The sequence below is a fragment of the Spermophilus citellus genome (assembly GCF_964194105.1).
Source record: "Spermophilus citellus genome assembly, chromosome: 9".
NCBI lineage: Eukaryota > Metazoa > Chordata > Mammalia > Rodentia > Sciuridae > Spermophilus > Spermophilus citellus.
This window is the reverse complement of record NC_138191.1, coordinates 7,934,324-8,006,412: the sequence shown is the minus strand read 5'-3', so window position 1 is coordinate 8,006,412 and position 72,089 is coordinate 7,934,324. Positions and strand designations below refer to the sequence as shown.

General features: G+C 45.0%; 1 long non-coding RNA gene and 1 pseudogene across 2 annotated transcripts; both read right to left on the bottom strand.

The window, feature by feature from the left end:
- Positions 1-33,645: 33,645 nt before the first annotated feature.
- LOC308655424 lies at positions 33,646-64,432 on the bottom strand. The gene is made up of 3 exons (XR_014023473.1): positions 64,293-64,432; positions 51,020-51,167; positions 33,646-33,936 (listed from the first exon to the last, which is right to left on the bottom strand). It is a non-coding gene; the product is annotated as an uncharacterized lncRNA (long non-coding RNA).
- Positions 64,433-67,406: 2,974 nt separating this feature from the next.
- LOC308656854 (uracil-DNA glycosylase-like) lies at positions 67,407-68,085 on the bottom strand (annotated as a pseudogene). The gene has a single exon. The product of its transcript is annotated as a uracil-DNA glycosylase-like (transcript).
- Between the last annotated feature and the right edge of the window lie 4,004 nt (positions 68,086-72,089).

The window sequence follows — 72,089 nt, the reverse complement described above, 5'->3', positions numbered from 1 at the left end:
TCCCTCATCTCTTAATTCATATTCGATTGGCTCTTTGTGTTATCCTATTCTTCTCTCCCTCTTCCCTTGGTCTTACTCTACCTTCCTCATATGAGAGAACACATTTGGCCTTTGAGTTCTGAGTTGGCTTATTTCACTTAACACGATGTTCTCCATTTCCATCCATTTACCAGCAAAATGCCATCATTTCATTCTTTTTTATGGCTGATTAGAATTCCAGTATATGTATCCACCAGGATTTCTTAATCCACTCATCTATTGTCAGGCATCTGGGTTGATTACAACATTTAGCTGTTGTGAACTGTGCTGGTAGAAACACTGAGGTGGCTGTAGCACTACAGTGTGCTGAGTTTAGATCTTTTGGGAGATCTACCAAGGAGTGAGATAGCTGGGTCACGTGGTGGTTCCATCGCTAGTCTTTGAGGAGCCTCCATACTGCTTTCCAGAGTGATTGTACTAGTTTGCAGTCCCACCAAAAATGTACAAGTGAACCTTTTTCTCCACATCCTCACCAGCATTTATTATTGTTCATATTATTATGTCATTGTGACTGGAGAGAGAGGACATTTAGTGTAGTTTTGATTTGCATTTTCCTGACTGCTAAAGATGTTGAGCATTTTTTCATATATTTGCAGGCCATTTGCATACTTTTGCCCATTATTGATTGGGTTCTGTGTGTGTGTGTGCGTGTGTGTGTGTGTGTGTGTGTGTGTGTGTGTGTGTCAAGAATTTTTAGTTCTTTTTATATCCTGGGTATAAGTCCCCCTCAGAGGAGCAGCTGGCTGAGATTTTCTCCCATTCTCCCATGCAGGTGAGGCAAACACTCTACCAGCTGAGTTATATCCCCAGTTAAATCCTTAGCTTTTAAAGTTACTAATTAGTGCAGTGCTCCACTTCTCCATTCAGGACATTAAATGACTGTATGTAATTGGTGTTGACAAACTGATAAATTATCTTTATTCTCTTGTTTCATTAGCTGTCCAGAAACTTTTTAGTTTGGCCCCCCACTTATTGACTCCTGGTTTTATATCTGGTGCCTTGGGGACTTGTTAGGGAAGCTGGTGCCAGCGTATTTATGATAGAGTGTCAACTCCATGTTTCCTTCCAGCAGTCATAAGTGGCTCAAAGTCTCATTCCTAAGACTTTGAGCCATTTCAGTTTGATTTTTGTGCAGGGAGAGGACAGGAGTCTACTTCATTTTCTACATGAAGCTATCCAATTTTCCTGCACCATTTGTTAAAAAGGCTGTCTTTTCTCCAAGATATACTTTTTAGCATCTTGACAAATGTCAGACAGCCCTAGGCAGATGGTCTTGTCTCTGTGTCCTCTGTGGTGTTCCATTGGTCTTGCTGTCTGTTTTGATGCCAATGCCATGCTCTTTGTGTTGCTACAGCTCTGCAGCATAATTTCAGAGTTGGTATTGCCACAGGACCCTCAACATCTCATTTCAATCCTCACCTTAGGGTCCCTGTGCCCTTGGCTTCCACGATCATGGTCACCTGCCAGTGCCCAGCCCTGCATCTCCATCCACTGCCCCTGCTGGGTCTAAGCCCCTGTGCTCCACTCTACCAGAGTCTCCACTGGTGCCCACACCCACGTGCCAGGGCTGCACTTGTCACCTCGGCTTCTCAACGACTACTGTGCCCAGTCTCAGTCAATAGTCCCATCCATACCTGGCCTTGACCTGGGCTCCTTCCTCTACTGACCCCAGGGAAGTTTATCAAGCACCTGATCAATCAGATCCATCACTCAGCACCTCAGATGCAGTGATTTTATTTCATTGTCCATAAATCCTGGTGGAAAGGCAGAGTGAATCCAGCATCAGCTGTTCTTGGCACTTAGTGGTGAGGTCAAGGAAGCAAAGCTCCTAAGCCATGGCTTGTTCTCAGTTCTCCCCCATTTTGTGGAACTGACCCCCACCTCACCCTCTCCCTGGCCCAGCCCAGGATGTGCCCCTGGATGCTTTCCTGCTGCCCACTCCCCCTCCTCACCCTCTACTGCCTGTGCTGGGTTCCTTCCTGTGTACCATGGCACTTGGGGAGGAAGGTGAACTCTTCTCCCACCTGAAGGCACAACCCATTATTAGCAGTGGGATCTGGCACTGCTGTGCTGTGTGTGGGCGAGGTTGCAGTGGAACCAGCTGGTGGACCTCAACCTTCACAAGTTTCCTCCAACCTTCCTGATCCCACTTTCCCTGGTCATTGTCTGCTCTGGAGTCGACTTCCTCTGATATGAGTCAGTCCTCCCTTTCTCCTGAGAATGACTGTATGGCACAGCTTTTTCTCTCCTCTGTTAACTACTAATATCCTCTTACAGTCAAACCACATGGGGAGCTATTGTAAGTGAGGACCTCCCACTAGCCCCTCATCCAGTGGCCCCTGGGCTCCCCCAGCTGAGATGCCTCTTGGCCACCTGCTGCCCTCTCCTTGTCCTCTGTCCCCTCAGAAGCCATGTTAAAAGGGTTCTGATGTTGGGTCACTCCACTGTGGATACAAAGCCTCTGGTTTTCCTGTGGATTTTATGAGATCTCTCACCCAATTCTGTTTTCTTCTCAGCCCTGTTTTCTTCTCTCCCATTCTTACTGTCTGTGTGAGTATGATATGCCTGACAGAGATACTGACTAACAATTTTCTGTTTTGTTGTGTCATTTCCTGGCCTTGGCATTAGTGGAATCCTGGCCTTGGGAACTGAGTTGGGAAGTGTTCCCGCTTCTTCAGTCTTTGGGAAGAGTTTGAGATAGATGGTGCTATTTCTTCATAATATTCATAGTCTTACCAGTGAAATCATCTGGTCCTGAGCTTTTTTTTTTTTTTTTTGATGGGAGACATTTTTTATTATTGATTTATGCTCCTTACTCATTATTGATCTATTCAGATTTTCTATCTTTTGTGATTCAGCTTCAGTAGTTTGTATGTTATTATAATTTATCCATTCCTTCTTGGTTATCAGATAATTGTTCATAATTTTTTTTTATCATGCAGGCATACCCACAAAGCCCTCCAGTGTGGCCTCAGAAAAGTTACTTCCCCTCACCCTGGTAATCAGAGTGAAGCCCTGGCAGGCTGTCCTCGCCTGATAAGAGGGAAAGGGGAGAAGATCAGGGTGGAGACCACCGGACCAGATGTTTCTGACCCCAGGGTACTGGTGGTAGCTGATAAGGATTGAAAGGGGGTCAAAAGCCCCAAAATTTAGTATAAATAATAGAACTGATGAGCCAGCTGAAACAAGGATGCACTGGGGCTGGAGAGCCTGATGAGGACCTGACATCCCATCACTTGTCATTGTTTTCTAATCTTCTGCATGATCCTCACTGCTCTCTAACTCTACCACCTTGTCGGGACCACAGTGAAAGCCGCAACTCCTCCCTATGACCCTCTCCTCAACGGGTCATCCATTCCAAGCCAGGAAAAGCCTGCCTTGGTTCAGGACCTGGTCACCGCAGTCTGAGTGGGTGCACATCTGCTGGACATAAAGCTTAAGGTCTGACACTTTTGAACTTAGCATGCAGAGGGAATGTCTGACATTAGCCTGTCATGATTTAGTATTCTGCAGCACTTACAATTAATCTAGAATTGTTTGCTGTGAATTATTTAATCTAGAATTGTTGCTGTGAATGGATCCTGTCTCCTGCAGTGGCTAGCATTAACGACTGTCATTTTCTTGATTAAGAACCTATAGAGTGAATTGTTTTGAGTAATTTGAGTGAATAGAGCATCTCCACTCGACTGCACACGTCACAATGTTGCCCCCTCAAGTCACTTTGCCTGTCTGCTACCTAGCTGAGGTCCCCTGTGCCCTTCTCATTCTTCTTGTTTCTCCCTGCACAGGCCCTTACTGAAAGGCTCCACGTACAGTGTCCACTCAGGGCCTGTGGTTTCCTAACTACTGATTTGTCTGAGATCCTCTCCCTGAAAATATATTCCTCCTCTTTTCCTTTCCATCCTCACTATCTCAGTGGATATGTCCTCACTATCTGAACTCAGCCTGGAGCTAGCCAAGGGGGACAAGCACTGCTATGGCTTGAATAATGACCCCTTCAAACCTCAGGCATTGCCAATGTGATGGTGTCAAGAGGTGGGGCCTTTAACAGGGGATTGGGCATGAGGGCTCCTCCCTGGGGAATGGGATTAAGGCATCATTCAGTGTCCTGTCTCTGGCTCTAGTGGGAGACTCAGCCTCCTTCCACGTAAGGACACAGCATCCCCCCAGGTGGGAGGGCTCTACCAACCAGATCTGCTGGCGCCTTGATCCTGACTCCTCAGGTCCCATGAATGTGGATGTTAAATAAAGACAGGTGTGCCGTTCCATGAGCGGCATCTGTGAAGTAGCTTTACTCTGTGAGACTGGGCAACTCAACAGTAACCATTCTTGGGTTGAGGAGCCCCCAAATGTGGGTGATACAAAGTCCTGTGTGAAGGTCACTGATGGGCCCCTGTGCCCACGGCAATGAGACTTAGCTCTGGGCGAAGTCCCACAAGGTTCAGGATGGGAGGAGTCTGACCCATGGATACATGGGGGCACGTTCAGCCTGGTCCTGCTGAATCCCCACAGCAGAAGTGTCCCAGATGGCTACCTCATCTTCACACCCACCCCAGTCTACAAAGCCCTGCACCTGTGAGAGGTCCTGAGTACCATGGTTACCTTTCCACTTTACAGATGAGAAAACTGCATTTTCAAAGCATGAAATTGGTAAACACAAGGTCTGGAAAGTTCTTAAGTGTTAGAGCCAGAACTAGGCCCAGGCCTCTCGGCTCCCTGTCCAACGGTTTTCCCAGATCCAAGCTCCCCTCTCAGGGAAGAGAATCTTCCACATTAACAAGGCACATGAAACACCTGGTTCAAGCCCTAGTTTGGCCAAGTGTCAGGAGCTTGACCCTGGACAACTGATGTCACTTCTCCTAATTCAGTTTCCTCATCTGTAAAGTGGGGGCAATTTTTCTGCCTCATTAGAAAATATTCCTAAAGTGTCTGTTCCCCTTCATGTTGCTCTTGAGTCCTCTCCTCGTCCCCCTTCCCAGGTCACCTTCATGGCTTCTGCACCCCCCAGTAGTCCCTGCACAGCCACATCTTCTTGATCCTATTCACAGGGCCCTGTTTTCCTCCAAGACCCCTCACCTCTCAGGGAAACTCTGACAAGCCATGCTGAGCCACATGAAGGTCAGGCCAGCGCCAGGAAGCACCTCCCCTCCACACCGCCCCCAGCGAGAGGACTGAGGCCTGTGGCTGCATCTCAGCACGCACACACTGCTGCCCACTGGTCTTCTAGCTGCCAGGGGACCTTCCCCAGCTCTGAGCCACGGCCTCCCCCCGGGACACAGAGCACTGTCCTGCACAGGAGTCTCACAGTCTGCTTTCACAAGGTCTTTTCAGCTCAGTCTTGTCCACTGTCCCAACTCCATTTCCTTTTAAACCTGGAGCAGCCCCCAGGGGTGAAGATAATACTCTGCTTTATGCATATGCCCCATTCCCACCCAGGGCTCCTGCCCAACCTCAGTGTCAGTGACATTCACACCCCAGCCACATCAGAGACACCATTCTACTGGGCTCCCTTGCTTCTGGAGCAGGTCATTTGTAGAGAAGTGGAAGACCAGCCACGCAGGCTTCCTGAGTGGTTCTCTTCTCCACAGTTCTCAGCATCTCTCACTATGAGTGTGGGTGGTCACACCTAACCCCATACCACCTCTCTCCACCCACGGGCCTCAGGCCACAGCTACTCTCCCCCAGGAAACACTGTGGCTCTGCAGACTTCAATCTACAGCCCCCAGAACGTGCCCACAGTCTACTGGGGTTCCTCCTGATTGGGCCCCTCCTAATGCATCACCTACGCTCAAGAACAAGACCAGCAGCTCAGCTCAACCACCTCCGCAACGTTTAGCAGATATGCACTGAGCACCCCAGTGCCTTCAAAAGCTCACAAGGGGATGTTCATTGGGGGAAAAACACTTATGGGAGTCCATCCCATCCCCTGTGGACCTCAGAAGAACCCCCATCATCCTGCACCCTGCCCATCTGCTCCCCTACCTGAGGTCCAAATGCAGGGTCTATTGCTCACCCCAGTCCCCACTTTGCCTCTGAAGACGTGGAAGTATAACATGTGCTCAAGAAAACACAGCAGGAAAGCTATATAGACTGGGCAGGTTTCCTATTCAGCAAATATTTGCTAAGCATATCTGCGCCTTAATACTAGCTGGGCCGTTCTATCTGATCCCGATTGCCATCTGCTGCAGTCAGGGCCTGAGGCGACTGCCTGGCAACACAACCTTATACCACCTCCTCTGACAGACACCTAGCCCACCTGCCTAATGTGAGGGTGCCTGAGGGCAGGCCCAAGATGGTACAGTTAGGCTCCCTCACTGAGTCCTCTGGCCAGCCGTTGTCAGTATGCAGCCAAGCACCCTGACATCAGCACCCTGACATATGCATCTTTTTTTTTTTTAAAGAGAGAGGGAGAGAGAGTGAGAGAGAGAATTTTAATATTTATTTTTTAGTTATCAGCGGACACAACATCTTTGTTGGTATGTGGTGCTGAGGATCGAACCTGGGCTGCGCGCATGCCAGGCGAGCGCGCTACCGCTTGAGCCACATCCCCAGCCCCAACATATGCATCTTGATTCAGCATATGTGCTCAAGGTCATGGACACCTTCTTACAAGCATGTGCTCTTGTGTAACCTATCGACAATGTGCCTTTCCTTTGGCCTGAATATTTTAAAAGGCCTATGAAAAGACAGGGAGCTGGGGGCGGCTGCTGCCTCCAAACAAATCACGTCTATTGTGCCAGCTGTGCCTCGCATCTTCTTCCACCTGCTGGGACCCTGAGTCTGTTTCCCAGGGTCCAAGCCTCAGCCTGACGGTGGTCCACCTGCTTAAGACCCACAACAAAAGTGAGACAGAGGAAAGAAATAACAACTCAAACTGTGAAATAATTCCACTATTTCCCCTCCTTCCAGTCCCCCAGGGACAGACAAAGTCAGGCAATTTCGCCACCTAGTGGCTACACTAGGATTGCCCAAAAGGAATAGCCAGGTGAGATCCTATTTAAAAAATAAAATAAAGAGTTGGGGGATGTTGCTCAGCAGTAAGTGCTCCTGGGGTAAATCCCCAATACCCTAAAGAAGAAAGACATCAAGAAGTATCTCCTGCCTTTCACATTGTTCTTGACCCTCCAGTCCCTGTTTCCCACATTCTGATAAATGAGACTATTCTACACCAAAATACACGTGAAGAGCCACAGAGACAAAGCCACAAACTTAAGGCCTTCTGATAGTTGACAAAGGCACCAAAAATATATTTTGGAGAAAAGACAGCCTTTTTAACAGATAACACTGGGAGAACTGGATAGCTATATGTAGAAAAGTGAAATCACACCCCTGTCTTTCACCCCATTCATTCCACACACTTTCAAATTGAAATGGCTCAAAGTCTTAGGAATTAGACCAGAACCCTTACAACTGCTTGAAGAAAACACAGGATCACCTGGCGCGCTGAGAGGCTCAGGAGGCTGAGGCAGGAGGATCAGGAGTTCAAAGTCAGCCTCAGCAAAAGCAGGGCTCTAAGCAACTCAGTGAGACCCTGTCTCTAAATAAAACACAAAATAGACTGGGAAGGTGGCTCAGTGGTCAAGTGCCCCTGAGTTCAATCCCCAGCAAACCCCCCCCAAAAAATTTAAAAAAACAAATAAAACCTATATGTGCTGGCATCAACGTCCTCAACAACCCTTAAGGCACAAGAAACAAAACCAACAGTCAGTAAGTGGGATGCCATTGAACTAAAAAGGTTCTGCATAGACAAGGAAATAAGAGTATGAGGGGAGAGTCTACAGAATGGGAGGAAATCTTGGCCAGCTACTCCTCCGATAGGGGATATTAATATCCCCTACTTCCCTAATTTCCCCCAAGACCGTTCATCCCTGAAAGGGAGATTCTCAAAATCTCCATACTTCAAGGCAAACCTCTAAATGTTTACAATATTTAATAAGAGACTCACTGTGTTAATCTTGGTGAAGTCAAGAATAACATTAAAAATAGAACCCCAAGGGCTGGGCTGTGGCTCAGCGGCAGAGCACTCGCCTAACATGTGCGAGGCCCTGGGTTCAGTCCTCAGCACCACATAAAAATAAATAAATAAAATAAAGGTTTGTGTCCAACTACAACTAAGAAATTAATATTTTAAAAAAATAGAATCCCAAGCCTATGACAAAAGACATTACATTGAATTTTTGGATAGTCCATTTTATATAACTTTATATTTTTATAACTATAAAACTATTAATATATTATTGCATATCATATCATAATATCATATAATGAAAGACATTTCTAATAGAGTGTCCTTGCCAGGGGACCCTGGCTGGACCTGCAAACCAAGGTTTTTTCCTCTCATAATGAGCTCCCCTCCCAGCAGCAAGGAGAATAGTTGGGCACAGACTCTGGGATGTTGGGTGCTGGGACGATTCCTGCATGTTCAGGAACATCCTGAAACTTCCAGACCCAACTGAAAATACCTGTCTGCGGGGCGGCTTGTTCACGACTCTGATCCTGGGGCTGGACTCTTCTGACCAGCAGGGCTTCTGTGCTGTCCAGTGCCTTTTAGGCTAGAAGATGGATGAGCTGGTTCCACAGCCAGCTGCCCTGGGAAAGACTGGGTCACACACTGTGAGAAGCCACGTGATTGGGCACCTCCCGGATTGGGTGTGAGGCGTTCTGGCCAAACTGTGTGGGAGCTATCCCCACCCTCTCCAGGTGCGAGAGCCTGTCCATGTGGGGGTGTGACTGACCACTGACCCTGAGACCAATCACTGACCCTGACCTTGGAATGCTGTCCCCCCTTGACCTTCATTGGATGGAATTTCCCCCTGAATTTCTTGTTCCCCAATAAAAGGCCACTCATTGGCGTTCTCTCTCTCTCTCTCTCTCTCTCTCTCTCTCTCTCTCTCTCTCTCTCTCTCTCTCTCCTGCTAGACCTGAGTAACCTTGCTGCCCCACCGGGGGGTTGGAGATGAGAGCTAGAGGGAGGGCTGTCTCGGACCTGGTCAAAGAAAAAGGTAATTGAGGCTTCTGTGTTTATTTTGATCTCACTAGTTAACTTCTATGCTACGAACCTCTTCTATGAAACCAGCATGCTGGTCCCACAGTGAAACACACGAGGCATAACCACGTCTGCAAGTAATTTTTCAACAATTCTTTGAGTGACCCTGGGCAGTGTACTGGTCAGCTTGCCTATGATCATGTGCTTGTGGTTTAGTAACCAAGGCCTGCACACATGCTCCGTGAGGTCACTAGCGGATGCTCAACAAATATTCACACATATTCTTCTTTAAACTGGAATCCTTTACCTGGATTTGTAACTTCAGTTTCAAAATTGCTGGCTGCTGCAGGGCATGATGGCACATACCTGTCATCCCCCATCCCTGGGGGTGGGGGGCCTGAGGCAGGAGGATTGCCAAATTCAAAGCCAGCCTCGGGAACTTAAGGAAACCCTGTCTTAAAATGAAAAATAAAAAGGACTGTGGGATGTGGAGATGTGGGGATGTGGTTAAGTGCCCCTGGAACAAAAAAAAAAAAAAAAAGGAAAAGGAAAAGAAAAGAAATGCCGGCTGCTTTGCTACTAGACCAGAGCCACGGGCACCCCCTGATTCTCCTTAAAAAAAAAAAAAAAAAAAAAACTAGGAACAGGAAACACCTGATAGACATCACTGTTCCTCCAGCCAGCTCCTGTCTACAGCCACTGAAACACATTTACATTGAAAGAATCAAATACAAATGTGTACTTTAATGTACTTTCCTATTCACATAACTCTTTAACCCAGCTAACAGCAAAAACCAAATCTCCATGGAAATCCAGACCTGTGGAGATTTCCCTTTAAAAAAAAATATGTATCTGCATATTTTACAAATATGTGAAATTCTCCAATGTTGCAGAAAAAAATTCCAAGTGATGCCAATCCATAAAAGAAGAATCTGGCAATCCATCCCACTTGAAAAGAAAAAATAGAACCATCTTCTCCCACAATCAGGAAACTGATCCTTAGCCTAGGGGCCACATTCCTTGAAACTTGCAAAATATCCTAGAGCTTCCTCCAGGAAATGGCCTGAAGGCCTCGCAGAGATGAAGTGGCCTTTTCTAAGCCAAACCACCACAGACCCTGTAATTTAAAGTCTAACCTATCAGCTAAAAATGCTCACAGAAAGCACCAAAAAGGTGCATCTCTTCCCTCCTGAACCACAGAGGTAAGAGATCGGAGAGAACCCAGTATTTTTTTAAATTTGTTCTAATTAGTTGTTCTTGACAGTAGAATGCATTTTGACACCTGGTACATAAGTGGAATACAACTTCTCACTCTCCATGTAATTCTACATGATGTAGAATTAAATCAACATAGGCGCATAGGTGATAATGTGCAATTCATTCTGCTGCCCTTCCTACCCCACACTCCCTCCCCTCCCTTTACTCTCCTCTGTCTAATCCAAAGTACCTCTCTACTACACCCCCCATTGTGAATTAGCATCCACATATCAGAGAAGACATTCAGCCTTTGATTCTTTAGGATTGGCTAATTCCAATTAGCATGGTGGACTCCAGTTCCACCCACTTACCCCCAAATGCCATAATTTCACTCTTCTTTAAGACTGAATAATATTCCATCATGTATACATACCACAGTTTCTTTATCCATTCATCTGTTGAAGGTCACCTAGTTTGGAGTGAAAAAACAGCCTCTACCTCAGAGCAAAGCCTGTCCAAGGAAGGGACATGACCTTTGTCCTTGGAAAGACCCACAGAGCACTCCTAGGCACATTCCCACCCTGCTAAGTTGTTTATCTACAGATAACAGGAGAGATCTGCTGAGCCAGGTGTCCCTGATTCAGTCAGGCTAGGTGGGGATCCATAGCAATCCCCTAGCAGCCACCAATCAGCATGAGACAGGGAAATACCTGGGATGCCAGATGACCCTCCCAGTAGTTTATGGTGGTTGATAATGTGTTGGGAAACCATGTAGTTCAGCATGAACACCACTCTCAGCTTAAACCAATCAGTTCAAATGAATCCCCCTCTTATATTAACCAATCACCCCTACTCAACTTGTTCCCACCAGTGAATGTGCTATGTAAGAGTTGTTGTTTGATTTTCCTGCAGTATGGAATGATTTGCTGTGTGATATTGTGATGCATAGAGTATCCCCCAAAAAACCTATAAAATCTCACTGAACAAAGAACCAGACTCACTCCCAGGGACCGCTGCGTCGGGAATGGTTGTGAGTCCAGGCTCGAGCTTGCAATGAAGACTCTTGTATGATTGCACCGGATTTGGCTCCTGGAGGTCTATTGGGGTCCCACAAATCTGGGGCTCGTCCAGTCCAGGACCCTCCAGACCCCAGGACCCCCGAACCAGAGAGTCTAACACTGGTGAGTCTTGTTATTTGTGTGTCTGTTGTATCTCCTCCAATCTGGGGTCCGCAGACCCAATCTGTAGGGGACGCTTCCCCAATCTATTTGTAATCTGTGTCTTTGTGTGTCTTTTTGTCTGTCTCTGTTAAGTGTGCCAGCATTGTTTTACATTGGACTGATGCTTGACGAAATGGGACAGACTCAGACTACCCTCTTTCTTTGCTAGTGTCTCATTTTGGTGAGGTTAGGGAAAGAGGGCGAAATTTGAGTGTTGTGGTAAAGACCGGCCAGCTTTTCTGTTCTCACCTCTTAACACCCCTTTGAGCTGTGTTTTAAAGAATTTTGATAAACTTTACTCCCCTTTGTTAAGCGAGATTAGGGAAGCAATGTTTTCTTTTCTTCCTGTAGTTGGCTTGAGTGCACCCACTGCAGAGGGAAATGCCTGTTGGGGATCTAAGAACTTTGATATCTCCCTTTTTCTTTTTCTCAAAACCCTGTCCTCATTATTAAATTGGCATTAATTAACTTCAAGGTTAGGAACCAAACTTTCAGTTACAAATTTTGGCACCCCAGATGGGACTCTAGAGGAGACCCCATTTCGCTTTCTTGGGGAAGCATCACACTCCAAACAACTGCATGTGGAGGATTAACTTTTTGAGAACTGATTACTGAAAAGTTAGGAGATATGGAGCGGCTTGGTGCCTGGGATCAGACCAATCCAGAGGAGCTAATCCTGTAAGTAAAAGGAGGGACTGAGGGACTCCCAGCTGCTGAAGCACTTTTGCTTCGGGGAAATCCCTCCTTCCTTTCCTGCACTGTAAGGATTACTCCACCTCTATTTTTAAAAAAAGGACACTAAATGCAGTAATGTGTTGATATTATAGATTGTTTCCTGGGAAAGATCTTGGCTGAATGTGTGTCTAAAACATGATGTTTTATTGTAACAATCTGGTATCTGAATGGGTTTTTGAAGCATTGTGCAATCTTGCAGTTAAAAGTTGGGTTTAGATAATTATTCAGTGTATGATTTCATATAACTCATGCCAGAGAACTTAAATACTTAGGATGGAAAACTAAACAACTTTACTTCCAAGTTGACAAGTTGTAAAGGAATGGTGGAAAAAGCTCTGTAAACTCAACAAGCCAAAACAACGATTTACCTATTCGACATTTTATTAGCAGGACCGTAGTGGCCAGTCACAGAAGAGAAGGGGAGGGAGGGGGGGGAGAGACAGGAGAGAGAGAAAGAGAGGAAGAGAGAGGAAGAGAGGAAGAGGAGTGAGCAAGAACAGGGTGTTGATATTTATGGGCTTAACACAGGATGAGGAGGAGCAAGGTGAGTGAGCTGCTACTTCTTCATTGGCTGAGAGTTCGAACCACTTCAGGGATTGGAGGTGTGCCATTCAAAGTTTGAGCCATTCACAGGGATTGGAGGTGATGGTTTGCACGCCATTCAGTGTGTAATGGACCTGAGCTACCAGAAGAGAAGCACTCAGGGCACCATCTTTCCCAACACAAGTAACTCCCGATCATTCAGTTTTCTCACCAATTTTTGAATTGGGTAGCCTGGGAAGATTTCACTAGGTGTACCAGTGCATTATTAATTTGGGCAAGGATAGTGAATCATGGTATGGTATCTGTTCCTCTCAGTGTGTAGGATTTAGGAAAAGAAAGTGTTGGATTGCGATGTTGGTCTGGCTTATTAAAATGACATTGAATAGCAACAGTCTTGGGAAGTTTTAAAGTTAATTTTGGATATAGATGGTAGTGTGTGGTTCTCTTTTGGAACTTAATACTATTATAGAAACTTCAGAACAAAGGAAGTGGCTTAATGATCATGAAGAGATTTCTTCTGATGGTAGCTTTTATTTTTTTTTTTATTTATATTTATTTTTTAGTTTTCGGCGGACACAACATCTTTGTTGGTATATGGTGCTGAGGATCGAACCCGGGCCGCACACATGCCAGGCGAGCGCGCTACCGCTTGAGCCACATCCCCAGCCCAATGATGGTAGCTTTTAAATTATCAAGTAAGATCCTATTTTCAGTTGTGTGTGAGCAAGTTTTTCTAGTGTAAGAAAATTTTTCCTTTGACAAAACAAGATGTAAAGTTATGAAATTTTGTGAATTCTATCTTAAACTTGCATCATAATTTTCAACATCCAAACCTGAAAATTATGACTTAAGGTTAGAATGCCTTAGGCATGAGGTTTCTGCTCAGAATAGCAGTTTTCCCTGCTTCTTCCAGACATCAGCCACGACTTAAGTTGAAATGCAAATAGAAGAAACTATCTGAGGCCCAAGGGGAAAAAAAAGAGTAAAAGTGTCTTTTACCTAAACTCAAACTAGATTAAACCAAAAAGTAAATTGTATGGTATTTTACTAATTACTGTATTTATTGTATGGTATTTACTATTTATTTATTTATGTTTTTTTTAATTTTATTTTTTTATTGGTTGTTTGCAACATTACAAAGCTCTTGACATATCATATTTCATACATTAGATTGAAGTGGGTTATGAACCCCCAATTTTACCCCAAATGCAGATTGCAGAATCACGTCAGTTACACATCCACAATTTTACATAATGCCCTATTAGTAATTGTTGTATTCTGCTACCTTTCCTATCCCCTACTATCCCCCCTCCCCTCCCCTCCCATCTTCTCTCTCTACCCCAGCTACTGTAATTCATTTCTCTCCTTGTTTATTTTCCCATTCCCCTCACAACCTCCTATATGTAATTTTGTATAGCAATGAGGGTCTCCCTTCATTTCCATGCAATTTCCCTTTTCTCTCCCTTTCCCCCTCATCTCATGTCTCTGTTTAATGTTAATCTTTTCTTCCTGCTCTTCCTCCCTGCTCTGTTCATAGTTGCTCTCATTATATCAAAGAACACATTTGGTATTTGTTTTTTAGGGATTGGCTAGCTTCACTAAGCATAATCTGCTCTAGTGCCATCCATTTCCCTGCAAATTCTATGATTTTGTCATTTTTTATTGCTGCATAGTACTCCATTGTGTATAGATGCCACTTTTTTTATCCATTCATCTATTGAAGGGCATCTGGGTTGGTTCCACAGTCTAGCTATTGTGAATGGTGCTGCTATGAACATCGATGTGGCAGTATCCCTGTAGCATGCTCTTTTAAGGTCTTCAGGGAATAGTCCAAGAAGGGCAATAGCAGGGTCAAATGGTGGTTCCATTCCCATCTTTCCCAGGAATCTCCAAACTGCTTTCCAAATTGGCCGCACCAATGTGCAGTCCCACCAGCAATGTACAAGTGTACCCTTTTCTCCACATCCTCGCCAGCACTTGTTGTTGTTTGACTTCATAGTGGCTGCCAATATTACTGCAGTGAGATGGTATCTTAGGGTGGTTTTGATTTGCATTTCTCTGACTGCTAGAGATGGTGAGCATTTTCTCATGTACTTGTTGATTGATTGTATATCCTCCTCTGAGAAATGTCTGTTCAGGTCCTTGGCCCATTTGTTGATTGGGTTGTTTGTTTTCTTATTGTCTAATTTTTTGAGTTCTTTGTATACTCTGGATATTAGGGCTCTATCTGAAGTGTGAGGAGTAAAAATTTGTTCCCAGGATGTAGGCTCCCTATTTACCTCTCTTATTGTTTCTCTTGCTGAGAAAAAACTTTTCAGTTTAAGTAAGTCCCATTTGTTGATTCTTGTTATTAACTCTTGTGCTATGGGTGTCCTATTAAGGAATTTGGAGCCCGACCCCACAATATGTAGATCAGAGCCAACTTTTTCTTCTATCAGATTCAGAGTCTCTGATTTGATATCAAGCTCCTTGATCCATTTTGAGTTAACTTTTGTGCATGGCGAGAGAAAGGGATTCAGTTTCATTTTGTTGCATATGGATTTCCAGTTTTCCCAATACCATTTGTTGAAGATGCTATCCTTCCTCCATTGCATGCTTTTAGCCCCTTTATCAAATATAAGATACTTGTAACTTTGTGGATTCGTCTCTGTGTCCTCTATTCTATACCATTGGTCCACCCGCCTGTTTTGGTACCAGTACCATGCTGTTTTTGTCACTATTGCTCTGTAATATAGTTTGAAATCTGGTATCGCTATACTGCCTGATTCACACTTCCTGTTTAGAATTGTTTTTGCTATTCTGGGTCTTTTATTTTTCCATATGAATTTCATGATTGCTTTATCTATTTCTACAAGAAATGCCGTTGGGATTTTGATTGGCATTGCATTAAACCTATAGAGAACTTTTGGTAATATCGCCATTTTGATGATGTTAGTTCTGCCTATCCATGAACAGGGTATATTTTTCCATCTTCTAAGATCTTCTTCTACTTCTCTCTTTAGGGTTCTGTAGTTTTCATTGTATAAATCTTTCACCTCTTTTGTTAGGTTGATTCCCAAGTATTTTTTTTTTTTGAGGATATTGTGAATGGAGTGCTTTTCCTCATTTCTGTTTCAGAAGTTTTGTCACTGATATACAGAAATGCCTTTGATTTATGCGTGTTGATTTTATATCCTGCCACTTTGCTGAATTCATTTATTAGTTCTAGTAGTTTCTTTGTAGACCCTTTTGGGTCTTCTAGGTATAGAATCATGTCATCTGCAAATAGTGATAATTTAAGTTCTTCTTTTCCTATTTTTATGCCTTTAATTTCTTTCGTCTAATTTCTCTGGCCAGTGTTTCAAGAACTATATTGAATAGAAGTGGTGATAGAGGGCATCCCTGTCTTGTTCCGGATTTTAGAGGGAATGCCTTTAACTTTTTTCCATTCAGAATGATGCTAGCCTGAGGCTTAGCATAGATAGCTTTTACAATGTCAAGGTAAATTCCTGTTATCCCTAGTTTTTCTAATGTTTTGAACATAAAGGGATGCTGTACTTTGTCGAATGCTTTCTCTGCATCTATCGAGATGATCATATGGTTCTTATCTTTAAGTCTATTGATGTGGTGAATAACATTTATTGATTTCCGTATATTGAACCAGCCTTGCATCCCAGGGATGAATCCTACTTGATCATGGTGCACAATTTTTTTGATGTGTTTTTGTATTCGATTCGCCAGAATTTTATTGAGGATTTTTGCATCTAGGTTCATTGGAGATATTGGTCTGTAGTTTTCTTTCTTTGAGGTGTCTTTGTCTGGTTTCGGAATCAGGGTGATGTTGGCCTCATAGAATGAATTTGAAAGAGCTCCCTCTTTTTCTATTTCCTGAAATAACTTGAAAAGTATTGGTATTAATTCTTCTTTAAAGGTTTTGTAAAACTCCGCTGTATACCCATCCGGTCCTGGGCTTTTCTTGGTTGGTAGTCTTTTCATGGCTTCTTCAATTTCATCCATTGATATTGGTCTGTTCAAATTGTGTGTATTCTCCTGACTCAGTATGGGCAAATCATATGACTTAAGAAATTTATCGATGTCTTCACTATCTTCTATTTTATTGGAATATAGGTTTTCAAAATAATTTCTAATTGTCTTCAGTATTTCTGTAGCATCTGTTGTGATATTGCCTTTTTCATCCCATATGTTAGTAATTTGAGTTCTCTCTCTTCTTCTCTTCGTTAGCATGGCTAAAGGTCTGTTGATCTTATTTATTTTTTCAAAGAACCAACTTTTAGTTTTGTTACTTTTTTCAATAGTTTCTTTTGTTTCAATTTCATTGATTTCTGCTCTGATTTCAATTATTTCTTGCCTTCTGCTACATTTGCTGTTGTTTTGCTCTTCCTTTTCTAGGGCTTTGAGATGAAGTGTGAGCTCATTTATTTGTTGGTTTCTTCTTTTTTTGAGGAATGACCACCAGGCGATGAATTTTCCTCTTAAAACTGCTTTCATTGTGTCCCATAGATTCCGATATGTTGTGTCTGTATTTTCATTTATCTCTAAGAATTTTTTGATTTCCTCCTTTATGTCTTCTGTAACCCATTGATCATTCAGTAACATATTGTTCATTTTCCATGTGGTGTAGGATTTTTCCTTCCTTTTTTTATCATTGATTTCCAGTTTCATTCCATTATGATCAGATAAAATGCATGGTATTATCTCCACCCCTTTATATTTACTGAGGGTTGCCCTATGGCATAATATATGGTCTATTTCTGAGAAGGATCCATGTGCTGCTGAGAAAAAAGTATATCCATTTGATGATGGTTGATATATTCTATATATGTCAGTTAAGTCTAGGTTATTGATTGTGATATTGAGTTCTATAGTTTCTTTATTCAACTTTTGTTTGGAGGATCTGTCCAATGGTTAGAGAGGTGTGTTGAAGTCACCCATAATTATTGTGTTGTGGTCTATTTGATTCTTGAACTTGAGGAGAATTTGTTTTATGAATGTCGCAGCACCATTATTTGGTGCATAAATATTGATAATTGTTATGTCTTGTTGGTGAATGGTTCCTTTTAACAGTATATAATGACCTTCTTTATCCCTTTTGATTAACTTAGTCTTGAAGTCGATTTTATTTGATATGAGGATGGCCACCTCTGCTTGCTTACGAGGACCGTGTGCGTGGTATATTTTTTCCCATCCTTTCACCTTCAGCCTGTGCATGTCTTTTCCAATCAGATGTGTCTCCTGGAGGCAGCATATTGTTGGATTTGTTTTTTTAATCCATGATGCCAGCCTATGTCCCTTTATTGGAGAGTTTAAGCCATTACATTCAGAGTTACTATTGATATATGGTTTGTACTTCCATCCATGTTTGATTATTTATCCTTTTTTAAAAAAATTTAGTTTGTTTCTCCATGATTATCTTTCCCCTCGCCCTCTGTCTTTACTGAGGCACTTCCCACTGATGGTTTTGGTTATTGTTTTTCATTTCTTCCTCGTGTAGTGTTTTGCTCAAAATGCTTTGCAATGCTGGTTTTCTAGCTGCAAATTCTTTTAACTTTTGTTTATCATGAAAGATTTTTATTTCGTTGTCATACCTGAAGCTTAATTTTGCTGGATACAGAATTCTTGGTTGGCATCCATTGTCTTTCAGTGTTTGAAATACATTGTTCCATGACCTTCTTGCTTTCAGTGTCTGTGATGAAAAATCCGTTGTTAACCTTATTGGTTTACTCCTGAATGTAATCTGTCTCCTTTCTCTTGTAGCTTTTAATATTTTCTCTTTGTTCTGTATATTGGATATCTTCATAACAATGTGTCTTGGCGTTGGTCTACTGTGATTTTGTGTGCTCGGTGTCCTGTATGCATCTTCAATTTGTATATCTGTTTCCTTTTTTATTTCTGGAAAGTTTTCTGTAATTATTTCATTCAGCAGGTTACTCGTTCCCTTGGTTTGAATCTCTGTACCTTCTTCTATCCCGATGACTTGTAAGTTTGGTTTTTTTATGTTATCCCATAACTCTTGGATGTTTTTCTCATGATTTTTTACCAGCCTTTCTGAGTTGGCTAGACTCTTTTCAAGATGATATATTTTGTCTTCATTATCTGACGTTCTGGCTTCTACTTGCTCCACTCTGTTAGTGATACTCTCAATTGAGTTTTTAATTTGGTTTATCGTTTCCTTCATTTCTAGAATTATTGTTTGATTATTTTTTATCATCTCTATCTCCTGATAAAGATGCTTAACTTCTTCTTTTATCTGTTTATGAAATTCATTCTCAATGTGTTCTTTCGCTGCTTGAATTTGCTGTCTTGTATCCTCTTTAAGGTTCCCTTCCATCTGTCTAAGGTGTTCCTTGAGTTCTTTATATGACCATTTTTCTGATGACTCTAGGTCCTCCTTAATATTTAGGCTGTTCTGCATTGTTTGTACTCCTTTTCTTCCTTGCTTTTTGAAGCTGCTCGTGTTACTTCTTGTTCTGTTTGACTTCTGAGTTACTGTTTACTCCTATAAATTTATTTGATGCTTTGGAGGAAAGGTATTAGAAGGGAAGGGAAGAAGTCACTAAAGAGAATGAGAGTAAGCAGGTAGAATTCAAGGAAGGGGGGATAAGAGAATTGAAAAGACAAAAGAAGAAAAAAAATAGGAAATAAAAAAAGAGAAAAAAATTTTTAAAAAACCAAAATAATTTAAAAAATTAAAATTAAAATTAGAAGAAAAAAATTTTAAAAATATTGTAAAAAAATTTTAAAAACAACAAGAAAGAAAAATGAAAATGAAAGAAAAACCTAAATAAAGAAAAAAAGAAAAAAAACTAATAAATGCAGTCTTAGAGTTTAATTAACTTCTCTTCCAGTAGGTGGTGCTGTGCCCACCAGGCCAAGTTTCTCCTGTCAATATGCGGGAACCAATCACTGTGCAGCAGCTCCTCCCAGACTGGGCGAGTCTCCAATCCTGAGTGTCTAGGGCCTCCTCTGGTGTCCAGTCACTTCCCACTTTTCCTCTAGCCAGGCCCCTCTCACGGGTGCCGCTCACCACAATACTGGCTACACGCCAGGTCTGCTGCTCCCGGGAGCCCTGCTTTCATGAACGACTGGGCACACTCTTCCAGTTTGCCATTCCCTCAGATCCTAAGTTTGTAAAGCTTGGGGCTGAGAATCCTCAGCGAATTTTACTTGCCCTCCGGTAGCCACGCCCCCGATAGCTGGTGCAAGAGGCCTCAGCTGTCAGCACTGGTGGGAGCGGTAGTTCCGCGCTGCGGGTCCCACGCCACCTCTGATTCCCTCGGGCTGGCTATCGTGCTCACGGGAGAGCTGGGAGGGGCCCTTAAGGTTTCCCCGATGTGTGGAGAGGGAAGGCTAGGGAATTACACACCTGTAGCCGCAGGTTTCAATGAAGTTATCTCCTCCGCCGCAGTCTGATGACGTCAGTTCTCTGCCATGGTGGTGTCTCTTGCAAATGGCGACAGTTCGTTTCCCTTTTCCGGGCGACCAATGTAACAGGTGGGTCCTTACTGTCTCTCCCAAGCCCCGTTTCAAACCTGTGGCCACTACCTATGAAGGCTCGGTAGGCATTTACCTCCATAGGATCAGAAGGGCTGACCAGTTGTTTCAGCCGGATGGATTAGTGCTGAGTCACAGCTGTTTGTCTTCGGGAAGCAGGCAAACGGGAGCTTGAATTCAGCCGATCCGGGCTCAGAGTGTGTTCTGAGAGGCCCAGACTGTTCGCCCCAGATCCACGTCAGCTCAGCATTGCCTAGTGATCCTGAGCAAACAGATTTAGGTTGTTTATGACTCCCTATGCCTGCACAGCTGAAGAGGTCATAGACTTGATCTCTCTGCTCCCGCCGCCATGTTGGAATCCCTACTATTTATTTATTGTATGGTATTTACTAATTACTGGCCAGTCATTTTTTTCTAGGACTCTTGCTTTTTCTTAGATTCTGTATTTTTTTGAGCTCATGATTTTGATCCTATAGACCTGGGTTAATGTTTTTCTGATCAGTTCTATTTTTGATCAACTGTGGAGTTTTTAAACATTGCAATGGAGATTTCACCTGAGAAAAGCTACAAGGCCTTTACTTTGTGTTATGTGTGCACACTTGTATTATGTGTTGTATGTCTGTATGTGTGTAGGTCCATATATCATGCACATGATATGAATTGGCAGATATATGAGGAGCCTCATGAAATTTTTAAAAAATGGATCCAAATATTGTTGTTTATATGATTTAAAGGGTTCAATTGAAATTGGGTAAAAAGATAAAAATAAAGATATCTTTAAAATTAAGCTTACAAGTTTTTCTAGGTGTTCAAAAAAACTAATAAAATGTTGATGTCCATGAAATGTCTGGTATGCTTTGGTTCTAGGACTTCTCTTCAACAAGGAAGAAATAGCTAACACTGTTCAATACACTTGTCTGATGTTTTGATAAAATAAGTAAAGTAGATTTGACATGAGATTACTCATTTATGAGTACTTTTGTTGGACATCTGATTGATTTACAAGGTTAAAATGCTAAATGTTAAATATACCATTGAGTACTCTTAACTCCTTGAATTGCATTGGGTAACATTATTGATGTTTTTGTAAGTTGGTAAATGAAAAAAAAAAGTTTAAAGTTGTTTTGTCATCCCTAATACTTAGACATTGTGTTTTCATGAAATGGTAAACAGATGTAATTCTATATACAAGGGTTTAAAGAAGATTTCTATATATAAAGGCCCAAAAGTTTCAACTGTTCCAATTAAGAGTACTTGTAAGTAAAATCAAGTATTTCTTTTTATTAAAATGAAATAATCTGCCTAAATTCAGAAATTTACAAGGATTGTTTCAAAATGTGAACAGAAAAGGAGGTTAACAGATGGAAAGGAGAAATTAGAAGCTTCTAGATATGGATTTAATAGAAGGAAAATGTGTTTCTGGATAAGAGAGTCTGTGTGATTAAGTAAATAAGAGAGTTTAAGTAAGTGATAAAGAAGGTCTGTGTAAGTTGGTTATATGTGTAAGGTTTTTGAGCAAGTAATCTTTTTTTTAATTTTTTTTATTGGTTGTTTGCAACATTACAAAGCTCTTGACATATCATATTTCATACATTAGATTGAAGTGGGTTATGAACCCCCAATTTTACCCCAAATGCAGATTGCAGAATCATGTCAGTTACACATCCACAATTTTACATAATGCCCTATTAGTAATTGTTGTACTCTGCTCCCTTTCCTATCCCCTACTATCCCCCCTCCCCTCCCCTCCCATCTTCTCTCTCTACCCCAGCTACTGTAATTCATTTCTCTCCTTGTTTATTTTCCCATTCCCCTCACAACCTCCTATATGTAATTTTGTATAGCAATGAGGGTCTCCCTTCATTTCCATGCAATTTCCCTTTTCTCTCCCTTTCCCCCCCATCTCATGTCTCTGTTTAATGTTAATCTTTTCTTCCTGCTCTTCCTCCCTGCTCTGTTCATAGTTGCTCTCATTATATCAAAGAAGACATTTGGTATTTGTTTTTTAGGGATTGGCTAGCTTCACTAAGCATAATCTGCTCTAGTGCCATCCATTTCCCTGCAAATTCTATGATTTTGTCATTTTTTATTGCTGCATAGTACTCCATTGTGTATAGATGCCACTTTTTTTATCCATTCATCTATTGAAGGGCATCTGGGTTGGTTCCACAGTCTAGCTATTGTGAATGGTGCTGCTATGAACATCGATGTGGCAGTATCCCTGTAGCATGCTCTTTTAAGGTCTTCAGGGAATAGTCTGAGAAGGGCAATAGCAGGGTCAAATGGTGGTTCCATTCCCATCTTTCCCAGGAATCTCCAAACTGCTTTCCAAATTGGCCGCACCAATGTGCAGTCCCACCAGCAATGTACAAGTGTACCCTTTTCTCCACATCCTCGCCAGCACTTGTTGTTGTTTGACTTCATAGTGGCTGCCAATATTACTGGAGTGAGATGGTATCTTAGGGTGGTTTTGATTTGCATTTCTCTGACTGCTAGAGATGGTGAGCATTTTTTCATGTACTTGTTGATTGATTGTATATCCTCCTCTGAGAAGTGTCTGTTCAGGTCCTTGGCCCATTTGTTGATTGGGTTGTTTGTTTTCTTATTGTCTAATTTTTTGAGTTCTTTGTATACTCTGGATATTAGGGCTCTATCTGAAGTGTGAGGAGTAAAAATTTGTTCCTAGGATGTAGGCTCCCTATTTACCTCTCTTATTGTTTCTCTTGCTGAGAAAAAACTTTTCAGTTTAAGTAAGTCCCATTTGTTGATTCTTGTTATTAACTCTTGTGCTATGGGTGTCCTATTAAGGAATTTGGAGCCCGACCCCACAATATGTAGATCAGAGCCAACTTTTTCTTCTATCAGAGGCAGAGTCTCTGATTTTGAGCAAGTAATCTTAAAGAAATTAAAAATTATACAACTATGGTTAAACAACAACTGTTATTTTGCAATATTGTAATATGTTATTTCTTTAAGAACTAAATTTGGTTAATATAAAAACATCAATGTAATTGTGGTGCTATTAATGTGTTCATATCTTCCAGGTATAAAGTCTGTAAGATAGAAGGTATAAAGTCTGTATAAAGGTATAAAGTCTGTATAAAGTCAGGTGTAAAGTCTGTAAGATATAATGCTTTAAAAGAGCATTATATCAAGCTGGTGTCCTAAAGTTGCATCGTAATTTTAGGCTTAAAAAAACATGTTGGAGATTTATTTATATCATTTGATGTTCTATAACTGGACCTGTTGTCAATAAGATATGGAAAGTTTTATGTTACATTTTACACTGAGATACAATTTAAATGTATTTTTAAGTTAATGAGAGCCTAATCTGTGTAAAGGTTAATATTGCAAAACACAAAATTTCTTTGCTACTTTTCTACAAAAGGTTAAAAGCATTCAGCCTTTCATTAATTCATGTTTTAAATGTGATATTACATTGTGTTAGGTAATATTCATGTGAACTTGAGCAACAATTTATGTAAGCTTTGTAAAATGATGTTTAAAAAGCAAAGATCAGCTTCAGAACTAGAGCACTTTACTTAAGATTTATGAAGAGCCCCGCCTTACCTGAGATGAGGCCTGTGTCCCATCTCACTACATGTGAAAATGACTACGAAAGAAGTAGGCCAGATTTCAGTACATTTAAAGTTGTGTCCAAAGTTGGTTTTTGTCAAGATTACTAGGATCTCAAACAGGGGATATGATGTATAATTCTGCCAAAGTTCAAGGTAGCTATTACACAAACTAAATGTTTTTACTCTTGTTAATTTTATTTTGTAGTTTTCTTTTAAATGGTCTAAAGATTGCCTGTTAGTGTTTTGCAGAGGTACTGCTTTAAGAACACACAACCTGGGTTAATTTAAGATAATAAGTTATCACCTACAGGATAGAAAGATAGACATTAAAGCCCAGAACTCTTAATATAAGGCTGTTGAAATTCATTTGTTGGATGTTTAAGATTAAGATTTAAAATTAAAGTTAAATTAAAAGGGCCAAGAAAAACAAATATTTGGATATTGCCTTCTGAATCAGTCTAAATCCAGAAAGCAGGGGACTTCTCTAAAGAGCTTTGCAACTCTGGGCCACATAACCTCCCGATCAGGGAGATTAATGAGACCGCTGGAGGACAGAAAGCCAATCAGTGCATTTGCTGTGAAGAGGAGAGTCATCAGAGAAGGGAGACATCCCTGATGCTTCCGAGGGAAGCCACATTGTCAAGCAAGACCTGGACCCATCCTACTGCAAATGGCACTAGCAGGACTGAGAAGCTGCTGTAAAGTTCCCCCAGGATTCCCATGGAAACTCAGCTGACTGTTAACAATAGATAGAAACAAAAGTCAGTTTGACTGCTTCATCTTAAACACTTAGCAAAGACAGTTATAACCAAACCACAACTATTCCTGGGCATTTTAAATAATAATAATAGTTAAATGTAACTTAAGGTAAACACCTTGTGTTAGCCCCCAAGAATAAGTAAGACTGGAGGCTACAGAAGAGATTCTTAGGCAGGAATGCCTGATAACTATCAAAAGGAACTATCAAGAGGAGCTGACAGAGTAGTTTTTAGTTTAAGGCTTACAGATATTCCTAACCTACACAGGTAGGCTTGGTGTTTGCTAGTATGATTATCCAGCCCTGAGTAACAGATTCTAAGGTTTCTCTATTAGACACAGAGGTCATACTAGTAAAAGGATTTTGCAAGATCAGAAGACATTAAATTATTAAACTGTATCTTATGGAGAAGGACAACTGTAACACTAAAAGTTAAATGTTACGTTTACATTCCTGATAACTGGGGATGTTAAAGCCTGGTGAGGGAACTTCTATACAGTGACATGTTCCAGCTGCTGCAACACTTCTTCAGTACTCATGGTTTTTGTTTCTCTCACAGAAGCACCCATCCCCAGATGACTTTACAACCTGTTCTTCCCCAGCCAGACTTCAAACTGAACTGACTTCTAAAAGGGAACTCACGTCCCCCAGGTCATCTCCCACGTCGTGGAGCCCCCTTCATGTTCGATGCCCCAAATCAGCTCTGAAGCAGCCACAACAAGCCATTGCCCCTTCTCCTTACAGCAATAAAGAGTTCCTAAAATCGGAGGGGAATGAAGCCAGCAATAGATAGGCAGTGTAGACAGGTAAATAGAGTCGGGAGGCCAATTTTGAGTGAGTCTAGAAAGTTGAAGACTATCCCCTCAGGGTTACTGTTTACTCTAAAATTACCCTAGTGTCAACCTTAGTAGGACCACTTGTGAACAAGCTAGTGGCTTTCATCAAGGACAGAGTAAACACAGTTCAGATGATGGTTCTGCGCTGTACCCATTATCAAGTCCTAGACCCAGAAGGAGAATCCTACCAAGTTTAGGGCCTGACCAGATAGACCCCCAACTGAGGGAACCATGATTGGTTCCCAAGTTTCCAGACAAAGGGGGAATGAAAAACCAGCCTCTACCTCAGAACAAAGCCTGTCCAAGGAAGGGAAATGACCTTGTCCTTGGAAAGACCTACAGAGCACTCCTAGGCACATTCCCACCCTGCTAAGTAGTTTATCTACAAATAACAGGAAAGATCTGCTGTGCCAGGTGGCCCTGGCTCAGTCAGGCTAGGTGGGGACCCATAGCAATCCCCAGCAGCCACCAATCAGCATGAGACAGGGAAATACCTGGGATGCCAGATGACCCTCCCAGTAGTTTATGGTGTTGGAAAACCATGTAGTTCAGCACAAACACCCCTCTTGGCTTAAACCAAAATTTAAAATTTAAATTGGAGTCCCCTTAAGAGCCAGCATTTTATGGTTTTGTTCCAGTGGCTTAAAGACTCAGACCTTTCAGCCCACTTTGGCCGCCAATTGCCAGGTTTCTGTTCTCGTGACTAAAAGACTCAGGGGTCACTCTAGTTAAACTGGGCTAACTGGGCTGCATGAAATAACCACACAAAAGAAACAAATACCTTTTTCTTTTCGCTGTGATGGCTTCTCTGACCTTAAGGGTCCACAGAAAGAGAGAGAGGGAGAGCACACGCTGACCCCTTTTATTGAGGGAAGCTATTTAAATGAGGCAAGGGGTCAGGTTTCAGGGGGCTGAGTCTATCTTCATGATGTCCATTGTCAGCAGATGCACTGACACCAGGGCAGGCCACACCCAAGGGCACATATAGGGCACTTTCATGGAAGATTCTATCCTAAACAGGGCAAGGGGTATATTACAAAGGAACAGGTGAGCATGGCTTCACCATGGGGCTGTAGCAAGACACACCTATGCACGAGACACCGACCCTTGCACCCAAGAAGGATGCCACATTTCTGTGACTGAGCACCTCAGCACCCAGCCGGGAAGTGTAACTCAGTCACCTGTAAGGTTGGCGTCCCACAGTCCTCATTGGAGACATAGAGACTGGGTGACTTGCCCAAGGTCACACAAGAGGGAGGAGACACCAGGCTCCACCCCTAGAGCCAGGCAGGTGCCCAGCTGTGAAGGCTGGACATAAGGACCTAGGAGTGACCTCCAGGTTCCAAATCTCTGCGGTCAATCAGCTCAGGCCATCTTCAATCTGAGCTGAGAGGCAGGGGTGAGCACCCCACCTACAGAAGAGTAGGCCAGCTCAGAAAGGGAAGGACGAGAAGGTGGAAAGAGAGAAACAGTCGAAACTGGGGTTTGCTGAGACCCTTCTCAGTCCTTCAAAGCAGGCTCCACTTCCAGGGGTGGAAATCCTCTCCAGGGCTGAGTGCTCCCCACCTGAACCAGCCTCCAGCCCCAGGAAAGCACCTGACTCCCCGTCCCCTCCCCTAGACACCCACCTCCACTTCTCAGGGTCTGTCTCAGGGGGCTGGGGAGGGAGCGCCCCGACTCTCCTCTCCTTGAGGCAGTTTCAGTTCAGAAATCTCTTCCCTGGATCATCAAGAGCTGAGGTCAGACACACTGGGTTCTCAAGGATCCCCAGTGGGAACCCACCCCATCCCACCCAAGCAATTCTCTCAGCCCCAGCAGAGACTGGAATTTAAGGACCAAGCCTTGACCCCTCCCACTGCAGGGCCCCTGAGTTCTCCCCTGGGCACATATCGCCCTGGGACCAGGCCCCCAATCACTGAGTCACACATTCTCACAGTGGAACTTCCGCCCCAGCTATTGATCTGCCACCCCCTCAGGGACATGGAAGATTCCCCAATGTGTGTTAGCTGGTGGTATTTTCTGGTTTGTTAATTATCTATAAATATTGGATTCCTCTGGAGATATCCCAGGGCATCTCACCTGGGCTCCACTTTCCAGATGTCATTCTCTTACCCCGGGTTTCTCTGGCTCTCACATCTGCCTGCCCTGTGGATGCTCTGGGAGGGAAACCAAGAGACTCCACACTCCTCCAGAATCACCTGCAGCCTCTGCCCAAGTGTCACACAAAGCTGCATGCAGCGCCACCTCGTGGCAGAGGGCCAAACTGCAGGTGGGTTTCCTGACAGGAGGCCATCCACCCTCAGGTCACCTCCATGGAACACACCTGTAATGAGTGCCTACTGAGTGCCAGCAGCTCTGGAGCACAAAGACAGAAGCAAACTCACTGTCCTTGAGTGGCCCAGGGGTGGTGGGGAAGAAGCAGAAATCCTGGCAGAGCAGGGTGTGAGGACTGCTCTGAGGGAAGCAGGTGCCTTCATGAGGAGGAGGCAGCCATGGCTGGAGATGCCCTGTGAAGAGTCAGATTTGTCAACATGGAGCCCAGTGGAGACTCCCAGGCTGGAGACTCTGGAGGACCCAAAGTATTTGAAACCATAAAATGGAATGAAGTCTGTTCCTTCTGCCACAGTCAATCACCACAGCCTCAGTGTCTTGACATGGCACCAGCTTATTGTCTCCCTGTCCTGGAGGTCAAGATCTGATGTGGAATAAAGTCAGGGTGTCTCCAGGTTGTGTTCCCTTCTGGAGACTCTAAGGCAGAATCCATTTCTCGCTCATTAGGTTGTTACTGTAATTCTGTTCTTTGCTGTTATAAAACCACGGTCCTCATTTCCTTGCTGGCTGTAGCTGAGGGCCCTTTATGAAGAACACCCCCATTCAATGTGGTGCGCTCAAGGCCTAAGCGAATGGGGAGAAGGGTCAAGATCCTTCATGACAAGAGGCATGTGTTCTCCTGGGCATTGGCCTCCCCCAGACCCTTCTGAGGGACATAGCTTAATCCAGGGGATAAGAAATGACTTCCATCCAGGACAGACTGTGGCAGGGGCCTGAATGATTTTCAATGTTGAAAGAGGCCAAATTCAAGAGAGCCTATGTCCAAAACTCTGGGGTCCAGACAGGCTCTTTAGAACAGGAGGCTGAGAAGTGAGATTTGGGAAGATGGAAGAATTTCAGCAGGTAGGGGTGGGTGGGGGGCAGGAACAGGGAGAAGGCAGGCAGAGAGAAGTGATTGAGCACAGAGGAGCTGACCTTGGGCTTGGGGCCAGAAGGGCATCAGGGGGTGAGGGTCAGGAGGAGGCCTGGGGACGGCTAGCTCAGAACTTCCCACAGCTTCACACATCAGAGCCCACAGCAGCCTCGCTAAGGGGCGTGTGGGGGCACTGCACACCCACTCTCCCCAAGGACCTTCACCCAAGGCAGGGGGTGTTGATGTAGATTTCCTAAGACAAACCCTGTATTGGGGTCAGAGCCAGGAGAAGAGAAGCCTGAGGAGGGCCTGAGGAATGTGGATTCCTTTTTGCACTTGACATGGAGATGAGTTTGCAATAGGCAACAGCTAAGTTCAGGTTAGCCATGGCCCCGAGTCTCCTGTGTATTAGACACTTCCCCAACACCCCCTACCCCTCCCCCACGCACACAGACACACAGACACACAGCCTGACGCCCAAGGGGGTCCTACACCAGGTCTGCAAAGGAGCCTGGGCTCCCATCATGCATGCTGCCTCCACCGACCCCCGTTCAGCCTGCAGAACCCATCTTGACTCCCTCCTCTGGGCGAGGTCCATTTCTCTTCACTGTCCCACCACCTGTGCTGGTGTTCCCACAGGACAGACCAGTGACACAGCCGAGGTGGTGAGGATGGCCACCTGCACAGTCAGGGGGGTTTGCTTTGGGAAGGCTTCTCCAAAAGAGGGGCCAGGAACAGGTCGAGCACAGAGGAAGAGCCCTTCCTTGGCTGGCATGAGGGTCCTGAGGGTGGGGGCAGCTTGGGGAGGCGTCACAAGAAGGAACAGGGCCATGTGTGCTCAGGAAGACGGGGACTCTCCAGGGCCATCTGGAGCTGGACTGAACCTAGAGCAGGTGGTTGTCTGTGTGTGTCGGGCTCAGAGCACAGTCTCTCCCAAGTGCCGGCTTCTGCAGCTTCCTTCAATGAAACCATCTTCATGGCCTGCCCTCGGTTAAGGACCTCACTGTAGACACCAAGGGCAAGGCCCCTTCTCTTCCAGATGTTGTTCATCAATTCCTGGGAAAGCAAGACACAGTGTTCCTTGGACAGCAGAGGGAGAGAGGGCCTCCGAGGTACTGGCCTGGATACAACACTCAGTACTATGAACTGCCTATGAAATCCCCTGAACAAACCAGCACAGGTTTGTCAGTGATGGACTTTCTTTGTTAATCATGTTGGTGTTACATAAATAGGTCAAGATCAATGGGTAAGAAATAGTGTATGCCTGATTTGGGGAGCCCTAGGCTGGGCAGTGTGACCTAGCGATGTCCAGGCTGGTCACCAGTCCCAGCTCTCACTTTGTCCTTGTCCTGCCAAGACTCCTGCTACACCAGCTGTTCACAGTTGATGTCATTGTCCTCCACCTCCTGGCCCTCCTGCAATCCTGGACCTGAGTCATCCCAGGTTGCAGCCAGATTCTCCAGGGAAACCTCTACCTGTACCCAGTGCCAGGAATCCAAGGCTGTCACCTGTACCCTCCTCATCTTCTCCACAAAGCCCACCTACTGTCAGGAAAATGTAGGAGGAGGGGAGCCCAGGGCCCAAGGGGAGAGGGAGGTTTATGGGCCTAGGAGGAGAAACACAACCTATTTCTTCTCTTCTTCATCATCTTCTCATGAATCATCCAAAGGCAGATTCCAGCTGCAAGGATCAAAATCACCGCCACGTAACCCATTCGGACGCCTCCCATGAGGACAGCTGGGTGCTCTCCATGTGAGTCTGTTTCCCTCCCAAGGAGAGAGTGAAACACGTTAAGGCAGAGAGAAGATGAGGTTCACAGTGACAAGGGAGACAGAGAGAGGATGGAGAAAGGTTGGAAGGGGCCTGGTGCAGAAGCCACAGACAGAGGGCGTGGCGGTCCACTCATTCAAGCAGTGGCCCAGGCCCTTCGTGTGCAGGGGAGATGGGGATGAGCAAGGTGGGGTCTGTGAACCAGTCATCACCAGGAAGAGACAGAAGCTCTCAACCACCAGGTGAAGGGTCTCACTGCAGTAGAGGTTGACCCATGTCCAAGGTCTCCAGTGAGACCCCCAGGGACATGTGCAGTCACCTGTGTGTGGGGAGCGGCAGGAGTTTCACAGATACTCAGTGTGGAGGGAGCGTCCCGCAGGGGAGGGACAGCACAGGAGGCAGGGCCAGGTGGGGAGGCCCGGGAGGCAGCTGTGAGTCCAGGAGGTTTGGTGGGCCATGTTGAACTTCCTCTGAGACTCCAGGGTGGAGGTGGGGGGGCACATGACCAGGGGTGGTGACTGCACTGACCAGTCAGGCTCCTCCAGCAGCCCCTGGAGGAAGACTGAGAGAGGACGGGTGCACACGGGTCCCAGGCATTCGGGTTCAGTGAAACACCTACTGGGCGCAAACTGCCCAGAACTGAGCTGGACACCTGGGCTAAGAGGAGAGAAGGATGTGTCCCCTGCCTTCATGGTGTCCCACTCAGGGTGGACTCAGACCCAGAAAGGGATCTTTCCACTCAGGGGGGATGGCCGTGGGCAGCTCCTTAAAGAGGCTGCGCCTTCAGAGCCGGCAGTGGCTTCACACGTTAGGGAAGGTCAGCAAGCAGCTGTGTCCCTGTGTGGATGAGGCCACCATCAAGACACAGGACCATCTAAGCCCTACATCCTATGGGGACTAGGTGAAGGTCGACCTCAGAGATAACACAGACAAAGGCCACAATCCGATCTGTTTTTGCAAAGATGACTCTGGACACAGGGCATGGTGACGGGGTGGGACAGGTCCTGGAAGGCTGTCCCTGGCCCAGGGGGAAGGGCCTGGAGGTGAGGGATATTTAAAGACAGTCGGGAGCTGGATGCCACCCCACACTTCTGGATTGGAGTGACCAAGGGAAGGCAGTGCTGTTCATAAACACAGCAGCAAAAAAGCCAGGGACCCTCGGGCTCCAGAGCCACTAGAGTCCTCCCTGTGCCCCTCCCTCCTGCAGGTGCACTCACCTGGGCTACAGAGGTCAAGGAGCTGTAAGGTGGCATTTTTCTGGTCCACTGGGTTGCTGAGGACACAGGTGAGGCTGACATTGGGCTGCCTCAGTGGCAGGCTCAGGGCCAGGGTCCAGGGGTTGGGGGGTCCTGGTGCCCATCTCTGCTCCCGCTCACTGGGGGGCACATGGACCTCCCAGGTTACATTCAGGACCTCTACAGCCTCTCGGGCCCCACACTCCAGAGTGACATTGCACCAGCTGGGCGTGATGGACACTGACATGGTCCAGATCTGCGCAACGGGCACAGGATCTGAGGAAGGAGGGGACAAAAGGAGACAGCCTCACACATGCCACACATTGTCCTCCAGTGTCTCACTGACAAGAGGCAGGAGCCCTAGGAGGAAGCTGGGAGCACATTACAAATAAAGCACAATTTCCCCAGAGCTACATGTTGACAAGTGACAGCAGCCACTTTATTAAGCTCATGTGATCTCACTAGATGAAGCAAGTCTAACCTTTTTTTTCCAATGAAAAAATGATGGCTGAATCCCAGTTTTTAGGGACCATTATTTCTAGAAGATAGGGGTCTTCCTAAAGGGGAGGAAGCGTGGGACAGAAGAGCTTGTCTGGGGCCAGGGTGCTGTGTCCTGGGTCTTCAGCTGAGACAGTGCCTGGGACTGCACAGCCCGACTGGGGCAGGACACCAGGCCAGCTCTGGGAGGACCCAGAAAGCTCAGGTCAAAACAGGAGACACTGTGGGAGGTACCGTGGCTGCACCAGGGAGCACAGCTCTGCAGGCAGTTAGAACGTGACCCTGAATGTGTGCTCCCGACTGGGGGAGAAGGGGCAGACCCACAGGCCAGTCTGGAAATCACACAGGACCTGCACCTGCAGGCCACTCTCTGCAGAGGGACTGCCCCAGGCAGAGAGGGACTGTGGGGACCCTAGAGTTGGCAAAATGGATCTCCTGGGACGTGCAGCTGCATCACTTCTCCTACCCTATCAAGGCTTGCAGAGCAGGATGTGGGGTCTGTGGAAGTGAGGCTGGCCTCTCACTGGCCACTCCCTGCAAGGATTGGGGACAGTGAACTAGGTACATGTGGATTCCAAACAAGGTAGAAAAATCATGTCCCACTGATATCCACATCTTTATCCTCAGAACCTGTGAATATGCTGTTATGAAAAAAAGAGCTGAGATTTAAATAAGTTTATCTGGATAGTCCCAGAGTCCTCACAAGAACCCTTAAATGTGGAAGAAGAGTCAGGCATGGTGGTGCACACTTCCAATTCCAGCATCTCAGGAGGCTAAGACAGGAGGATCTGAAGATCAAAGCCAGCCTCAGCAACCTCATGTGGTCTTAAGCAACTTAGAAGACTCTGACTCAAAAATATAGGAAATTTTTAAAAGGCTGGGAGTATGAGTCCTTGGTTAAGCACCCCAGGGTTCAATTCCTGGTACCAAAAAATAAAAAGTCAGAGTGGAGAAGGGAGGAAAAGAGCAGGTATGAGGGATGCAAGAGAGACTCCCCCTCTTTTTCTAGTTGAGGCAGAGGAGGGGACCACAAATCCTGAGAGGCTGGCAGCTCTGGAGAGTAGGAAAGGCAGAAAGGATCCGCTCTAGATCCTGCAGAACAAAATGCAGCCCTGCCCACACTTGGACATTAGCCCAGTGACCACCATGTCTGACCTCGACCTGCAGCATATTGTGGATACACATTTGTGTTGTTTTAAACCACGATTATACATTGTTAAAACAGCAAAGGAAAACTAATACACAAAAGCAGTAAATTTAGTCTTACAAAGAGGAGGAAATGTTACTGCAAAAATGGCCAAATTTCCATTTTGTCTCCCCAAACTCAGATGTGATTTTTCTCCTTGGTATAAAACCTCAGCTCTACTGTTTGTCATGAATATCTGATGTGTTGGTGCCTGAGGAGAATCCTGCAGCATGTGGTCTCAGAGACTCCTAGACTCAAAGGAGGCCGGCCCTGGGACTAGGTGAGGCTGTCACTTACCATAAACAGTGAGGTGGAAAACCGCTTTAATTTCTCTTCCTGTCTGAAATATGATCTGGGACCAGTACTGCCCACTGTCCTGTGAGGTCAAATTGTTAATCCTCAGGGATGAGATACTGGGCACCTGGACCCTGTGCTTGTACTTGTCCTGGAGACCGAACCACAGTGGATCTTCCTTCCCATTCTGGAGTCTCAGCACGTATGTGGAGTTTGAATCAGAGCCAATGCCCCAGGAGATCTCCTTTATCTTGGGATCCTCTGGCTCCTGGATCGCTTGGAACAACACCGAACCTCCCCGGATCGCCTTCAGATAAGTGCGGGTTCTGAAACCTTTAATCCCAGAACCATGAGCTCCAGAACTCTTGGCTAAAGTGCTGCCGGCACCTAGGGCATTGGGAAAGAGAACATGGATATTTCCTCAAGGAGAACAAGTGAAACAGACATTTTCTTCTTAACCAGTCCATCCAGCACCTTCCTTGACCCAGGGAGGCAGCCTTGTACAGTGAATGGAACCAATTCTGGGATCAAGTCCTGGTTCTGCTGAAGTTATTTCTGGGTGGGTTACTTCACTGGACTAACCTTCATTTCCTTATCTGTCTTGACATGGTGACATGAATTAAATGACACTGTGAATTGAAAGCGCCTAGCTCACTGTTGACACATGGTGAGTGTGTAAGTGTAGGAGGCGGCTCCTGAAATGTCACCCAAGGACCCCTCTCTGGTGTTCACACCTATGTGTCATCCTCTCCCGCAAAGAGTGTGCACCTAGCAAAAATGATGGGATGTCACTTAATACAACCATTTTCAACCAGAGCACGGGTTCCTCCTGGCTCACTCCTGCTCCCTGTCCTTGGCCTCTCTCCTGCTCACTCTGATGAGGCCAGCTGCCATACTGACAGCTGCCCCGTGGAGACACCCATGTGGCAAGGTCCTGAGGGCAGCCCCTGGCCAATAGCTAGTGAGGAACTGAGCTTCCAGGCAGCCGCCACAGGGAACTGCATCCTGTCCACAGTCCCACTGTGATGAGCTCCAAGCAGAAGCTTCCCAGTGGAACCTCGAGATGGTGGCACCCCAGAAAACACCTTGATCTGTTTCTGCAAGACCCTGGGCCAGAAGACCCCGCTGTCGAGCAGTGCTGACCCCAGACCCCATGAGGGAGAACTCATGATGTTGCTTTTGGGCAACCAGTCGTGGGGCAGCAGGTTGCTCCACAGATTAAAACATTCCTGAAGGCGCGTCCCCTTCCCCTTCTTCTAGAAAGTGAGTCACTCAAGATAGTGTTGGTCGTGCTGTGGAATCAGTTATAAATCCCTGGGACTTAGGACAGGGAAATTCACATCTCATTCGTAGGACATTAAGAGACACTGAGGGCGGGGTTACGCATGAGTGTGGGCTCCACCACCTTAAAGCTGAGCCTGAGGAGTCCACCGCATCCTCTCAGCCTCCTAAGGTCCCACACAGGGAAGGGGGACAGAGAGTCACACCTGGTTTTTCCCTGCAGCAGCTCAAGGGTAACCAATGTATTTCATGTTTTGAGACCAGATGATGATGAAAATGTGGAGGAGCAAGTGGAACAGTTGGTGAATACACGTTCGAGCCACCAAGAGAGAACTTTCTTGAGCAGCCCCTGAAGTCCCCATCAGTATTCCTTAGTGGCTGTCCCCTGCACGGCCCTGGACAGTAGGCCTCCTTGAGCCCTTCCTCTCCCATCAGGCAGAGCCCCAGGGAACCTGGGGACCCTGTCTTCTTCCTGGAGACCAGGTAGGATTTAACCACCAGGGGAAAGCGCAACCCAACCATCTTGTCCTTGAGGACGGACAATTCCTCCTTTCAGAAGCCCAGGCTCCATGGAGGTGTGCCACACCCAGTACACACCCCAAATTTGCAGATTTCTCCTTGTGTCACGTCTCTCACTTGTGAGCATCTGTAACATGCCCCAGTGTACAAACGCCACCCTTCCTTTTCCCAAGGAATCATCCATTCGCGGGCACTTGGGCTGCTCCCACATCTTAGCTGTTGGGAACAGCGTCTGAGTGCACACGCCAGCTTCCATGTTTGGCCCAGAAGTGGGGAGCTGGATAATATAGGAGTCTTGGGTTTAGTTTTGGAGGACCTTCCATTTCTTCAAAATAGCGACACTAATTTACATTCCCACCAACAGGGTCTGAGGGTTCATTTTCTGCCTATCTTTGCCAGTGCTTATGAACATCCATCATCGTAATAACAGCCATGCGAACAATGTGACTGTATCTCCCTGTTTAAAATTCTCATTTCCCTGATGATCAGAGATGTTGAGGATTTTTTCATAGATCCGTTGGCTATTCATTTCTCTTCTTTGAGAAGGATCTGTTCAAAACTTTAAATCAAGTTACCTGTTTCCTTCTATCGAGTTACTTAGTTCTTTATCCATTAGGGCTACTGGCCCCATATCAGACGTGTGCTTTGCAGATATTCTCTCCTAAGACATGGGCTGTCTCTTCACTCTGTGGTTTCCCTTGCTGTGCAGAAGGTCTTTAATTTGATGCAATTCGGTCAATTTTTGCTGTTGGTGTCTGTGCTTGGGAGTCCTCGTCAAGACATCACCACCCAAGCTCATGGAAGTTTTCCTTTATGCTTTCTTCTAGAGGTGTTAGAGCTGCAAACCTTATGATTAAGTCTTTTATCCATTTTGAGTTGTTTTTTTCTTTTTAAAATTTTTATTCTAATATGTTATATATACGACAGCAGAATGCAATTCAATTTATATTACACATATAGAGCACAATTTTTCATGTCTCTGGTTGTACACAAAGTAGAGTCACACCATTCGCATCTTCATCCATGTTCTTAGGGTAATGATGTCCATCTCATTACACCATTTTTCCTACCCCCATGTCCCCTCCCTTCCCCTCCCTCCCCTGTGCCCTGTCTAAAGTTCCTCTGTTCCTCCCATCTTCCCATATGCATTTACTGAAGACACTGTCCTTTCCCCATTGTATATTCTTAGCACATTTGTCAAACATCACATCAACTGATTGTAAACACTGGGTTTATTTGTGGAATTTCTTCTTTTTACATTGGTCAATGTGTCTGTTTTTATGCCAGTACCCTGCTGTTTCAATTATAGTAACATTGTATTTTCAAATCAGGGAGTGAGATTTAGTTTTATTCTTTTTGCTTTTGCTATTTGAGGTCTTTTCTGATTCCATACAAATTTTTTGGAGAATTTTTTTTTCTGTGAAAAATCTTACTGGAATTTTGTAAGAATTCCATTAAATCTATTACAGTTTATTTTACCCAGGAGTCGAAAATGTTATTTCATGAAGTCAAAGGTATCAAAAGTTTTTTTTAGTACTTATTGGTTTCATATCTTGCTTAAAAGGATAGCCCTCCCATCAAAAGTATGTTTCTCATTTTTTCTAGTTTTCTTCAACTTCTTTTTGTGGATTCAACATTTATGGTTAGGTTTCGATCAACCAAAATTAAGTTTGGTTTCAGCTAGGTCCCACAGCTGGGTGGTACAAAAGAGTGGTTAAAGGTTGGATTTTAATTCAGTGAAGTCAGAGTTAGTCTAGGTCCCCCATCTTCTGGCTGTGTGAACTTGAACAGTTACAAAACCTCTCTGGCTTCAGTTTTGTAATCTATGAAATGGGAGTGATGGTGCTTACTTCAGTGAATTCTTCTTTGGATTTAAGCAGAAAGAGCTTTGGGCACAGTATTTAATAACTGTGCTGTTCCCATTCGCTGCTGTTGTTATCACGATGGGCATTACTGGTCCAGCACCCCGGGTCAGAACCACACATTTCCAGTTCCAGGCTGGTGTCCCTTCCTCCTGTTCAGCTGCCCCTCTTGGGGGTCTCCTCCTGAGTACAGGGATGGGATGCAGGAGTCACACATCCTGTGGCTTCAATCTCCTTGGTGCCTCTAGGTGTCAAGGTCCAGCCAGGGCTTTCCTGTTTATAAAAGTCGAGTTTTAAAGGAAATTCACTGTGACACAGGCACCATTACCAAGCCCCACAGGACCCCTGTGCAGCCAGGAGTCAGGTGGGAAGGTGGAGGGGAGGACTTGTTATCCCAGGCTTGAATGAAGATTTTAAATTTTACATTATTAATGCTGGTTGCCCATCTTCCCCTTCTTGAGTTGCTCTATAATACAAAAGTATCATATGTTACATTGAAAACAAGTATCCAAGTTGTGGAGTTTTCAAATGAAAGCAAAGTGTGCCCCATCCCAAGGCAAGCACTGGAAATGACGTGTGCCCAGAGACACTCAGCCCTGTGAGCCCGGGCATCTATTCATAAATGCCTCTCAACCTTCCCACTGGCCTGAGGTGCCCTTCATTCTCCCTTTGAAGGGGCTGTGACATCCTATGGTCCCCTCTTTAATTAATAAGAAAAATACAAGCATCCTTTAGCACTGTGGTCATCCAGCCTAATCAGAGTTTAACACATTAAATATGTAATTCTGGGTGTGAAAATGGGCCATACACCACAACTTCCCTGTTTCTAAAAACTGTTTGCAAGTTGTTTTTTCAGGATGCAGCTGCAGACCTAGAGAGCTGAGAGGAACCAAAAGCCTCCAAGGACGAGAAGCCAAGGAACCAGAACAGGGATTTGTGGACCTGGGTTAGAAGCCAGGGTGCAGCCACAGCTGCAGGAGGGAGCATGGGGTCAGAGAGACCAGGGCACTCACAAAGAACCCAGAGGTTCCACCAGGCCCAGGCCACCTGGTGTGGACCATGCCACCAAGACCACCGACTCCAGCCAGCTGGCCTTCTCTTTCTCATCCCTGCCTTAAGTCCCTTCCTGCTCCCTGGGGAGACAGAGTGTGCCTCCTCTCTCCTTGTCAGGGGAGCGACTGTGAAGTTCTTTCTTCTTGCAAAGCCTGGTGCAGTGTTGGTTTCTCTGTGCATGGACAGCAGGCGCTTGCTGGGTGTCAGTACAGTGGTGGTCAGTACATTTAAGTGCTCTATTTAATGCAGTACCCAGAGAAACAGCCTGCTATCCCATGGGGAAACAGTGCAATTGGGTGCTCTGACAGCCTGTATTTCAGACCATCCTCAGGGATTGATGAGGTCATTGTGGTCACCACAGTGTCTGTGTCCCCCTGCCAGCGTTGTAAGAGGGTCCTTCAGGGAAGCTAGTGTTTTGTGCTGAACAGGAACCTCAAGGTCTGGCAGAGGCTTTCATCATCTGGTCTAAAGGGCACAGCTGCAACATGGCCTCCTGGGCAAGGTTTGCAGACCACATCTGCACAGGGTGTGAGGAGGGAGAAGTCCTTGGGCAGGAGATCTGAGGACACCAGCCTTGAGGTCCCCTTCAGGAGCAGAGGCAGAGAAGACCAGGTCAGGGGAGGAGCTGAGGAGCAGGATTCCTTCCCTCCCCTGGGGGCTGAAGAAATGACCACAGGGACAGCTCAGGGTGTCCTCTCTTAAGGAGTCCTAAACAGGCTCCCCAGCTGTGACTCCCTGTCAGGTCACAGGATAGGACAGGTCAGGACCAGAAAGACAGAGCAGAGACCCTGCAGTGGCCACAGAAAGCCCTGTGAGAGTGGAAGCCCTGGGTCACACTGGAGGGGCTTCAGAGGTGATCTGTCAAGGCCCCTCCTGTTACAGAGCAGGGGTCCCCATGGGAATGGACTTGTCCTGGCGACACAGGGCACAGCCAGCACTGGAGTCCAGGATGCTGCCCGTCAGCTCTCCCCGTCTCCCTGCCCACTAGGAATTCTGTCCCTCCCTGTGCTGTGGTCTGGTCCCTCCAGAGCCTGAGCAGCTGCTGGAGTCTCATCTTCCAACTGCCCCCCCCCTGCAGGGACAGTGTCCCCTTGGAGTGGCCGAGCACAGCTGAGACTTCTGGCTCGCCCAGGGTTGGACAGCCAGCCTGGCCAGACTCCCACCTCCTAGAAGAGGGAACCACAAATACAGAGGAGGGTCAGCCTCAGCCTGTGGGAGGATCTGCCCACGAGCCCCAATGGTGGGTGACATCAGCAAGACAGAGAAGGGAGGCAGAGAGGGGACGCAGCAGGAGCTCTCTGACCTACAGAAGATGCTCATCCTAAACAAGGAAAGAGGAGCCATGGAGCACATGGGCTTTACCAGGTAGAGGGTGAACTTCATACTACAAAATTAAAAATGCAACCGTGGGCATAGAACATGGTTCCTCTGTGTGTCATATCGTCATGTCCCTATCACCTCCTTCTCACGCAAACAGCAGTTCCCTGTCAGCTGATGCATGAAGCCCTAAGTACCTTCCTTGATGACCTCCCCACTGTCTCTGTGTCTCTCTCTGGGGTCCATAGTGACCCAGACCCTTCTCCAGCTCCTTGCCTGCAGACAGTGCATTCAGTAAATGCTGTTGCTATCAACGTGGGGGAGTCCCCACAAGTCCAGAACCACACCCTCTGCAGTCACCAGTGTCTCTGGAAAATTCCAGTGTGAAACTAGCTGTCCTCAGGTTCCCTCCTTCCCTTCCACACTTCCCCATCCACCACATGCGGGAAGGGGCTTGTGGTTTAATAGGGGAAGTTCACCACCACCCTCACCATCACTCCTTCACCTCCATCTCTCCCCCCAAGCAAGGCTGAGACAACAGGGGACAATCCAGAAACCAAAGAAAAATGCAACTGTGGAACTCCAGGCTTCCAGAAAGGATGCAGAGCAATTTAGGGCTGACGCTCCTTCCACCAAGAGCCTCTTACAAAGCTCCTCTGCAATGAGGTTTGTCCTATTCAGGTCCAGGGAGGGCAGGCCTATGGGGCAACCATTTCAACCTTCCCAGTTCCTGTGTGACCTTGAGCGAGTCACTGTCTCCCTCTAGATTCAGATTGCGAATCCCCCTCCTTCCCTCCCTCTTCCCTGCTTTCCTTATCTTTCTTCCTCCCTTTTCTTTTTTCTTTCCCTCTGTAATTTTCCAACCCCAGAGCCTACTGAAGAAAACACTAGACCATTTAACATACTTCTTATTTACACAGCATTGTGAAATGGGGAAAGTCTACACTTTGCTGTTCACAAAAGTTGTCCATTAAAAAAAAAAAAAGAAAAAGTTGTCCATTCATAAGTACCACACACTAATTCATGTGCCACTAGATGCCAAACAGTTGCCCATTTCTAATGGGGTCCCAGCCCCTTACAATTTTGCAAAGTTCATTGTTCACTGAATATGTCCTATTCCACAAGTGCTCTCTAATCCATTAAATTGCATATAATTCCTTGCAAGTTTACTTAGTAGCTGGTTCATTTGTTTGTTTGTTTTTTAACTATAACTGTAAAAGCTTTCATCAACTTATCCAACACAACTGAAATAAGCGTATTATAGCAGTACACGAATTTCAATGTCTATAGATAGTACACTTCAATTAGCCAAGGTAGGAAACCCGCCAAGGTGTCCATCAACAGACCAACAAACTTAAAAAGTGTGACAAACACATGGTTTTACTCAGCCATGAAAAGTAAAATGAAGTTATTTGCAGGTAAATGAAAGGAACTGGAGAACATCATGCTAAGTGAAATAAGCCAGATTCAGAAAGTCAAGGGTTGAATATTTTCTCTCCCATGAAGAAGTTAGAGAGAAAAAAAGTGTTTTTAAGTGGAGTATTTCATAATAGTAGAAGAAAAATGCTAGAGGAAAGGTCAGGGCCAAGGGGGAGGGAGGATAGAAGGAAAGAGGAAGAGCAGAGTGGGAGCTGCCACAGCCCCTGGTCCTTGAGTGACAAGAGTGTGGAGATGTGGCCAGCCAGCCACAGGCTGTGTGTGTGACCTGTGGGCCCTGAGCACACAAGGTGGACTGGACCCACGTTGCCCCTCTGTTTGGGTGGGCCTGGCTCTGCTCTTTTCTTAGCTCACTCTGCCATGATCCCCACACAGCTCATAGATGGCCATGGCCTCCCTAGATGCTGGCCACCCTCTGACAGCTGACATCATGAAGCTAGACTCAGCCCCTGAAACCTGACCCCTGGCCTCATTTGAATGGCTCCTTCCCAATAAAAGGGTTCAGCACAGGAGCCCTCTCTGTCTTTCCAAAGTCCCTAAAGTCAGAGGAGCCATCTCAGGACCCAGAGAAAAAGGTATTTCGCTGTCTCTGTATACTTATTTCACGAAGCCCGGTTCACCTGGAGTGACCCTGAGTGTTGAGTCATGGAACATGACAATCGGTAATCTGTAAGGTGACTCCAGGGTGATTTTTAGAAATTTAGTGGATTTGGAATTTCTCTCCAGAAGTTAAGCATGCTAAGGATGTCAGAGTGCTGTGGGCTGAATTGTAGAAAGTAGACAGAAGGGAAATCTGTGACGTTAAACTTTTTTAATATTTGGGAATATTTTGTCTTTAGAAGAAAACCTTATTTTTGTAATTCTAGAGACCCTAAATAAATGTAAAAATTATTAAGATATTAATGGGATATGTTAGGTTCGGTCCTCTCCCATGGGAAAAGCACTTTTATGGACTTTTTTGGATGGTTTATGTGAATCTTTATATTTTGAAATATTAGATAAAGAATTTTCGGGTTTATGTACTAAAAGTCTGTGCTTGGAGAGTAAGAAACAGGAAAAAATGATTTTGTGATGAGATTTGATACAAGGATTCTTTACCTGTAGAGAGGAGAATTTTATTTTTCTATTATTTTGTGAATACTCAGTGTGTACTGAACCTGTTTGCTACATTCTTGTCCCATGGGATCAGAATGGCTGTAACCCAGCTGCTGTTCCCTATGGGGTCTGTAACTGGACCCACCTCCAGCAGTGCCTTAACCCTTAAACAACCTGGCCTGGGTGCCAAACGCAGACTGCCTTAAGATCTGAGAGTAACACTGGCATCTGCCATTAAAACTCACTTCTAAAGTGCCATGTGCTGCAAGGGAAAATAAAAAAAATAGGAGAGCACACACTGCAGCAAGCACTATTAGGAAAAACTGCAGAGCTATATAACACTTATAAGAAATACATATGCTTCTTTATATTTTGCTTCTAATTTTGAAAGTTATGAGGATGCATTTGCTTGTCGCAGAAACAAAGCCGGTAATGTTCCTGTGGTGACCAAAAAATCCTTATTCTTTCCAATTCTACTATGAATTTAAAAAAATGAATAAATACAATATACACAAGGATCTTATTTTAGCTGCATCACGTGACATCAAATAAGAGTGCACTCCTAGTTAAGAATAAATCGAAATGGATCCAAAATTAAGAACCACATGGTTACATACAGTTTATACAATTATAAGTTATGCCCTTATTCATGTTATATATTTTTCTAGATATTTGAATAACCTATAGTTAATCCATAAAATAATTAACATATATGTCTAATTTTTAATTAATATATTTATCTAGTTGTTTTCTTCAATAGAAAACACAAAATTTATATATTTCTATTACATGCATTTATCTGATACTCTGCTTTTTAGTTACAGATATTTGAAATAAATGTATTTTTCTTTTTTTTATTGGTTGTTCACAACATTACAAAGCTCTTGACATATCATATTTCATACATTAGATTGAAGTGGGTTATGAACCCCCAATTTTACCTCAAATGCAGATTGCAGAATCACGTCGTTTAACATCCACAATTTTACATAATGCCCTATTAGTAATTGTTGTATTCTGCTACCTTTCCTATCCCCTACTATCCCCCCTCCCCTCCCCTCCCATCTTCTCTCTCTACCCCATCTACTGTAATTCATTTCTCTCCTTGTTTATTTTCCCATTCCCCTCACAACCTCTTATATGTAATTTTGTATACCAATGAGGGTCTCCCTTTATTTCCATGCAATTTCCCTTTTCTCTCCCTTTCCCTCCCATCTCATGTCTCTGTTTAATGTTAATCTTTTCTTCCTGCTCTTCCTCCCTGCTCTGTTTTTAGTTGCTCTCGTTATATCAAAGAAGACATTTGGTATTTGTTTTTTAGGGATTGGCTAGCTTCACTAAGCATAATCTGCTCTAGTGCCATCCATTTCCCTGCAAATTCTATGATTTTGTCATTTTCTATTGCTGCATAGTACTCCATTGTGTATAGATGCCACATTTTTTTTATCCATTCATCTATTGAAGGGCATCTGGGTTGGTTCCACAGTCTAGCTATTGTGAATTGTGCTGCTATGAACATCGATGTGGCAGTATCCCTGTAGCATGCTCTTTTAAGGTCTTCAGGGAAAAGTCCGAGAAGGGCAATAGCAGGGTCAAATGGTGGTTCCATTCCCATCTTTCCCAGGAATCTCCAAACTGCTTTCCAAATTGGCCGCACCAATTTGCAGTCCCACCAGCAATGTACAAGTGTACCCTTTTCTCCACATCCTCACCAGCACTTGTTGTTGTTTGACTTCATAGTGGCTGCCAATCTTACTGGAGTGAGATGGTATCTTAGGGTGGTTTTGATTTGCATTTCTCTGACTGCTAGAGATGGAGAGTATTTTTTCATGTACTTGTTGATTGATTGTATGTCCTCCTCTGAGAAGTGTCTGTTCAGGTCCTTAGCCCATTTGTTGATTGGGTTATTTGTTATCTTATTGTCTAATTTTTTGAGTTCTTTGTATACTCTGGATATTAGGGCTCTATCTGAAGTGTGAGGAGTAAAAATTTGTTCCCAGGATGTAGGCTCCCTATTTACCTCTCTTATTGTTTCTCTTGCTGAGAAAAAACTTTTTAGTTTAAGTAAGTCCCATTTGTTGATTCTTGTTATTAACTCTTGTGCTATGGGTGTCCTATTAAGGAATTTGGAGCCTGATCCCACAATATGTAGATCGGAGCCAACTTTTTCTTCTATCAGACGCAGAGTCTCTGATTTGATATCAAGCTCCTTGATCCATTTTGAGTTAACTTTTGTGCATAGCGAGAGAAAGGGATTCAGTTTCATTTTGTTGCATATGGATTTTCAGTTTTCCCAACACCATTTGTTGAAGATGCTATCCTTCCTCCATTGCATGCTTTTAGCCCCTTTATCAAATATAATTAGTTGTAACTTTGTGGATTAGTCTCTGTGTCCTCTATTCTATACCATTGGTCCACCCGCCTGTTTTGGTACCAGTACCATGCTGTTTTTGTCACTATTGCTCTGTAATATAGTTTGAAATCTGGTATCGCTATACTGCCTGATTCACACTTCCTGTTTAGAATTGCTTTTGCTATTCTGGGTCTTTTATTTTTCCATATGAATTTCATGATTGCTTTATCTATTTCTACAAGAAATGCCGTTGGGATTTTGATTGGCATTGCATTAAACCTATAGAGAACTTTTGGTAATATCGCCATTTTGATGATGTTAGTTCTGCCTATCCATGAACAGGGTATATTTTTCCATCTTCTAAGATCTTCTTCTACTTCTCACTTTAGGGTTCTGTAGTTTTCATTGTATAAATCTTTCACCTCTTTTGTTAGGTTGATTCCCAAGTATTTTATTTTTGTTGAGGATATTGTGAATGGAGTGTTTTTCCTCATTTCCGTTTCAGAAGTTTTGTCACTGATATACAGAAATGCCTTTGATTTATGCGTGTTGATTTTATATCCTGCCACTTTGCTGAATTCATTTATTAGTTCTAGTAGTTTCTTTGTAGACCCTTTTGGGTCTTCTAGGTATAGAATCATGTCATCTGCAAATAGTGATAATTTAAGTTCTTCTTTTCCTATTTTTATGCCTTTAATTTCTTTTGTCTAATTGCTCTGGCCAGTGTTTCGAGAACTATATTGAATAGAAGTGGTGATAGAGGGCATCCCTGTCTTGTTCCAGATTTTAGAGGGAATGCCTTTAACTTTTTTCCATTCAGAATGATGCTAGCCTGAGGCTTAGCATAGATAGCTTTTACAATGTCAAGGTAAGTTCCTGTTATCCCTAGTTTTTCTAATGTTTTGAACATAAAGGGATGCTGTACTTTGTCGAATGCTTTCTCTGCGTCTATCGAGATGATCATATGGTTCTTATCTTTAAGTCTATTGATGTGGTGAATAACATTTATTGATTTCCGTATATTGAACCAGCCTTGCATCCCAGGGATGAATCCTACTTGATCATGGTGCACAATTTTTTTGATGTGTTTTTGTATTCGATTCGCCAGAATTTTATTGAGGATTTTTGCATCTAGGTTCATTAGAGATATTGGTCTGTAGTTTTCTTTCGTTGAGGTGTCTTTGTCTGGTTTCGGAATCAGGGTGATGTTGGCCTCATAGAATGAATTTGGAAGAGCTCCCTCTTTTTCTATTTCCTGAAATAACTTGAAAAATATTGGTATTAATTCTTCTTTAAAGGTTTTGTAAAACTCCGCTGTATACCCATCCGGTCCTGGGCTTTTCTTGGTTGGTAGTCTTTTGATGGCTTCTTCAATTTCATCCATTGATATTGGTCTGTTCAAATTGTGTGTATCCTCCTGACTCAGTCTGGGCAAATCATAAGACTTAAGAAATTTATCGATGTCTTCACTATCTTCTATTTTATTGGAATATAGGTTTTCAAAATAATTTCTCATTGTCTTCTGTATTTCTGTAGCATCTGTTGTGATATTGCCTTTTTCATTCCGTTTGTTAGTAATTTGAGTTCTCTCTCTTCTTCTCTTCGTTAGCATGGCCAAAGGTCTGTCGATCTTATTTATTTTTTCGAAGAACCAACTTTTAGTTTTGTTAATTTTTTCAATAGTTTCTTTTGTTTCAATTTCATTGATTTCTGCTCTGATTTTAATTATTTCTTGCCTTCTGCTACATTTGCTGTTGTTTTGCTCTTCCTTTTCTAGGGCTTTGAGATGAAGTGTGAGCTCATTTATTTGTTGGTTTTTTTCTTTTTTTGAGGAATGACCACCAGGCGATGAATTTTCCTCTTAAAACTGCTTTCATTGTGTCCCATAGATTCCGATATGTTGTGTCTGTATTTTCATTTATCTCTAAGAATTTTTTGATTTCCTCCTTTATGTCTTCTGTAACCCATTGATCATTCAGTAACATATTGTTCATAAATGTATTTTTCTATAAATTTGCTTTCAAGAGATAAAACAACCATCGAGTAATCTCTAACTCTCAAATTATTGTACAAACTTTATAAAATAATAAACTAATATAATTCTGTCTACAGAAACATCCATGGACTTATCTATACTTTCATTGAGATATTTCTTATCAAGGTACAATAATTTGTTTAGATTCTAAGGTTTTCAAAAATTATTCCAAAATATAACCAGGAAAAATTCTAAAAGGAAAAGAAAATGCTTCGACAGAGAGGTCCTCAGAAGAAAACAGAAATCATCTTTGGGTAAAACAAGGACTTTATATTCTAGATTTTAATGATAAAAGTATTTTACTATGTAGGAAAATCTTCATATGATTATCTAGACAGGTGATGTATATACTGGACTGACTATAAAAATTTTAGCTGATTAATTCAAGGCTATTTCAGGCTATTTCCCTGATTTTACTATACTGATGTGAGCTGAGATTTTTGTCCATATTTTGACATGATAAAGACCTATTAAAATATTAAGCTTATTTCCTTAAAGGAAGGTCTTTATTTCCCAATGATTCTTACTGTTTAAGGCAAAGATTAATTTTAGTGAATAAATTCACATCTTTAATTAAACACTAAATATATTAAACTGCTGACTTAGATCTCAATTTTGACAATTCTCCCTGGAGACTAAATTTGATGATTCAAAGACACTGTTGATTCTTGCATATAACTTTTGTTTGTTGGATTGTTGTGAGATTTGAGAAAACATTTTTTTTGGACTGATGTTCTCCAAATTAAGGTCGTACATTGGTTTTGAACAATGGAAGTTGCAATACTAGTTGGAAATTCATTGGTATTATGTAAGTTCTCTGACTGGACCTATTATTCATTAAAATATGGTAAGATTTATATACTACTCCCCACAGAGGGAAGTAACCTTAATCATATTTTCTAAGAGGACAATTGAGACACCTATTTAAAGGATAATATTCTGAGATATTATGAAACCTTCTCTCAAGAAGAGATTGAGGGCTCCTTATAATTTAAACTAATTATATTATGATTTATACCAATCTTTTAAATAAAGAAAAGGGGGAAAACAGGACCCCACAGACACATATTAGATCTTACCAAATATTTTAAATTTTTTCTTAACTGTAATATTGAGAGCTTTACTGTTACTGCACATGATTCAGTAAATTAAATCAGATTTCAAAAGATAGAGTTGAAACCTGTCATCATGAAAATGACTGAAAAACCTGACACAGGAAGTAAATCTCCCAACTGCAGAGTTTACAACCATGCAGCTTCACGAGCGTGTCAGGTAAGTAAAAGCCATGAGCAAACTTCTGTGGACCCATTTCTCAGGTCCACTTTTAACGTGCATTGCAGGGGACTGGAAAGTCCATCAGTGAAACTAGATTAACAGTACTGACTATAATGGTCAGTTAGACTTACATGTTGATCCTATGGTAAACAGACTGTCTGGGAGTATCTTTTGAGAAAAAGACCACATATAAGAAACTTAAACCAGCCAATCATGCTGGTCCTTAGAGATGAAGACTATATTGACCTATCTGGACAACTGTCAGAAAGATTAATAAAATAGGTTTTTCCTATACAGGCCAGTTCTTTATTAAAATATCCACCAATGTATTGTTGCCCTAATCATTCTACAGTAGAAATTGACACCTTTCCTAAGAGGATAGATTATGCAAATGTCTTGGCAGTGCAACATAAGGTGTCTAGAGATATTGGGTATATTTTAGACTGGCTTCCAGAGTTGACAACCATGATTGTGCAAGGCTGCCATAACCCCTAGAGGCTTCTTGGTAATAATACCCTCACCCTCAGATAGATGGCACCCAAAAGGATGTTTTGATGTTTGACTTCTATCTTCAAAATATTTATATTACTGACAGACCTAATAGACTCCTTAAATGTGAGAATTAAGAAAAAGGAAGATGAATATCCTGTAGCCTGTAAGAATACAACTTATCTTACTGTATCATGGGTTATTGCCAGCTAATATTTCAGAGCTATAATATGCTGTAGTTAATGTTGAGGCTTTGAAACAAGTGCATGTCAATTAACCAGACCAAGGCAAGCTTAAATTACTTAAATTACTTCCAAGATCCTTCATACTCAGATAAGTGATCATGAAAGAATTGAAACTAAATTAAAATGCTCTAGAAGCCACTGTCATCAATATTGTGAATGAGCCCTCTGCTCTATGGTTTGTGGAAAGGCTTAAATGCCATGCTAAATAAAAATGTTTATGTTACAATGGACAAACACAATGTTTCCCATGCAATTTGTAAAAGATTAAGAATCTCCTGATGAGTGTTTGGCAGAATAATAATAATAACTGGGATCTTCCAGGATGATTATGTTTTTGAGATAATATGTTTTCTACAAAACATTTTGTGTTTCAATAGTAGATCATGATGACCTTGGAACAAGAATCCAGTGACTGCAAGATATGATTCCCCAATTGCCTTTATTTTTTTTAATCAAGAAAGGGGGACTATATCGGGAGCTGCCACATAGAACTGAGTGCCCCTTAGCCTTGAGTCATGACAGTGTGGAGATGTGGCCAACCAGCCATGGGCTGTGTGTGTGTGAACTGTGGGCACTGAGCACACAAAGTGGACTGAACCGACATTGACCCTCTGTTTGGGCGGTCCTCACTCTGGTCTTTTCTTAGCTCACTCTGCCATGATCCCCACACAGCTCATAGATGGCCATGACCTCCCTAGATGCTGGTCAACCTGCTGACAGCAGACATCATGAAGCTCTAGACTCAACCCCCTGAAACCTGACCTCTTGCCAAATTTGAATGGCTTCTTATTAATGAAAGTGTTCATCATGTTTCTCTCTCTCTCTCTCTCTCTCTCTCTCTCTCTCTCTCTCTCTCTCTCTCCCTCTTCCTCTCCCTCTCCCTCTCCCCCCCCAGGACCCCTAAGGTCAGAGGAGCCAAAGAAAAAGGTATTTCTCTGTCTCTGTGTGGTGATTTCATGCAGCCCAGTTCACCTGGAGTGACCCTGAGTTTTGGTCAAGGAACACAACAGAATAGTACAAGAAAAATGAACCAAATTATGCCATATGCACGTATGAGTATACCACAATGAATCCCACTTTTATGTATGACTACAGTACATTCATATATTAAAATAGGAGACTAGAATAGTAGAGAAAGTTGGAAGAGGGGAGGGAAAACAAAAAGAGGAAGTACTGGGGAATTATCTGGAACAAATCATCTTATGTACATGATGTTACAATGAATCCTACTAATAAGTACAATTAGAAAAAGCTACAATCAACACCTTTAAAGCTGTCACCAAATTCAAATCAGTAGGTGATGTTATGTTTGTTAGCTGTTGATTTCCTTCTACATACAAACATAACATTCTATTATGTCATAAATGTGATATGTGGCCCATAGTCACCATCAGTGTATTTTTTCATTTTCTGTTTTTCAGAATATATTTTTCAGCCCCTGTTTAACCTCCCATCCTCTCTCCTCTGGCATATTTTCCTGCGCAATTTTACCTGCTCCTGAAACCTGTGTTACCCTTCCACCTGTTCAGTGTAACCATAGCCACATGGTACATAGACAGCCTCAGTTTAACAGGCAGCTTGTCCTTTTGGTTGTTGTTTAAATATTTGTTTTTTGCTTTTTTTTTTTTTTTTAGTTGTAGGTGGACACAATAACCTCTATTTTATTTTCATGTGGTGCTGAGGATCAAACCCAGTGACTCACACATGCTAGGCAAGTGCTTTACCACTGAGCCTCAGCCCCAGCCTCAGCCCGATGCTTGTCCTTTTATAAAATAAGGACTTCATGGCGCTCGGTTCTCTCGGTCTTGCTGAGGAGGATCCAGGCATATCCCTCATGGAAACTGGACATTCTTCCCAGAACACTGGGGCACTGTTTCCTTAGCCTCCATGACATCCCATGCACGGCAGCCCCAGATACTGCTCAGTTTGTGCAATCTTTCCTCAATTGATGGCACCTCCTGTTTTTCCAGGGTTTTCCAGGAACAGTGATGAGATAAGCAAGGTTCCATCTGAGGTCTCCCGGGCCAGGGCATTTCAGGGTGGGGGGAAGGAGCGCAGACCAGAGGAGCTTCCTCCAGCTCAGACACCAGGGTTCCGGTTGGGGACTCACAGAAGAGCTGCAGAGGCCCTGAGGACCCTGGGGGCCCAGGCTGGGGTGCTGCCTCCTCTTCCCTGTGCCCCAGGCACAGGCTCTTGGTCTGCTTCCATCCCCTCCCCAGGAAGCTCCAGCCCCTCCCTGCAGCCCAGGTGGCCTCAGCTCCCTGGCTATGGTCCCTCATGCAGCCAGGAATGCCCAGGCCCAGGGTCCCAGGTCCTCATCACAAAATGGCCATTTTGCTCTTTCCGTTCATCCTGGGCTCTACCCACACTGCACTGGTGAATTATAACAGTGCGGCTTTCTCTCTTTGTTTCCCAAAGGCATCAGAGCCTCACAGCCCCCCAGGACTGAAGGGTCCCAGCTGTCCCAGCACCCCAACTGCCCTCCCTTCCAGGAAACTCAGCTACTCACAGAGCAGGCTAATGACTCCCAGGAGCCTGGTGGTCCAGCAGAGGTGGGGGTCCTGTGAGCTGTGTCCCATCCTGGCTGCCTGCCGGCCTCTTCAGCTGGGGAGGAAACATCCGAAAGGGGAACCAGCAAGAGGAGGAGCTTCCCTGCTCTGAGGGCAGAGCCACAGGCCAGTGTTAGGAAGCCCACCAGAGTTCACAGAGGCCACCTCACTCGTCTAAGAAATTGCAGAATAACTGTACGAATGACCGGAGCCTGGCTGGACATCTGGTCTCTGATATCTGTTGGCAAGCCCCCTCCTGCAGGCAGAGCCAGCTTGTCTCAGGCAAACTCTCCTGCCCACACCCACTGGGTGAACAGCTCTGCCCAGGCAGCCCTGATCCCCAGTGCCAGCCTGTGGCCAGCACAGAAGTCCCCCTCTTACAAGCAAGCCTGAGCTAAGCCCTCCTGAATTCCATGGCTTTCCTCGCACTTACCCCATTCTATAACTCATTTGCTGTCTGATATTCCAAGAACTTCAACTGTCAATTGCCTACGGGAGTAATTGAGGTCAAAAAAACACCAAATGGAGAGTGGTAACCACCAAATATTTGCACTCAGCTTTGAGGGTGGTGAGCCTCACATTGAGCTCTTAATGGTGCTCAGGAAAAGACAAGCTCTTCCCTCTGTTCTGCAGGCCTCTGAACTGTTTAGATTGTGGGGTGGGGGCAGGGTTAGGGGGGCCGGATCCTAAAGAGGAAGCAGGATAATGGCTAGAAACCAAGGGCACAAAGGTCAGTCAATAGATATTCCAGCTGACAGGTGCCAGGGACTTTTCAGAACACCACATCTCACATTTTCAACGTGACAACCATCCTACCCTAAGGTATGATGTGGTATCCAAAGACACAGAGAGCCCCTGGTTCAATCCCCAGCACTACAAGACAAAAAGCAACAAGAAAGGAGCCTGCACAACAGTGTGTTTGCCACCAAGAGCCAAATAGAAGAGAAACAACGATCAGGCTCATGGAGCGCTGAAGAACCAGCCTAATTCCATGTTGAGATTGGGAGCCATCTCGTCACAAAGTCATGAAAAGTTCATTTCTGTTTACTGTAAAATACCAAGATTTCTATTTGGCCTGACCATAATTGGATATTTTAAACACATGCTTGGGATTCCTGCCCTTGCTTTGAACTTCCCCATGCCTGGCTCTCCTTGACCAGATGACAACCCTCCCTGAATCCCAGCTACCCCTCGTTAACTTTGATGTTGGATCTGAGTCTGCTCCCCACCTTGAGATGTTAAACAACATAGATCCTAAACCTGCTGTCTGCCCTTGTATTTCACTTACCAGAACCCTGTTATCTCTAAGTTCCCAAGCCACCCCCCATTTGTAATAACTGTTTTTGTGTGTTATAAGGACTTCCCTGTAGTCAGACCAGCTGCTTGCTGTCTTCTGGCCCTGTTTTTCTGAGGGAGGCAGCCCCAGGCCAGGCTTGCTTTTATTTGGTTGAAATAGGAGTTGGTGGTTTTTCTTTGCATCGTAGTTCAACACGCTGGGGGAGAATAAGAGATATAAGAGATAATCCTGAAAGCTGGACACCCAGGAATTGATGGAAACTATAGGGAAGGCTCTGGACTTCTCCAGGACATGACAGAAGGTCATATCTACATATTTGAGTGACTATATGTCAGAGGCTTTACATGTGTTACTTCAGCTAATTCACATACTATGTTGAGGTACATCCTCAAAACTGTATTATCTGAGCATTAGAGGCACCTGACAGAGGAGTATCCTGAATGTCCTAAGAGATGAAAAACTTGTCCAAGGTCATAATTTCAGTGAGGGACAAGGATCTCAGAAACTGTTAAAATGAGCCCAGCCATGATGCACCCCAGGAACGAGAGGGAGTGAGGGTTCTGAGAAAGTCAAGTCAGGACTCTCAGACCCTAGGGGGGCCCAGGGTTGCAGTTTCCTGGAGTGGGAGGAGGGCTAGGGGCCAGGCAGAGGCCAGTTTGCAGGAGAAGCTCTGCACTGTGGTCTTTCCTTGACCTTCCTGCCTGCGGGAAAGAGAAGAGCCACGGCCCAGGCCTGCAAGGGGTGCAGGGGAGCATCCGACATTCAGGGGTTGTGCTGGGAGGGCTGCAGACAGCAGGGTACAGAGGACCATTGCTGTCCTCGCTGTCCTCCCTGTCCTCTTCCGTCTCCCTCTATATCCCTATTACTAATTGATGGTAAAACAAAATGTGTGTGTGTGTGTGCTCTTTTTCATTAAAAATAAATAGAACATAAAAAATAGATCATGAGTAAATAAATAATACATAAAACACCAGATCATAAGAAGAGAGTGAGTGGGGTCGTTTTAATAGCTCATTCAGGGAGAAGAGTGCAATTCTGGACAATTTTAGCCATAGTAGAAAATATCAAATACCTTCAAAACTTTTCTCCTTCATAAAAAAAAAAAAAAATAGCAGCCTATACTTATGGTGACACTCAACAGCATGAGAGGTACAAGAAAGACCCTTTCAAATCTCAATCCCACCCTGGGGTCAGGCCCAGCTCTGGAGCAGAACACAACACATTGGGCTCTAGCTGTGTTTCATTTGTTGTTGGTGTATAGGGTGGGGCTGGGGTCGGGAGGGAGAGCAATGCTTGGATTTTGGTTTGTTCCCTATTAGAAACCCAACAGTTTTGTTCTTAATTCAATTTCATTTGGAGCTGAGAGGACTAATTTGATGATTTGCAGTCTCTTCTCCCTCGTCCTGATTTTGAAAATCTTTTCTTTTCTTTTTTTTTTTTTTTTAGGCATATGTAGTAATATTAGCAGAAAGATTTAATTTGGGCAACTTTTGATTCTTAAAAAGAGAAAACAAAGCATGTGAATAAACATTGAAGTGTTCACCTCAGTTTGGGACCAAAGTGCTTGGATCTTTGTAAAAACCTGTTTTGCATGTCAAGGAGGAGTTTAAGGCCTTTCTGATCACCTTGTGTTCCCCTTTTCTGCGCAGCCATGTATCACATGGAGTTGCTTCTAAACCACTCCCCATGCACCCTTGCTCCTATATTTTCTGATTTCTTCTGGGCTGGGCTGGGCTTCCCATTTCCACCAGCAGCTCCAGTATTCCAAACTTTCTAGTCCTGCTGGTCCTCAGCAATGGGTGGAAACTGGAGGGCAGTTTCTGGTCTGTTTTCTAAGAAACTTCTGAATTCTATTATCTTTACAAATATAAGATGAGAAAATAATTTTTTCAATATTTTTCATTAATCTTTTTATAAAATAAAAAGAAACTCCTATGATCGATTAAGGAAGGTGGTTATGGCTGGGTGGTTTGTGGGGTTGTGTGTTTTTTGGTTTTTTTTTTTCCTTTTCTCTTTTTAACCTTAAGCTTTAAGTTGAAACATTCTCAGATATTTTGGGGGAAAACATCCTCTTAAAATGGGTCCTTGTTCTTGCCTTCTGGGGAGGCGGTCCTGAACAGGTGAATCATATGGCATTTGTGCATATGTTATATGCGGACTGCACCCTCCTCTTCCCCCCAACCTTTGCCTCTTGGGTTGTTGTGCTACTTTCCCCTTACTTTGCTACATTTCTATGGTTAAGTTGGTTTTACTTGAATGATTCATGTTTAGGGGAAAAAGAAAAAACACCCTTAAAATTTGTTTCAACTCCTCCTGCAAATAAAAACAATAAATGAAATGGAAAAAAAATATCTCAATCCCAATGAAATTTCAGTAACTTCAGTTACAAGGAAGTTGACATGATGGAAATTGGAGCTCTCCCAATGCAGAGTTATCCAATAATTTATCAATTTGTCAACACCAATTACATACAGTCACTTAATGTCCTGAATGAAGAAGTAGAGCACTGCACTAATTAGAACCTTTAAAAGCTAAGGATTTAACTGGGGATATAGCTCAGCTGGAAGAGTGCTTGCCTCACATGCACAAGGCCCTGGGTTCAACCCCCAGAACCACCACAAAAAAAAAAATTAAAAAGCTAGGGCTGATCATGGTGACCAACACATGTAATCCCAGCTACTCAGGCAGCTGAGGTAGGAGGATGCCAGGCAAATTCAAGGTCAGCCTGTAAAAACAGTGGGTTGGGATACACTTTGGCAGTAGAGTGCCCCTGGATTCAATCGCTAGTACCACATACAAAAGAAAAAGAAAAAAGAAAAAGCCTGGAGAACAAGATGTCCTTAGAGGCCTTGACATTTTTTTCTTTTTCTTTTTTATTAGAGCTTTATAGTTATACATAGTAGTATGGAAATTGATTTCAGTTCATGACCCTCCCTTCTCACTCCCATCCTCTCCCCTCTCCCTCTCTCCTTCCTCTGCCCTACTCCACTTCCTTTCCCTCATCTCTTAATTCATATTCGATTGGCTCTTTGTGTTATCCTATTCTTCTCTCCCTCTTCCCTTGGTCTTAGTCTACCTTCCTCATATGAGAGAACACATTTGACCTTTGAGTTCTGAGTTGGCTTATTTCACTTAACATGATCTCCTTTTCCATCCATTTACCAGCAAAATGCCATCATTTCATTTTTTGTTATGGCTGATTAGAATTCCAGTATATGTATACACCAGGATTTCTTAATCCACTCATCTATTGTCAGGCATCTGGGTTGATTCCAAAATTTAGCTGTTATGAACTGTGCTGGTAGAAACACTGAGGTGGCTGTAGCACTATAGTGTGCTGAATTTAGATCTTTTGGGAGATCCACCAAGGAGCGAGATAGCTGGGTCACGTGGTGGTTCCAACACTAGTTTTTGAGGAACCTCCATACTGCTTTCCAGAGTGTTGTACTAGTTTGCAGTCCCACCAAAAATGTACAATTGAACCTTTTTCTCCACATCCTCACCAGCATTTACTATTGTTCATATTCTTATGTCATTGTGACTGGAGAGAGAGGAAATCTTAGTGTAGTTTTGATTTGCATTTTCCTGATTGCCAAAGATGTGGAGCATTTTTTCACATATTTGCAGGCCATTTGCATCCTTTTGCCCATTATTGATTGGGTTCTGTGTGTGTCTACCACGCGGCCTGCGCAGTGGTTTCATTAATGAGGTTCTAGGCATAAAGTTAGTTAGAAGAGATCGAAATAAAACACACAGACAGTTACCTTATTTATATTGCTAGGTCCGAGACGGCTCACCTCTCTGGTTCCCACCTCTAGCCGCCCAGCAGGGCAGCGAGGATTACTGAGGGCTAGCAGGAGAGAGAGAGAGCGAACACGCCTGGGAGTAGCCCTTTATTGGGGAACAAGAGATTCAGGGGAGAATTCCATCCAATGAAGGTTGAGGGGGGGCTGCACTCCAAGGTCAGGGTCAGTGATTGGGTCCCCGGGGTCAGTGGTCAGGCACACCCCCACACGGATGGGCTCTCTCATCAGGAAAGGGTCGGGAAAGCTTCGACAGAGCCAAAGCGCCTCAGGCCCTTAACAGGAGTCACCCAATCACGTGTCAGAATGGCTTCCCACATGTGTGCATGTATATGTGTGTGTGTGTCTGTGTGTGTCAAGATTTTTTAGTTCTTTTATATCCTGGGTACTAGTCCCCTATCAGAGGAAGAGCTAGCCAAGATTTTCTCCCATTCTGTAGTCTGTCTTTATTCTCTTGTTTCATTAGCTGTGCAGAAAATTTTTAGTTTGATGGCCTCCCACTTATTGACTCCTGGTTTTATATCTGGTGCCTTGGGGATCTTGTGAGGGAAGCTGGAGCCAGCGTGTTTAGGATGGAGGGTCCACTCCATGTTTCCTTCCAGCAGTCCTAAAGTTTCTGGTGTCATTCCTGAGACGTTGAGCCATTTCAATTTGAGTTTTGTGCAGGATGAGGACTGGAGTCTAGTTTCATTTTCTACATAAAGCTATCCAATTTTCACAGCAACATTGGTTTAAAAGGCTGTCTTTTCTCCAAGATATACTTTTGGCACCTTGTCGAATGTCAGACAGCCCTAGGCAGATGGATTTGACTCTGTGTCCTCTGTGGTGTTCCACTGGTCTTGGTGTCTGTTTTGATCCCAATACCATGCTCTTTGTGTTGTACTGCCACAGGCCCCTGATCATCTCATTTCAGTCCTCACTTAGGGCTCCTGTGTCCCTGGCTTCCATGATCATGGTCAACTGCCAGTGCCCAGCCCAGCATCTCCACCCACTGCGCCTGCTGGGCCTCAGTCCCTGCATTCCACTCTACCACAGTCTCCACTGGTGCCCACACCCACATGCCAGGGCTGCACTGGTCACCTGGCTTCTCACTGACTGCTGTTCCCAGTCTCAGTCAATAGTCCCATCCAGACCCTGGCCTTGCCCTGGGCTCCTTCCTCTGCTGACTCCAGGGCAGTTGATCAAGCACCTGATCAATCAGATCCGTCACTCAGCACCTCAGATGCAGTGATTTTATTTTATTGTCCATAAATCCTGGTGGAAAGGCAGAGTGAATCCAGCATCAGCTGTTCCTGGCACTTAGTGGTGAGGTCAAGGAAGCAGAGCTCCTAAGCCATGGCTTGTTCTCAGCTCTCCCCCATTTTGTGGAACTGACCCCACCTCACCCTCTCCCTGGTCCAGCCCAGGATGTGCCCCTGGATGCTTTCATGCTGCCCACTGCCCCTCCTCACCCTCTACTGCCTGTGCTGGCTTCCTTCCTGTGTACCATGGCACTTGGGGAGGAAGGTGAACTCTTCTCCCACCTGAAGGCACAATCCATTATTAGCAGTGGGATCTGGCACTGCTGCGCTGTGTGTGGGCGAGGTTGCAGTGGGACCAGCTGGTGGACCTCAACCTTCACAAGTTTCCTCCAACCTTCCTGATCCCACTTTCCCTGGTCATTGTCTGCTCTGGAGTCGACTTCCTCTGATATGAGTCAGTCCTCCCTTTCTCCTGAGAATGACTGTACGGCACAGCTTTTTCTCTCCTCTGTTAACTACTAATATCGTCTTACAGTCAAACCAGATGGGGAGCTATTGTAAGTGAGGACCTCCCATTAGCCCCTCATCCAGTGGCCCCTGGGCTCCCCCAGCTGAGATGCCTCTTGGCCACCTGCTGCCCTCTCCTTGTCCCCTGTCCCCTCAGAAGCCATGTTAAAAGGTTCTGATGTTGGGTCACTCCACTGTGGATACAAAGCCTCTGGTTTTCCTGTGGATTTTATGAGATCTCTCACCCAATTCTGTTTTCTTCTCAGCCTCAGTTTTCTTATCCCCCATTCTTACTCTCTATGTGAGTATTATATGCCTGACAGAGATGCTGACTTATAATTTTCTGTTTTGCTGTGTCTTTCCCTGGCCTTGGCATTAGTGGAATCCTGGCCTTGGGAACTGAGTTGGGAAGTGTTCCCCCTTCTTCAACCTTTGGGAAGAGTTGGAGATACATAGTGTCATTTCTTCCCTAATATTCATAGTCTACTAGTGAAATCATCTGGTCCTGAGGTTGTTTTTTTTTTTTTTTGATGGGAGACATTTTTATTATTGATTTATGCTCCTTATTCATTATTGATCTATTCAGATTTTCTATCTGTGATTCAGCTTCAGTAGTTTGTATGTTACTAGAATTTATTCATTCCTTCTTGGTTATCAGATAATTGTTCATAATTTTTTATCATGCAGGCACACCCACAGAGCCCTCCAGTGTGGCCTCAGAAAAGTTATTTCCCATCATCCTGATATACAGAGTGATGCCCCTGGCAGGCTGTCCTCCCCTGATAAGAGGGAAAGGGGAGAGGATCAGGGTGGAGACTACCAGATCAGACGTTTCTGACCCCAGGGTAAATGATGTCACTGAGAAAACCAGTGTTAGCTGATAAGGATTGAAATGTCGTCAAAAGTGCCAAAATTTAGTATAAATACTATAGCTGATGAGCAGGGATTCAGCCAGCCAAAACAAGGATGCACTCAGGCTGGAGAGCCTGAGGACCTGACATCCCATCACTTGTCACTGTTCCTGATCCTCTGCATGATCCTCACCACTCTCAAACTCTACCACCTCATCTGGACCTTGGTGAGAGCTACAACTGCTCCCTACAACCTTCTCCTCAACCGGTCATCCATGCCTTGGTTCCGGACCTGATCACCGCAGTCTGAGTGGGTGTGCAACTGCTGGACAGAAAGCCTAAGGCTTGAGACTTTTGAACTCAGCATGCAGACGGAATGTCTGTCATTAGCCTGTCATGATTAAGTGTTCTGCAGTGCTTAGAATTCATCTAGAATTGTTTGCTGTGAATTAATCTAGAATAGTTGCTGTGAATTAATTAATCTAGTATTGTTTGCTCTGAATTAATTAATCTAGAATTATAGCTGTGAATTAATTAATCTAGTACTATTTGCTGTGAATTAATTAATCTAGAATTGTTGCTGTGAATTAGTTAATCTAGAATTGTTTGCTGTGAACGGATCATGTCTATTGCAGTGCCTAGTATCAAGGATCGTCGTTTTCTTGACGAAGAACCTATAGAGAGAAATGGTATTGAGAAATTTGGTGAATAGAGCATTGAAAGTGGCAGAATCGCGTGCACATTCTTTCCTTCTCTCCTCGAATGCACATGTCACAATTTTGCTCCCTTGCGTCACTTGCCTGTCTGCTCCCTAGCTGAGGTCCCCTGTGCCCTTCTCATTCTTCTTGTTTCTCCCCACACAGGCCCTTACTGAAAGGCTCCACGTACAGTGTCCACTCAGGGCCTGTGGTTTCCTAACTACTGATTTCTCTGAGATCCCGTCTCTGAAAATATTTTCCTCCTCTTTACTTTTCCATCCTCACTATCTCAGTGGATATGTCTTCACTATCTTAACTCAGCCTGGAGCTAGCCAAGGGGGACAAGCACTGCTATGGCTTGAATAATGTCCCCTTCAAACCTCAGGCATTGCCAATGTGATGGTGTCAGGAAGTGGGGCCTTTAACAGGGGATTGGGCATGAGGGCTCCTCCCTGGGGAATGGGATTAAGGCATCATTCAGTGTCCTGTCTCTGGCTCTAGTGGGGAACTCAGTTTCCTTCCACGTAAGGACACAGCATCCCCCCAGGTGGGAGGGCTCTACCAACCAGATCTGCTGCCGCCTTGATCCTGACTCCTCAGGTCCCATGAATGTGGATGTTAAATAAAGACAGGTGTGCCGTTCCATGAGCGGCCTTTGGGAAGTAGCTTTACTCTGTGAAACTGGGTAACTCAACAGTAACCATTCTTGGGTTGAGGAGCCCCCAAATGTGGGTGATACAAAGTCCTGTGTGAAGGTCACTGATGGGCCCCTGTGCCCACAGCAATGAGACTTAGCCCTGGGCGAAGTCCCACAAGGTTCAGGATGGGAGGAATCTGACCCATGGATACATGGGGGCACGTTCAACCTGGTCCTGCTGAATCCCTGCAGCAGAAGCATCCCAGATGGCTACATCATCTTCACATCCACCCCTGTCTACAAAGCCCTGCACCTGTGAGAGGTCCTGGGTACCATGGTTACCTTTCCACTTTACAGATGAGAAAACTGAATTTTCAAAGCATGAAATTGGTAAACACAAGGTCTGGAAAGTTCTTAAGTGTTAGAGCCAGAACTAGACACAGGCCTCCCGTCTCCCTGTCCAACAGTTTTCCCAGATCCAAGCTCCCCTCTCAGGGAAGAGAATCTTCCACATTAACAAGGCACATGAAACACCTGGTTCAAGCCCTAGTTTGGCCAAGTGTCAGGAGCTTGACCCTCGACAACTGACGTCACTTCTCCTAATTCAGTTTCCTCATCTGTAAAGTGAGGGCAATTGTTCTGCCTCATTAGAAAATATTCCTAAAGTGTCTGTTCCCCTTCATGTTGCTCTTGAGCCCTCTCCTCGTCCCCCTTCCCAGGTCACCTTCATGGCTTCTGCACCCCCCAGTAGTCCCTGCACAGCCACATCTTCTTGATCTTATTCACAGGGCCCTGTTTCCCTCCAAGACCCCTCACCTCTCAGGGAAACTCTGACAAGCCATGCTGAGCCACATGAAGGTCAGGCCAGCGCCAGGAAGCACCTCCCCTCCACACCGCCCCCAGCGAGAGGACTGAGGCCTGTGGCTGCATCTCAGCACGCACACACTGCTGCCCACTGGTCTTCTAGCTGCCAGGGGACCTTCCCCAGCTATGAGCCACGGCCTCCCCCGGGACAGGGAGCACTGTCCTGCACAGGAGTCTCACAGTCTGCTTTCACAAGGTCTTTTCAGCTCAGTCTTGTCCACTGTCCCAACTCCATTTCCTTTTAAACCTGGAGCAGCCCCCAGGGGTGAAGATAATACTCTGCTTTATGCATATGCCCCATTCCCACCCAGGGCTCCTGCCCAACCTCAGTGTCAGTGACATTCACACCCCAGCCACATCAGAGACACCATTCTACTGGGCTCCCTTGCTTCTGGAGCAGGTCATTTGTAGAGAAGTGGAAGACCAGCCACGCAGGCTTCCTGAGTGGTTCTCTTCTCCACAGTTCTCAGCATCTCTCACTATGAGTGTGGGTGGTCAGACCTAACCCCATACCACCTCTCTCCACCCACGGGCCTCAGGCCACAGCTACTCTCCCCCAGGAAACACTGTGGCTCTGCAGACTTCAATCTACAGCCCCCAGAACGTGCCCACAGTCTACTGGGGTTCCTCCTGATTGGGCCCCTCCTAATGCATCACCTACGCTCAAGAACAAGACCAGCAGCTCAGCTCAACCACCTCCGCAACGTTTAGCAGATATGCACTGAGCACCCCAGTGCCTTCAAAAGCTCACAAGGGGATGTTCATTGGGGGAAAAACACTTATGGGAGTCCATCCCATCCCCTGTGGACCTCAGAAGAACCCCCATCATCCTGCACCCTGCCCACCTGCTCCCCTACCTGAGGTCCAAATGCAGGGTCTATTGCTCACCCCAGTCCCCACTTTGCCTCTGAAGACGTGGAAGTATAACATGTGCTCAAGAAAGCACAGCAGGAAAGCTATATAGACTGGGCAGGTTTCCTATTCAGCAAATATTTGCTAAGCACATCTGCGCCTTAATACTAGCTGGGCCATTCTATCTGATCCCGATCACCATCTGCTGCAGTCAGGGCCTGAGGCGACTGCCTGGCAACACAACCTTATATCCCCTCCTCTGACAGACACCTAGCCCACCTGCCTAATGTGAGGGTGCCTGAGGGCAGGCCCAAGATGGTACAGTTAGGCTCCCTCACTGAGTCCTCTGGCCAGCCGTTGTCAGTATGTAGCCAAGCACCCTGACATCAGCACCCTGACATATGCATCTTTTTTTTTTTTTTTAAGAGAAAGGGAGAGAGAGAGAGAGAGAGAGAGAAAATTTTAATATTTATTTTTTAGTTCTCGGCGGACACAACATCTTTGTTGGTATGTGGTGCTGAGGATCGAACCCGGGCCGCACGCATGCCAGGCGAGCGCGCTACCGCTTGAGCCACATCCCCAGCCCCAACATATGCATCTTGATTCAGCATATGTGCTCAAGGTCATGGACACCTTCTTACAAGCATGTGATCTTGTGTAACCTATCGACCACGTGCCTTTCCTTTGGCCTGAATATTTTAAAAGGCCTATGAAAACACAGGGAGCTGGGGGCGGCTGCTGCCTCCAAACAAATCACGTCTATTGTGCCAGCTGTGCCTCGCATCTTCTTCCACCTGCTGGGACCCTGAGTCTGTTTCCCAGGGTCCAAGCCTCAGCCTGACGGTGGTCCACCTGCTTAAGACCCACAACAAAAGTGAGACAGAGGAAAGAAATAACAACTCAAACTGTGAAATAATTCCACTATTTCCCCTCCTTCCAGTCCCCCAGGGACAGACAAAGTCAGGCAATTTCGCCACCTAGTGGCTACACTAGGATTGCCCAAAAGGAATAGCCAGGTGAGATCCTATTTAAAAAATAAAATAAAGAGTTGGGGGATGTTGCTCAGCAGTAAGTGCTCCTGGGGTAAATCCCCAATACCCTAAAGAAGAAAGACATCAAGAAGTATCTCCTGCCTTTCACATTGTTCTTGACCCTCCAGTCCCTGTTTCCCACATTCTGATAAATGAGACCATTCTACACCAAAATACACATGAAGAGCCACAGAGACAAAGCCACAAACTTAAGGCCTTCTGATAGTTGACAAAGGTACCAAAAATATATTTTGGAGAAAAGACAGCCTTTTTAACAGATAACACTGGGAGAACTGGATAGCTATATGTAGAAAAGTGAAATCACACCCCTGTCTTTCACCCCATTCATTCCATACACTTTCAAATTGAAATGGCTCATAGTCTTAGGAATTAGACCAGAACCCTTACAACTGCTTGAAGAAAACACAGGATCCCCTGGCGCGCAGAGAGGGGCAGGAGGCTGAGGCAGGAGGATCTGGAGTTCAAAGTCAGCCTCAGCAAAAGCAGGGCTCTAAGCAACTCAGTGAGAGCCTGTCTCTAAATAAAACACAAAATAGACTGGGAAGGTGGCTCAGTGGTCGAGTGCCCCTGAGTTCAATCCCCAGCAAACCCCCCCCAAAAAAAATTTTAAAAAACAAATAAAACCTATATGTGCTGGCATCAACGTCCTCAACAACCCTTAAGGCACAAGAAACAAAACCAACAATCAGTAAGTGGGATGCCATTAAACTAAAAAGGTTCTGCATAGACAAGGAAATAAGAGTATGAGGGGAGAGTCTACAGAATGGGAGGAAATCTTGGCCAGCTACTCCTCCAATAGGGGATATTAATATCCCCTATTTCCCTAATTTCCCCCTAATTTCCCCCAAGACCGTTCATCCCTGAAAGGGAGATTCTCAAAATCTCCATACTTCAAGGCAAACCTCTAAATGTTTACAATATTTAATAAGAGACTCACAAGTCAAAAATAACATTAAAAATAGAACCCCAAAGGCTGGGCTGTGGCTCAGCACTCACCTAACATGTGCGAGGCCCTGGGTTCAGTCCTCAGCACCACATAAAAATAAATAAATAAAATAAAGGTATTGAGTCCAACTACAACTAAGAAATTAATATTTTAAAAAAAACAGAATCCCAACCCTATGACAAAAGACATTATACTGAATTTTTGGATAGTCCATTTTATATAACTTTATATTTTTATAATTATAAAACTATTAATATATTATTGCATATCATATTATAACATCATATAATGAAAGACATTTCTAATAGATTGTCCTTGCGAGGGGACCCTGGCTGGACCTGCAAACCAAGATTTTTTCTTCCCATAATGAGCTCTCCTCCCAGCAGGAAGGAGAATAGTTGGGCACAGACCCTGGGATGTTGGGTGCTGGGACAATTCCTGCATGTTCAGGAACACCCCAAAACTTCCCGCCCAAATGAAAATACCTGTCTGCGGGGCGGCTTGTTCGCGACTCTGATCCTGGGGCTGGACTCTTCTGACCAGCAGGGCTTCTGTGCTGTCCAGTGCCTTTTAGGCTAGAAGATGGGTGAGCCGGTTCCACAGGCAGCTGCCCTGGGAAAGACTGGGTCACACCCGAGGCAGAACCACGTCTGCAAGTAATTTTTCAACAATTCTTTGAGTGACCCTGGACAGCGTACTGGTCAGCTTGCCCATGAGCTCATGTGCTTGTGGTTTAGTAACCAAGGCCCCGCACACATGCTCCGTGAGGTCACTAGCGGATGCTCAACAAATATTCACACATATTCTTCTTTAAACTGGAATCCTTTACCTGGATTTGTAACTTTAGTTTCAAAATTGCTGGCTGCTGCAGGGCATGATGGCACATACCTGTCATCCCCCATCCCTGGGGGTGGGGGGCCTGAGGCAGGAGGATTGCCAAATTCAAAGCCAGCCTCGGGAACTTAAGGAAACCCTGTCTTAAAATGAAAAATAAAAAAGATTGTGGGATGTGGAGATGTGGGGATGTGGTTCTGTGGTTAAGTGCCCCTGGAACAAAAAAAAAAAAAAAAAAAAAAGAAAAGAAATGCCGGCTGCTTTGCTACTAGACCAGAGCCATGGGCACCCCCTGTAGAACTGCATTTTCCTAATTCTCCTTACCAAAAAATAAAATAAAATAAAACTAGGAACAGGCAACACCTGATAGACATCACTGTCCCTCCAGCTAGCTCCTGTCTACAGCCACTGAAACACATTTACATTGAAAGAATCAAACACAAATGTGTACTTTAATGTACTTGCCTATTCACATAACTCTTTAACCCAGCTAACAGCAAAAACCAAATCTCCTTGGAAATCCAGACCTGTAGAGATTTTCCTTTTAAAAAAAAAATATATGTATCTGCCTAATTTACAAATATATGAAATTCTCCAATGTTGCAGGAAAAAATTCCAAGTGATGCCTATCCATAAAAGAATCTGGCAGGGGAGGGGGGATAGTAGGGGATAGGAAAGGTAGCAGAATACAACTAATATGGCATTATGGAAAAATGTGGATGTGTAATCGCTGTGATTCTGCAACTTGTATTTGGGGTAAAAATGGGAGTTCATAATCCACTTGAATCAAATGTATGAAAGATGATATGTCACGAGTTATGTAATGTTTTGAACAACCAATAAAAATATTCTCACATTTAAAAAAAAGAATAAAAAAAAGAATCTGGCAATCCGTCCCCACGTGAAAAGAAAAAATAGAACCATCTTCTCCCACAATCAGGAAACTGATCCTTAGCCTAGGGGCCACATTCCTTGAAACTTGCAAAAGGTCCTAGAGCTTCCTCCAGGAAATGGCCTGAAGGCCCCGCAGAGATGAAGTGGCCTTTTCTAAGCCAAACCACCAAAGACTGTAATTTAAAGTCTAACCTATCAGCTAAAGATGCTCACAGAAAGCACCAAAAAGGTGCATCTCTTCCCTCCTGAACCACAGAGGTAAGAGATGGGAGACAACCCAGTATTTTTTTTTTTATTTGTTCTAATTAGTTATTCTTGACAGTAGAATGAGTTTTGACACCTCGTACATAAATGGAGTACAACTTCTCACTCTCCATGTAATTCTACATGATGTAGAATTAAATCAACATAGGCGCATAGGGTGATAATGTGCAATTCATTCTGCTGCCCTTCTTACCGCATACTCCCTCCCCTCCCTTTACTCTCCTCTGTCTAATCCAAAGTACCTCTCTTCTACACCCCCCATTGTGAATTAGCATCCACATATCAGAGAAAACATTTAGCCTTTGGTTCTTTAGGACTGGCTAATTCCAATTAGCATGGTGGACTCCAGTTCCACCCACTTACCCCCAAATGCCATAATTTCACTCTTCTTTAAGACTGAATAATATTCCATCGTGTATATGTACTACAGTTTCTTTATCCATTCATCTGTTGAAGGGCACCTAGGCTGGGAGTGAAAAAACAGCCTCTACCTCAGAGCAAAGCCTGTCCAAGGAAGGGACATGACCTTTGTCCTTGGAAAGACCCACAGAGCACTCCTAGGCACATTCCCACCTTGCTAAGTTGTTTATCTACAAATAACAGGAGAGATCTGCTGAGCCAGGTGTCCCTGACTCAGTCAGGCTAGGTGGGGACCCATAGCAACCCCCTAGCAGCCACCAATCAGCATGAGACAGGGAAATACCTGGGATGCCAGATGACCCTCCCAGTAGTTTATGGTGTTAGGAAACCATGTAGTTCAGCACGAACACCCCTCTTGGCTTAAACCAATCAGTTCAAAGGAATCCCCCTCTTATATTAACCAATCACCTCTACTCAACATGTTCCCGCCAGTGAATGTGCTAATCAATGTTAAGAGTTGTTTGATTTTCCCGTGGTTTGGAATGATTTGCTGTGTGATGTTGTGACGCATAGAGTACCCCCCAAAACCTATAAAATCTCACTGAACAAAAGACCGGGACTCACTCCCTGGGACCACTGCATCGGGAAGAGTTTTGAGTCCAGGCTTGCAATAAAGTCGAGCTTGCAATAAAGACTCTTGTGTGATCGCATCGGATTCAGCTCCTGGAGGTCTATTGGGGTCCCACGAATCTGGCATAACAGGAGAACCCGGTATTGGACCTCATTTGTCTTATGAGAAGTGTGCTTACTTTAGGCTCTGCCCCCTTTGCCACCTTGGGTCTTCATCTCACTGTGCCTGGAGGGTTCAAAGGAAGAAATGGTTGGAGTCTATCTCTGATATCCCTGGCTGGGCTGCCTGGTTCTCTGCTGCTTTATGGAAGCCCTCTCACCTTACACAAGGCACTTAAGAATAAGGACATTTTCACCAGGAGTGGTGGCACTCACCTGTAATCCTAGCAGCTCAGGAGGCTGAGGCAGGAGGATCCAGAGTTCAAAGCCAGCCTCAGCAAAAGCAAGGCACTAAGCAACTCAGTGAGACCCTGTCTCTAAATAAAACACAGAATAGAGCTGGGGATGTGGCTCAGTGATCGAGTGCCCCTGAGTTCAATCCCAGCCTGCCCCCACAAAAAAGAAGAGGGGAAATCTTCAGTGACTTCATACCTGACAAATACTTCAACAGCAGCTTCTCAAAACCACCCCTGTAGAAGAAGGGACACCCCTAAGTCACATCTCTTTCCAGTCATGGGCTTCTTACCAGATTTCTGAGCAGCTCATTAGCTTTAGAAAAATGTCTACACCCAAAGAATCCACTCTAAACAGACAGCAGGGATGGATGGATGTACAGGAGGCCGCTTCCTGTCGATGGCACTTCTGAGCAGAAGAACCCCAGAGCAGGAAGACAGGCCTTCAAATTCTGATTCAGCCAAGGCCACACTGCATCAGGGAACTGCTCCAGCCCCCTCCTTATGCAACTTAGGGGCTTGATGGGCCCAGACAGTGAGCTCAGCATTGAGCAGGAGGACATCCTGATAAACCTCCATGACCCGGATGAACAAAACCTTCTAAGTCTGTAGACAGCTCTTTATAAATACTTTCCAAACTGCGTGGAGGTGGAACAGGTCTCTAGATGCTAAAGCAGAGCCCATGAGCCTGACTGGGTCCATCACAAGGACCTTGACCCAGGATGACAACTTTCACATCTCTCATGTCACATGTTTGGGTCCATGTGAAGGCTGGGTGTGGAGGTGGATAAACAGTATAATGTCTTCATTCTTCTGCGACAGATCCCATTAGCTCTATAAATCACAGATTCCCAAACTGTCCGCTGAGGGGCTTCTTCCAACTCCCTCCACAGCCCACCAGCATGAGGCATGGTTTATTTCACTTCTCTCTCTCCAGCACCCCAACCCTTCTGGGTTGTGTTTTGTTTGTATGTTTGTCTTGGGTGTTTTTTTTTTTTCTTTTTTGGTACCAGGGGTTGAACTCAGGGGCACTCAACCACAGAGCCACATCCCCAGACCTATTTTGCATTTCTATTTAGAGACAGGGTCTCACTGAGTTATTTTCTGAGGCTGATTTGAGCTGGTGATCCTCCTGCCTCAGCCTCCAGACCTGCTGGAGTTACAGGCCAGTGCAACCACACCAGATCCCCAGCCTTTTAAAAATATTTTATTTAGAGACAGGATCTCACAAAGTTGCTTAAGGCCTCACTAAATTGCTTGAAGCTGGCTTTCAACTTGCAATCCTCCTGCCTCAGCCTCTCAAGCCACTGGGATTACAGGCATTCACCATTCACCACCACACCTGGCCTCTGTCTTTTTAAAGACAGGATCTCACTAAGTTAGTGGTCTCAAAGTCGGGGGCTCAGGAAATCCTCCCATCTCAGCCTCCTGAGTGGTGAGACTACAGGCATGTGCCACACACCTGGGTCATTTAGTTTTTGTAACACTTTGATGAGGCCTGTGCCAGTAAGGTCCTCATTGGACACACAGAGACTGGGTGATTTGCTCAAGGTCACACAGGAGGGAGGGGACACCAGGCTCCACCCCCAGATCCAGGCAGGTGCCCAGCTGTGAAGGCTAGAGATGAGGAGCTAGAGGTGACCTCCAGGTTCCAAAGCTCTGTGGTCCATCAGCTCAGGCCATGTCCAATCTGAGCTGAGAGCAGGGGTGAGCACCCCACCTACAGAAGAGTAGGCCAGCTCAGAAGGGGAAGGACATGAAGGGGGAAAGGTGGGTGCCAACCCAGGGTTTGCTGAGACCCTTCTCAGTCCTTCAAAGCAGGCTCCACTTCCAGGGGTGGAAATCCTCTCCAGGGCTGAGTGCTCCCCACCTGAACCAGCCTCCAGCCCCAGGAAAGCACCTGACTCCCCGTCCCTCCCCTAGACACCCACCTCCACTTCTCAGGGTCTATCTCAGGGGGCTGGGGAAGGAGCGCCCTGACTCTCCTCTCCTTGAGGCAGTTTCAGTTCAGAAATCTCTTCCCTGGATGATCAGGAGCTAAGGGCAGACACACTGGGTTCTCAAGGATCCCCAGTGGGAACCGACCCCATCCCACCCAAGCAATTCTCTCAGCCCCAGCAGAGACTGGAATTTAAGGACCAAGCCTTGACCCTCCCACTGCAGAACCCCTGAGTTCTCACCTGAGCACATATCGCCCTGGGACCAGGCCCCCAATCACTGAGTCACACATTCTCACAGTGGAACTTCTGCCCCAGCTATGGATCTGCCACCCCCTCAGGGACATGGAAGGTTCCCCAATGTGTGTTAGCTGGTGGTACTTCCTGTTTTGTGAATTATCTATACATATTATCCTCTGGGGATATCCCGGGGCATCCCACCTGGGCTCCATGTTCCAGATGTCATTCTCTGGCTGTCACATCTACCTGTCCTGTGGCTGCTCTGGGAGGGAAACCAAGAGACTCCACACTCCTCCAAAATCACCTGCAGCCTCTGCCCAAATGTTGCTCAAAGCCGTCTACAGTGCCACCTCGTGGCTGAGGGACAAACTGCAGGTGGGTTTCCTGACAGGAGGCCCTCCACCCTCAGGTCACCTCCATGGAACACACCTGTAATGAGTGTGTCACCAGGAAATAGCAGATCCAGATCCTGGTGCTTAGTTCTATGGAGAAATGAGAGGGGGAAACCATGATGGTGGTGAGATGCCACGTTCTGCATGAGGAAGGCAATGCGGGGTTGATCAGGGAAGCTGCAGACTGAGGCAGGGAGTCGGCTGACTGACAAGGGGAGGGATATGTCACTGCAGGAGAAGAAGAGGGTCCCTTGCAGCATCTCAGCCTGGTAAGCACAGCACTTACTGCACAGGCGATGGCAGCCTCCGACCCCCGTGCCATAGAGACCAGCCTCAGGACTCCCCAGATGTAGGTCTCCCTGTAGGTTCAACACCAGAGTCAGTCCCTGACCAGTGACTGTGCAGCCCAAGGCATGGCCTGTAGGGAGAAAGCTCTATCAGAAAGAAACCAGGACTCTCTAGAAAGAACTGGGGCTTGTCCCAAGACAGAAAAGGGTCAGTGGGAGGACAATAGGTATGGAGGAGGCCAGGGGTCCCCACTGACCCCAGAATCAGAAGAAACTCTGGAAGTCCTTCTGGGATCCAGCCCACCAAAGTCACTATGGAGGACAGCAGAGGTGGGAAGAGTCTTGTTGTGGCACTTTTTTTTATTCTCAAAAACCAGACTAGGCCTGTTCCATGTGCTCCCTGAGGAACACCCCAAGCCATAGCTAAGTTCCTGTGGCACTGAGCTAACTCCCACCTGGTACTCGAGGAACAGCCCAACTCCAGCTGTGGCTCTGCCTTCTTAGTTTCTGGAGACAATTCTTCAGGGAATTTGAGTTGTTGCCAGGGCTGTTTCAGTGATACTAATCAATTTTCAGGCTAACTCCTCCAGGCCATTGTCTGGTGGCCTGTGTCCAAGACGGGAGCCTTCACTCTAATGACTTGGAAATAGGGTCGCCAGCTTGGAGAAGTGGATGAGTAAAAGTGAAATCTAGACAATTCAGAGGCCTTCAACTAGCAAACCTTGGGGTCCCCTAATGCTGACTCCACACCAGGTGGCTGGTGTTTCCCATGAGGCTGGATGTACCCCAGGTCCCTCTGTGGGGCATCTAATTATGCCATCTCAGAGGCTCACTTCAAAGGTCATTTCCCAAGGTCATAGAGATGATGCTGATCGGCATCCCCACCTACTCACCCTGTGATATTCCAACATCCCCCAAGAACAAGAGCAAAACCTCTGAAATGAAAACAGCCTATGAAGGCCATCCTCAGGGGCCACTTCAAAGGGATCTGCCACTTTTCCCAGGGATAAATCGATTTGTGGCCTGGGGAGGCGCTGGTTCCTTCAAAACTGAGTTATCAGTGGCCTCCTGGGGCTTCCCTGGATCCAGGCAGGATTTTGAGACAACCTGAATCTTCACCTAGTATTTAAAGACTGCCACTTATGGGAAACAGTACGGTAGGGGATGCTGGCTGGAGGGCGAGATGAGGGGATGGAGACCTGAAGGAAGTTGTTTTCACTCTGCAGATACCTCCCCTGGTTCTCCTTAAACCCCACCCAGGCTGCACATATCTGGGGACTGTGTGACAGTCCGTCCTGCAGGCCAGCTCCTTCCACCACTGCCTGTGCCCAGCCAGGGCAAGCCAAAGACCAGGGAGCCCAGTCTCTCACTCACAGACCTCTGGATCCAGGTTCTTTTTCTTTTTCTTTGTATCTTCCTTTTTTTTTTTTTTTCAATATTAGGGATTGAGCCCAGGGATGCTCTACCACGAGCTACATCCCCAGCCCTATTTGATTTGAGACAGGGTCTCACTAAGTTGCTCAGGCTGACCTTGAACTTGCCATCCTCCTGCTTCAGCCTCCCAAGCTGCTGGGATGACAGGTGTGGGCCACCGCACCAGGCTTTTCTCCCTCACACACACACACACACAGACACTAACACACACAAACTCTCTCTCTCTCTCTCTCTCTCTCTCTCTCTCTCTCTCTCTCTCTCTAATAGTTTTTAGTTACACGTGAACATAATATCTTTAGTTTGTTTATTTCTTTTTATGTGGTGCAGAGACTCAAACCCAGTGCCTCACATGTACAAGGTAAGTGCTCTGCCACTGAGCCACAGCCCCAGTCCTCTCTTTCTCTTTTAAGACAGTGTCTCACTTTGTTGCCAGCTGGTCTCAAATTCCAGGGCTCAGTAAATCCTCCCATCTCAGCCTCCTGAGTGGTGAGACTACAGGCATATGCCACACACCTGGGTCATTTAGTTGTTTTTTTTTTTTTAAGAAAGAGTGAGAGGGGAGAGAGAGAGAGAGAGAGTGAGAGACAGAGTGAGAGAGAGAATTTTTAATATTTATTT